Here is a 71,650-nt window from a genome sequence, read left to right as displayed (position 1 = left end):
TGCACAACATATCAATGGTGGAAATCATGTTACACCCTTGCCTAATTCCTTTACACCTTTGTCTAGAAATTGTAGTTCAAATTCAGTACCATGATGATGATGGTTGAAAGCATTCACACTTAAAGATTATATTGAAAAGGCTATTAGGCAAGGTCGAAGAGCTCTTCCGGACAACCATTAGGACTGAAAGATTGAAGCAGTAGTGCCTATTCTGGTCCCTGACGTTTAGAGACCAGCTTAGTCTAACAATCAGAGGATTTTGGTCTATGGTGAAACAACATATATTTGTCTTATCTCACTATATGCAGAAACCAAGTATTGGTGTTAGATATGCTACCAGAATCTGTCTATTGGAACCCATGTTTACCATTTGTGCAATTTTCAAGGACATGGCCTGTATAAATGTCTTGCAGTCATGGCATTTGATAAGTGTGAGAATGAACACCAATGTGCTATACCATGACTGTGTTAATTTTAGGAACTTTGTTTTTTTGGATTAAATATCATTTCCATGTCGGTGTTTAATTTTATAATACTATTATATTATTGTGCGATCTATATATTTTAATATAAATTTTTTTTTGTCCCGTAGCAACGCACGGGCACACTACCTAGTAATAATTATAAAAAAAACAAGCGAAAGTGATTAAATAAACGAAAGTACTAAACAGCCCCTCAGCGGGAGGACAACCGGAGGGGAACGCAGAAGAGGCAGGCGTCCAGGAAAAACGGCCACAGGGACGACCCCACGCTGCCCCACCGCAAAAGCGCCTGGCATGCAGCTGTACTGGACTGGAGTGGACTGACCGGGCAGAGAGGACCGGCCCCGCGCGCCTCCCCGTACGCCCACCACCAGCCTTATCCTGACTCCACCGAGTTCGCATCCACATTCTCACACTGACAGCTGGGATCCATGTCCACCTCACGGGTCCGGACCCACGTGTCCGCGACAGGGCCGGGACCGCTGGCGACGAGGAAATAGGCCCAGGCCCCCGCGCGCGCAGGGGAACAGCTCACCGGACCAGGATCCAGGCTGGTCACCACTCCTTCCCCATCGAAAACACACCCCAGCCGTGCCAACCTTTCCTCTTCCTCTTCCCCCCCCTTCCGGTCTTCGTCTCCGATTCCGCCCGCCATTGCCGCCACCCACCCGCATTGCCTCGCCTCGCATCACCGACTCGTCGTCGTCGCAGGCATTGCGACCTGCCTGCCGGCCACGCAGCACCGCCTCGTCCGGCTCCGGGGTGCACCCGACCACGGCGCCATGCTACTGCCGCATCCGCCTCAACAAGCTCCCCTACCAGACGGCGTCGGCGCCGCTCCTGCCACCCACCGAGGAAGGCCACATATAACACAGGTCTTGTTTAGTTCTACCTAACTACTAAAATATTTTGAAGATTTTACGTTACATCAAATTTTGTGGCAAATACATGGAAAATTAAATTAAATATAAATAAAAATAATAACTAATTGTATAATTTACGTTATAAATCTTTTGAAACCAGTTGATCTATAATTAGATAATAATTATAAAATAAAAACAAAAATACTAAGATACTAATTTTTTTTTTTTTGTCCCACCAACTAAACGAGGCCACAATCCACGACGGCAGCGGCAGCGGCACCAACCACCCACAGAGAAGGCATGAGCAAAACCGGCAGCGCGCGCCGCGACGCTGGTGGGCAGCACAGCGCAGCATAGTCCGGAGAGTGGAGGTGGACTCGAGGGTGACTCTCGCTGTCCGACTACGCTGTCTGCAACTGCTGCGGACAAGCGAAACCAACAGCAAGGGCCTCGCCACCAAACCGCCGGCGCCGCGGCCTGCAGCCTGCTATGCTACCCTGTACCTCTCGCTCTTATCCCCACCCCCTCTCGCTTTCTCCCCTCTACAAGAAAGCGACCACCGCTGTGAGTGAGTCAAGAGAGCTGCACTGAGAGAGAGAGAGAGAGAGGCGGAGGCTTCCGCTATCCGTGGCCAAAAGATCGATCGAGTAGCCAGCAAGAAGAAGAAGAAGAAGAAGAAGAAGAAGAGAGATGAACGCCGACTTCGGCGCACCCAAGGAGCTCGCGGGGGGGCTGCAGCATCGACGGGCCCTCTACCAGCCTCCCCTCCCGCCATGCCTGCAGGTGATCACCAATTTTCATTTGATTCCCTGCGATTCCTGTCCGCCTGCTCATCTCTGCTTGCTCTGTAACATCACCACTCTTGTCGTTTCTGTGTTGTGGCGTGATTCTGAGTTCCTCATAAAATTTTTTTTTGGGGGGGGGGGGGGGTTTATTGGGGGTTTTGTTACCCTTCTTGATTCCTCTATCAATCCACGGCCAAACAAATCGGTTTTAATTAACCCAATTCCTTCTCCCCGGTCCAGGGGCCGACGGTGAGGGCCGAGTACGGCGACGCGACCACCACCATCGACCCCACCTGTGCCCAAGCCGTCGCGCAGGCCTTCCCGCACACCTTCGGCCAGCCGCTCGTCAGCTTTGTCGCGCCGTCCGCCGACGCCGCAGCTGCTGAGGAGCGCCACCCGATCAGGTCTGCCTCAGGACGCCCAGTCTAGTCTTGTGCGTGTGCGTCGCGAGATCGGGCGAGGAGGCTTGCCTGATTTTACTTCCTCTGTAGGGTGGGCGTGGTGTTCTCTGGGAGGCAGTCGCCGGGAGGGCACAACGTCGTCTGGGGCCTCCATGACGCACTCAAAGCCTACAATCCTCAGAGCGTGCTCTACGGATTTGTCGGTAACCAAAATCTCCCAATTTCTTGAAAATTACCTATTCGATCACACTTTTTTTTTTTGCTATAAAAGTGCCTTTTCCTTTTTTAATCATTTGTGTGCTTCGTATTATAGGTGGCACGGAGGGACTGTTTGCAAACAAGACGTTGGTGCTCACAGACGATGTTCTTGCTTCCTATAAGAACCAAGGTTGGGGCCACTTGTTGTCCCCCAACTAATTGTGGCCATTTTTCTGTGATTCTCAAATACTGACATATCTTGTTTGCTCTTTTCAAGGTGGCTTCGATTTGCTCGGTAGGAGTATCGATCAGATCCGCACTACTAAGCAAGTGAATGCTGCAATGACAACATGCCGCAGTCTGAACTTGGATGGGTTGGTCATCATTGGAGGTAGACACCCAATGCTCACCAAAGGCTACCAAAACCCGGTCATCTTTTGTTTTGACTTAATATGCATGCACATGCCACAAGTGATGATTCTTATTTTATAAACAAATTGACCAAGCAGTTGGTGGTCATCACAGAAGTTTAAATCTTGTTGTGTTCTAACATGTGAAAACGCAGTACATGTTTATAGTAAGAATTACCATGAATTTTCTCTTGGTTCAAGCTAACATTTAAAAAAAACATTGTTCTCACTCTGTTTACAGGAGTGACCTCCAATTCAGATGCTGCACAGCTTGCAGAGACCCTTATACAGAATAACTGTAAGACCAAGGTATAACTATTATTAGTCTAAACTGTTTTTAAATGATCATATTCTTCAAGCACACCAAAAATCTCTAAGAATGCAAAACCCATTAAACAGGTCGTTGGTGTGCCAGTTTCATTGAATGGTGACCTCAAGAACCAGTTCGTTGAAACAACAGTTGGATTTGATACAGTGTGCAAGGTAAAACACATAGTCTAGTAGACATTTTGCATAATGTGTCGATCATGATTCGTGAAGGGCTTGGAATCAAATATGACATACCACTGTCGATCTGTCACTAATGTCATTTTGTGTGGTAACTACTTTACAGGTTAATTCACAGCTTGTAAGCAATGTTTGCCTCGATGCAATCTCAGCTGGAAAGGTAATTATCCTGTCACCCATTTGGATTAGTAACTGAGTAGACTGTAATCATTATTGCTACTAAGAACTATTGGCTGATGTGTTTTCTTCCTTTCAGTACTATTATTTTGTTCGTCTGATGGGACGGAAAGCATCTCATGTTGCCTTTGAATGTGCACTTCAGTCACACCCAAACATGGTATGATTGTATCAAATTTGTGGTCATAACTCTCTACTATACAATGTGAAGAAAGAGCATCAGCATCCTTTTTTTTCAATTGTTCTTTGCAGCTCATCTTAGGAGAGGAAGTAGCATTGTCAAAACTCACTCTGATGGAAATTATAAACAAGATATGCGATGGTGTACAAGCAAGGGCAGAATTAGGTTTGTACAGTTCTTTGATTGTTATGCTGCATCAATTAGTAGAAAAAAACTTGTATCTTTGGTTGAGGTAAATTTTCTAGTCGATCAAGGTATCAGGGTACTGTGATAAATCTTAGACTAAAAGACTGGTTATCCATCTTCAGGGATGTGATAAATCATAAACTAAAAGACTGATTATCCATCTTCAGGGAAATATCATGGTGTGCTTGTAATTCCCGAAGGACTTATAGAAAGCATTCCAGAAATGTATGCTCTTATTCAGGTATGTGTGATCTATCTTCTGGGAAACAATGGGATGATAAATAGCATTATTTCAGTTCCATCTTATTATTTTCTGTTCAAATACCCCAGGAAATCAATATCCTTCACAACAATAATGTTCCGGTGGCTGAGATGTCATCACAACTGTCTCCATGGGCAGCTGCTCTGTTCCAGTTCTTGCCACCCTTCATCAGAAGAGAGGTATTGCATTGCTAACAAAGTTGGATTTTCTTAATATTTATAACATTGAGATAAACTATGGATTAACTATTTGTAATATTTCACTCAGCTGCTGCTCCACCAAGAATCAGATAACTCTGCACAGTTGTCCCAGGTTTTGCGATTCTGAATGCCCAACAACTACTCGGTCAGAACTTATTTAATAATTATTGGTATTATAGTGTCCTTTTATTTTCAGATTGACACGGAGCAACTGTTAGCCCATCTAGTAGAAACAGAAATGATAAAGAGAACAGTAAGTTCCATTGTTGTCACTATTTCTTGGTGTTTTCGTCTCTGAATCTGTCCATAGTGATTGGGAATGTTTGATATTCAGAAAGAAGGAAGATACAAGGGAAGGAAGTTCAGTTCAGTTTGTCATTTCTTTGGATATCAGGCTCGAGGATCTATACCGTCAAATTTTGACTGTGACTATGCTTATGTGAGTATTATATCATATCACTGAGATTTTATAAAACTGAATGTTCTGATGATCTAATCCTTATGTTATTCATGATAACACTAAACATTTTAGGCTCTTGGACGTATCTCCCTGCATATGATCACAGTTGGATTGACTGGGTACATGGCAACTGTGGCTAACCTGAAAGACCCTGTTGACAAATGGAGATGTGCTGCTGCTCCTTTAACTGTAAGATGCCACTGACCATGCCTTCAACATCAGATTCTGAAAGATTACTATCTATCTATGTGCTCATTACTGACCTAGTTGCACTCTACCAGGCGATGATGAGTGTCAAGAGGCATTTACGTGGCCCTGGAGCAATCCCTATAGGAAGACCTTCCATTCATCCTTCCCCCATTGACCTAAAAGGGAAGGCTTATGAGTAAGTCCACACAGACAGGACTCAATATCTGTTCCTGCTTTTCTGATTACTCAAGGAAACGATGCAACGTTGAGGGAAGGTGTACTGAATCAATTTTGTTCCTGCATCATTCAGGTTGCTGCGAGAGAAGGCTTCAAGCTTCCTCCTCGATGACTTCTACAGGACTCCAGGAGGCATTCAGTTCGAAGGGCCTGGTTCAGACGCAAAGCCCATCACACTGACCATTGAGAACCAGGACTACATGGGCGACATTGAGATACTGAAAGAGTATCTTGGCAAGGTTGGGACCGAAAATCCTTTCATCTGCTTCAGAGTAGTTTCAGATAGAAAAAAAAAAGGTTTCCATTTAAGAAGCAGGTCCTAACATTGACATGCCCAACGATGATGCGCTGCCAGGTTAGGACCATGGTGAAGCCAGGGTGCTCCCGGGAGATCCTGAAGGCAGCAATCAGCTCCATGGTGTCGGTGACGGATGTGCTTACCGTGATGTCCCACCCCCTCAACACCGAGCTGCCCCTCTACCATTTCAAGTGAGCGAGGGCATCAGTCTGCTTTCGTCTGGGTTATTTGTAGAGTGCTTTTTGTAACAGCAGAAGATTCTGCTTCATTGGCTGCCGGTATTTTGTTTGGGTGAGAAGCACTGGGTTGATGCCAATAAACACCGAAACTGTCCTTGATCCTGATCCTGAACTGTAGTTATTGCTGGATTGGAAAATGCATGTTTTCGACCTTGGTCGGCTGCAGTTTAAAGTGCAAAACCCATCTGATTGAGATCGAGTCAAGCTAGTTGTAGTATTGGTGGCAGTATTCCAGTTTTCAAGAGGTCTCTAGAAATATCCATAGATGCCATGTGAGAGTCAAGCTAATCCATCCTAAATTATAAGATGTTTGACATTTTTTACATCAAATTTGATCATTTGTCTTATTCAAAAATTTATGCAAAATACTATATATTTTGTCATGACTTGGTTTATTAATAAAAGTTCTTCAAGAATGATTTCAATTTTACTATTGCATAAATTTTTTGAATAAAACGAGTGGTTAAACTTGGGGTCAAAAAAGTCAAACATGTTATAATTTGGGATGGAAGGAGAACCCTTTTTATATCGTCATTCAAATTCTAGCTACATGTCTTTTTTTGTTTTTAGCCTTCTTTGAAAGTTTTTCTTAAATATGCCTCGAGAGGTCATTCAAATTCTAGCTACATGTCTTTTTTGTTTTTAGCCTTTTTTGAAAGTTTTTCTTAAATATGCCCTGATAGGTTTGATTTCTGACTTGGTGCCAATACTTTCGACCCTAAGGTTACATGGCTCGGCGGCTGTGAGAATCATTTGCGCCTACGATTTTATTAGGGACCGGCAGTATATATTATTATAAACAATTTTTATTGAACCGGTCGGAAAAGTTATGGAAAATGTTTTATGTAATAATGTACTTGCATTACTTTTTTATAATGCTTGGGGTACTTCAGATAAAGATTAAAGAGGCTACTAGGAAAAATGAAGAGTAAGGTAAGGAGACAGCATGGCACGAATGCTTAACCGGATCACATCAACTTGTTGAGATGGGAGGAACAAGATTCTTTCGAAATAGACATCCACTCCCATCCACGTGCAATCAGTGTTGTGCTTGTTAGCTGCTCACTTGTACGGAGTACACCGCAACCAAACTAGCTGGCTGCGTATGGCCTCTCCTGGATCCACGTGAGAGAGATTTGTTATTTTATTTTTAAAGGTCGAGAGCAATAAGCGATTGAGATGAAATAATCACTGAACAATAATGACAACCGTGTTATGCGCAGGGCTAGAACAAAGAATTAGGAAACCAAGACATACATGGTCGTCCGTCCTTATTTGGAAGCGAGCAGGCACGACTATGACTACTTCCTCCACCGGGCCGCGATCTGCCGAGATCGAAGGCACTCACGAGAGTTGCTTAGCTTTGGAGCAGGCGTGCGTAGCTACCCAAATCTCCTTGTCCCAACTCCCAAGTCACATCCCAAGTAGTATTCAACTGGAAACATGTGGCCGAGTTTGACAGGTTTGCTTGTCAGTCGATCTCTGTTGCAACCAACCAACCACAAAGCTTGACAGTGTAGTAGTTTAATTAGTTCATCTGACCATGATACACCCTTGTGCATCTGAGAAAATGCATCACCGCCTGCAAGTCTTTCTTGGTACTAGCAGGGGCCTCAAATTAATTTGCACCTTGTTTGGTTTCGCAGCTCGCACGCAGCCAAGGGAGTGGATACAGCCTATAGTGCTCACAACAGCTGGTTTGTTAATTACACAGTACCTGTCGCGTGCAGGATGGCGTGGTCAAATTAAAGCCCTATTATTCACACGGTCTGGCTGGCCTGGGTGACTCCACGCAGCGCAGGATCTGTTGTTGTTGCATCTTGTGACTGACTGTCTGACTGATGAAGACGAGGGGATTAAAAATTCTGGATCGTCTGTCTGATCGTCACATCCTTTTGTAACCATGCTAGCTAGCTTTGCTGCCCTGCCATATAGAGTAATTATGTGATAATGACATGGGGAGTAGAATAGAAAAAAACGGCCGGCCGCCAGCTGATGAGCACTGACGATAGATATATTACTGGCATTGGCGTGGTCATCAGTAGATAAAAAAAAACAAACCGAAACTTTACGAGATGGATTGCGAGCAGGTGCAGTTAATTAATCCGATCTGAGGGGCTAAAGTACCTGGTGTGGGTGTTTTTTTCTTCTGCTCTGCAGAACTCGTTCTATACAGCAGCACAGCACAGGTAAACATCTGCTGAATGAATGCATCATCTGATAAAGGCTGAACCTGGAGTGTAGCACACACGAGATGGAATGGAACAAAAAGCAAAATTTCGGGGGCGGAGATTCAGCGTCGTTGGTGTGGTGTGGCAGGCCAGCGGTCATTAGCGCCATGATTAGTGCCAGCCTATCCATAACAGACAGACAGACAGACAGACAGGCCGGGAGCAAAGCAAAGCAAAGAAAAAAGGAGGCTCTTAATCTTTGCTTTAGCTTCACCTGTTCACCAGCTAGCCTAGTAGTGTAGCTTTATTTAGCGTGGCTTGAGGTTTGAGGGCCCATGCAGACGGACCCAACCAAAAACAGAAAGCAACGCTTGCTCAATCGGATTTATAAAGTTGCTGTTTGCACTACAGTACAGCTAGCCTAGTAGTGTGCTGTTTGCATATAAAATAAAAAGCTCACCTTATTTGTTTGGCTGTTTGCTGATTTATTGTGATAGAAAAATACTGTTAAATGATTGGCAGATTTGATTGATAAGCTCAAACCACTCTAATTCTGTTTGAAATCACATCAAATCGTCGTGAGAAGCACTAGCAAAGCGGGAGCCCAGCTTGCTTGCTTTGATGTGGCCAGCTGGCCGCCGGCTCTGCTCAGTATGTTTAGCTGAAATTTAGGGTGTGTTTAGTTCTTCTTTTATCTTATATTTTTTTAGGTTTTAGTTTATTATTTTGTATAATAAATTAAACATCCTGTAAAATTTTAACAAAAACGTAACTATTCTCTATTTTAGCTTCAAGAGGTCAAAAATAAGTCCAAAAGAGCCTTAAAAAGCTCTAATGAGTATAATAAATTCTGTATTTTAAATGAAACTAAATATAACCGTAAAATTTTTAATATTTTATATTTTATCATTCTAAAGTAGTTTGTATTTTGCATTATATGAGAAACTAAACATAGCCTTAGCTTATGGCAAAATTTGTATTAAAATATTGTAAGAGTAAAATAGTATTATTTCAATAAAAAGTATTATTGAAGTAGTGTAAGCGAACAGAGGGTACGAGGGCTCATTTTTTTTTTTGAATGAACTCGTACATAAACCTGTGTACAGAATGTATTGTTTTTTCTTAACGACCAGCACTGCACATTCATATTCATCAGGGCACTCCCAATGCAAGACTCTATTATAGAGTCCAAGACAATTAATTACATATTATTTATGGTATTTTGCTGATGTGGCACCGTATTTATTGAAGAAAGAGGTAGAAAAAATAAGACTCCAAGTCTTATTTAGACTCCAAGTCTACATTGTTTAAAATAATAAATAACTTTAGACTCCATGATAGAGTCTGTATTGTGAGTGTCGTCAGAAAGCGCTTGGAATTTTACGAGGGATGTAATAGTATATACGAGGTCAGTTCTCAATAGCCAACTGTATGCATGCATTGGCTGATTGGCATATGCACTTTCCTCTCACGTGACCAGTTTACCAGAACTGCAGCAAATACGTAGTAGTACTATAGTACTAGCATATACTACATGGTCTAGGGACTAGGGGTATTTTGTTGGAGTGATGATACTGTAGTATTTTTATTTTATTTGATAATTAGTGTTTAGTTATGGACTAATTAGTTTTAAAAGATTCATCTCGCAAATTATCCTCTAGTTGTTGTCTTAGTGTTGCAAATAATATATATTCAGAAATGATACAAGAGGGAGGGCTAAATAGTAAGAGAAGGCTAAAAATCCCACGACACATTAGTACCGAGTAGGGCTGAATATCTAGACTAAACTATTTTGGATTGGAGATGAGGAGGTATTCTTAGCAATTTTATACTACACCTCAGGCTGTAGACCCCTTAGCCTGGGGTGCAGATTCGTCTCTACATATATTCAAACATTTAATGTGATTGGTGATAAAAAAAATCACCTGAAACCAAGCATAGTGCCCTGCCAGTAATCATCCTAGGTGACCACGGCGGTCAATACATCCAAAATATAAAATCCATTCCAAGTTAACGCTACAGGCAAAGAGTTCTATATCTATTTTTAATCTTTTCTAACAATAAGACTCAAAAGAAAACCCTACTTGCAAATGGATCTAGAGGAGAAACGATACTCCTATTTGGGTTATACCTCTTTTCATATCAAAAATAGATCTTCCATATAGGTACTCTATTAGATATTATAGATATTATGTCGAGACTCATTTTGAATCTAGGTCTTCTAAGAGCAAGTTTAATAATACAATCCACTTGCTGGCTGTGTAAGGTTACTTGTAGCTTTCTTTCAGCCTACCCATACAATAGTTAGCTATTCATTATTAATACATAACTCACTTATCTCTCTCACAGAATTTTATGATTACAAGCTGACTGTAAACTTACAGCATGCTTCTTTTCTCTCCTCTCTTCTTTTATCCACCTCAGTATTTAGCCGATTTATAAGCTCACTGTAATACTTTACTCTAATGGGTTGCCTCCGGGAGACAGCTGCTCATGCGGCGTTCGTTGGTATGCTACTGCTCCACCATTGTCCATTGGCAGCTCGTACACGGTGACACAAAATTTGCTCATGTCTGCGCATGTCCTTTTTATCCATTCATTTTTCTAGTTTGGAGAATGTGGACCTTTTCTTTTTTTTTAAAAAAAAGTACGCATGTCAACTACTGGATGAGCATATGAATAATAAAATAAGGTTTGAATTCGAAACGGAGTGCCTCAATTCAACAGGACAGGCAAGCAGGCCGGCAGGCCGTCCGTCCATCCGGAACAGCCTGTGCCCAGCTGTAGTCCAACCAAACCAACCACACTTTTAAAATTTTCCATTTTGCTATTTTCAAAAAAGAACAATACGAGTACTAGAACAGCTTAACCACTCGTCATGCGCCCTGCTTGTGTCGACCATGAATGGCACGGGCTACGTGACTTTCAACCGGGTCCCGCATGCCTTGGACCCACCGAGCAGTCAGACGAACACATCACCTGCGATTGGAGAGCGAGAGGGGAATCCCTATGATTGCGTCCGTGCGACCTCTTTTGTCTTGTCTTCTCCTCCTCTCTTTTCATGTTTGTCTTCTCCGCTTCTCATGTTATGTTTTTCTTTTCAATATATACAGTAAGAGTAAGGGTTGTTTAGTTTCAAATACAAAATACAAAATACCAACTACTTTAAAGGCCCAAAAAACGATGGAATACAAAATACCAATTTTTTTAAGGTTATGTTTAGTTTCGTTCAAAATACAGAATTTATTGTTCTCAAGAGGTCCTCTTGAGACTCTTTTATGCTTTTTCTTTTGTCTATTAAAACCAAAATCTAAAATGAAGAATAACTATCTTTTTACCAAAAATTTTACACAATGTTTAGTTTTATTTTACGGAATCATAGACTAATATTCTTTTTATATGCTGTTGCAGGTCAAATTCCTCTACTCTACCTAATGACACCCGCTGTCCACGTTTAAGGCTCCCGCCGGAATTATCATTTATACATTCTACACATTCCAAGGAGTCTGTTGTTAAAGTTTGTACTGTAACATTTTTATTTTATTTGGAAATTAGTGTCAATCATAGAGTAAAAATTTTATCTCGCAAATTATTCTTTAGTTGTGTTTTTGGTTTTGTAAATTATCTATATTTAATATTTTATACATGTGTCCAAACATTCGATGTCACAGATGGTAAAGTCTAACAGGCCTAACCAAAATAGGGCCTAATTCTCCATGTTAATTTAGGGCCTGTTTGGTTGGCCTTATTTTTTTTAACAACCATCGTATCGAATATATTAGATACATGCATGAAGTATTAAATACAGATTATTTATAAAACTAAAAACATAACTAGAGAGTAATTTGCGAGACGAATCATTTAAGCCTAATTAGTCTATGATTGGACAGTAATTGTCAAATAAAACGAAATGCAACAGTACCTATTAAACTTTAACACCAACTAAACACTCTCTTACTCCCTTGGTCCCAAAATAACTATCAACGGGTTATTTTGGGACGGGCATATGTTTCTAGATAAAAGGTACTACTCCCTTCTTCGTTTTCGTTTGTCGAGAAACATCTTTGACAAAATATGTATTAAAATTTTTTAATATTTATATTACATATAATCGACATCATCGGAAGGATTTTTGAATCTAATTTTCTTTAATAAATTTATTTAGTGGTAGAAATATTGTATATATTTTATACACATTAATTAATTTTTTGATACGAAAATCCAAAGCGAGAGATATAATCACTTTTTCAATTTTCTAAACACTCTCAACGGCTCCACGGAGCATATGGTCAAGGTGTCCGTTCGGCGCACCCAAACGTGCACGGTTCGAGCCCCTGTAGGTGCGGTCGTTCGGTTGCTGGAGGTAAAAAAAGATCCCTTCATATATATGCACCAAAAACTTATGTGGATGTGGAAAACAAGGTATATCATGTGGACGTAATATTTTTGAAACTTCACTTCACTTGCGTTGCTCATTCAAATATTTTTGGTTCGAGCCCCTGTAGGTATATCATATGGAGTATGATTTGTTTGATTGCAGTTTTTTTGTTTGCTACAATCACACTCCCCCCGCTGTGAAGCAAAGCAACGCAAAGCGGTCACGATTCCTTTTTTCCCCGTCCGGCAAGGGGCAAAACCGCAAAACCTGGGGCCGTTACCCTTAATCTTTAACTGCACTGCAGCCAGTCGCACCGGCACCGCAAAGGCGACACCTCATCTGATGATCCAATTCCCCCGCGCCCACTGACATCCGGGCCTTGTTTAGGCCTTGTTTAGTTCCAAAATATTTTGCAAAATCGACACTGTAGCTTTTTCGTTTGTATTTGACAAATATTATCCAATCATAGACTAACTAGGTTCAAAAGATTCTTCTCGTAAATTTCGACCAAACTGTGCAATTAGTTTTTATTTTTGTCTATATTTAATACTTCAGGCATGTGTCTAAAGATTCGATGTGATGGGGAGTCTGAAAAATTTTGCAAAATTTTTTGGGAACTAAACAAGGCCTTACTTCCACCTAAAATCCAAAAACTTTTCAAAATTCCCCGTCACATCGAATCTTTAGACGCATGCATGGAGTATTAAATATAAACGAAATTAAAAACTAATTGCACAGTTTGGTCGAAATTTACGAGACGAATCTTTTGAGCCTAGTTAGTCCATAACTAGACAATAATTACCACAAACAAACGAAAGTGCTACGGTGTCGAAAAAATTTCGGCAAGGAACTAAGGCCCTGTTTAGTTCCCCACCAAAAAATTTTTCATCCATCTCATCGAATCTTTGGACACATGCATAGAACATTAAATGTAGATAAAAAAATAAACTAATTACACAGTTTAGTTGAGAATCACGAGACAAATCTTTTAAGCCTAGTTACTCTATGATTAGCCTTAAGTGCTACAGTAACCCACATATGCTAATGACAGATTAATTATGTTTAATAAATTTGTCTTGCAGTTTCCTGACGAGCTATGTAATTTGTTTTTTGTTAGTTTCTAAAAACCTCTCCCGACATCCTTCCGACACATCTGATGTGACACACAAAAAATTTTCATCCCCAATCTAAACCGGTCTTAAACAAGGCCCCGGACCGCGACGCCGCAGCTGAGGGCCCCGCGCCGGCAGTGATGGCCCGGCAGGCTCGCCGGCACTGTGGGCCCACGAACTGCGGCTTCCCCCGCTGCCCTGTCCCTTTCGTCCTTTCTCACGCAGCCGCCGAGGATGCTGTGGCTGTACTGTAGGATCCGCCTTTCCGCCGCTGGCTCGGTAAAAAAGGCGCGGTGAAATCGCTTGCCGTCGCCGTTAAGTGACCGGCTGTTTAGTTTCTGGAAAATTTTAAATTTTTTTAAAAGTTTTCTATTACATCAAATCTTACAAATACATAGAGTATTAAATAACTAATTATATAATTTATTTCTAATTTATGAAATATTTTTTGAATCTAATTAACAATTAATTAGATAATAATTATAAAAAAACAAGCGAAAGTGATTAAATAAACGAAAGTACTAAACAGCCCCTCCGCGGGAGGAGAACCGGAGGGGAACGCAGAACGGCAGAAGAGGCAGGCGTCCAGGAAAAACGGCCACAGGGACGACCCCACGCTGCCCCACCGCAAAAGCGCCTGGCATGCAGCTGTACTGGACTGGAGTGGACTGACCGGGCAGAGAGGACCGGCCTCGCACGCCTCCCCGTACGCCCACCACCAGCCTTATCCTGACTCCACCGAGTTCGCATCCACATTCTCACACTGACAGCTGGGATCCACATCCACCTCAAGGGTCCGGACCCACGTGTCCGCGACAGGGACGGGACCGCTGGCGACGAGGAAATAGGCCCCCGCCCCCCCGCGCGCAGGTGAACAGCTCACCGGAGCGGGATCCAGGCTGGCCGAGGCCAGTCTTATACCCTAGGCCTATGATCCCTCGTCACCACTCAACTCCTTCCCCATCGCGAAGAAGAAAATCGAAAACACACCCAGCCGCCGTGCCAGCCTTTCCTCTTCCCCTTCCCCCCCCTTCCGGTCTTCGTCTCCGATTCCGCCCGCCATTGCCGCCTCCCATCCGCATTGCCACGCCTCGCATCACCGATTCGTCGTCGTCGTCGCAGGCATTGCGACCTGCCTGCCTGCCGCCGTGAGCGATGGACCCGTGCCCGTTCGTGCGGGTGCTGGTCGGCAACCTGGCGCTAAAGATGCCGGCGTCAACAACCGCGCCACGCAGCACCGCCGCGTCCGGCTCCGGGGTGCACCCGACCACGGCGCCATGCTACTGCCGTATCCGGCTCAACAAGCTCCCCTACCAGACGGCCTCGGCGCCGCTGCTGCCACCCACCGAGGAAGGCCCGGCGTCGTGCACGGGCGCCTTCGCCGCCGCGTTCCACGTCTCCAAGGCCGACCTGGACCGCGCCGCCGCCAAGCCCGCGCTCCTCCTCGGCGCCCGCCTCCGCCGCCGCACCGCGCGCCTCAAGGTCGCCGTCTACGCCGGCCGCGGCGGCGGCGCGTCCTGCGGCGGAGGCGGAGGCGGGGTCAACTCCGGCAGGCTGATCGGGAAGCTCGTCGTCCCGCTTGACCTCGGTGCTGCTATGGCGAAGCCCGTCGTCTTCCACAGCGGATGGGTCGCCATCGGCAAGCGCCGCTCCGGCGGGCGTGGCAAGACCGCGGCGAGGGCGCAGCTTAACCTCACCGTCCGTGCTGAGCCGGACCCGAGGTTCGTCTTCGAGTTCGACGGCGAGCCTGAGTGTAGCCCGCAGGTGCTTCAGGTGAAGGGGAGCATGAAGCAGCCCATGTTCACGTGCAAGTTCTCCTGCCGCAGCAACAGCGACCTCCGCTCGCGGTCAGTTCTCCGTCGTTCTCCCCCCATTGCAAAGCAATTGCAAATCTTCATTGAAATCCCTCATCCATGGACGGACGACCGATGTAATTGTTCCCTCCCACTTCATGATCCATCCAGGTCCGTGCAGTCTGATCCGGGCACCGCGGGGCCGCGCAACTGGCTGGCCAAGTTCGGTTCCGACCGGGAGCGGGCGGGGAAGGAGCGGAAGGGGTGGTCAGTGACGGTGCACGACCTCTCAGGCTCACCGGTGGCACTCGCATCAATGGTGACGCCGTTCGTAGCGTCCCGAGGGACAGACCGCGTGAGCCGCTCCAACCCAGGCGGGTGGCTGATCCTCCGCCCGGTCGACGGGACCTGGACACCATGGGGCCGTCTGGAGTGCTGGCGCGAGCGCTCCGGCAGCGGCGGAGGGGGGGACACCCTGGGGTACCGCTTCGAGCTAGTCCCGGGCCACACGAACGCGGGCGTGTGCGTGGCGGAGTCAGGCCTCCCGGCGTCCCGCGGCGGGCGGTTCGCCATCGACCTGACGGCGGCGCAGCCGTTCGGGTCGCCCGGGTGCAGCCCGCGTGGGAGCGGCGACTTGGGCCACTACCACGGCGGCGGGGTGTGGCCGTTCGGCACGTTCAGGGGCTTCGTGATGTCGGCGGCTGTGCAGGGGGAAGGACGGTGCAGCAGGCCGACGGTGGAGGTCGGCGTGGGCCACGTCGGGTGCGCTGAGGATGCCGCCGCGTTCGTGGCTCTGGCGGCCGCTGTTGACCTCAGCATGGACGCGTGCCGGCTCTTCTCGTGTAAGCTTCGCCGGGAGCTGTCGGCGTCTCGCGCTGAGCTGGTCCGGTGACCCCTCGGGCATTGGAGGGAGTGGAAGCTAAGTGTGGAGGACTGGAGGGAGGGGCTTGCCGGTCTGCGGGAGGGAGAGAGAGAGAGAGTGTGTGTGATGTCGTCTGGTCGCAAAGTTTTGGGGAGGCGGTGATCGGACGAGCTTGTTTTTTGGGCTGTTTTGGTCGATTGTGGCTTGCCTGTAATTTTTCGGTGAGTAGTGATGAGTGTTGTTGGTCTTCTAGGTGCTTTTTAAAGTCTAGAAGAAGCAATGAAACTGGGGTGAGTGGTGGGTGTTTTTGGATTCCCAGTGTTCTTTTTTTTTTGTTTGTTTGGCCGAGGAGAATGAACTGTTGTGCTCCTCGTCGTGCTGGCTACCGAAGTGGTAGCTACTCCAGAGCAAGGAAAGTTTGAAGGTGAATTGGAATTGATGAATCGATGGAGGGAAGAAGAGATCTTCTTGTCATCCTGTCACGCTATCTCCAACGGCATACCCATTTGGGAACCAAACTCAAAAATGGGTATCCAACACAATACCTATAGCCTCCAACAGAGTACCCATACAGAAGACCCACTTTGGGTATCAGGAGAGCCATAATCTAAATTTGGGTATCCTCTCTTTTCGAGACCTATTTTGCAGAGAGTGTTGTCTTTTAGGTCTTGTTGTTGGAGAAGACTAAAAATAGGTATGCAACTTTTTACCTGTAGCGCTAACCAAAGGACAAATGGGTCTTGTATTTTGAGTGACGATTGTTGGAGATAGTCTTATGTTCTTGTGTTGGGCCTTGTTTACTTTCCTGAAAAATTTGCAAAATTTTTTACATTCACCGTCACATCGAATCTTTAGACACATGCATGAAATATTAAATATAAATAAAAATAAAAACTAATTGCACAGTTGGGTCGAAATTGACGAGACGAATCTTTTAAGCCTAGTTAGTCCATGAGTAGATAATATTTGTCAAATACAAACGAAAGTGCTACAGTGTTAATTTTCCAAAATTTTTCGGAACTAAAGAAGGCCTCGGTGTATTTTGCATGGGCATGGGTGCTGTGTTGTTCAAGATTGTGACGGGAGTGCGTGGATTGTTTACTTTCAAATTTTTTTTTACAAAATATGAATAGTGATACTTTCGTTTGTATTTGATAAATATTGTCTAATTATGGACTAGCTAGGGTCAAAAGATTCGTCTTGACAATTTCGACCAAACTGTGCGATTAATTTTTATTTTTATCTATATTTAATACTCTATATATACGTCTAAAGATTCGATGTGACGGAGAATTTGAAAAATTTTTGGAGGAAGTAAACAAGTCCAGTCCGTCGAGCTGGAAAAGGCCAAGGAGGCTGGGGCCCAAAGCCACATGGGGGTGTTGGTTGCATGGTGCCGGAAGCGGGTGAGGAGGAGGGAGGGACGGACGGAAGGCTGCCGCTCGCCTCGCTTTGCTTTGCTTGCGTGTGCAGTTTGTTGGGCGTCCGGAACGAAAGATTGGCACCCCACCATCCGTTCGCGATCCATCGCGTGAGCTGTAGCACACTGCGCACTCGTCTCCAGGCCAGGCCTGCCGCTGGCGTTGCGGCCTTGAGGGGCCAGGCCATGCCCGCCTGGGAACCTGCCCATTCTTTCTTTTGTTTTTGGCTTCCCAGGAAGACTAGTGACAGTGCAAGTAGAGGATCCAATGCCCATCGCCCATGCCCGTGTCGTGTGCCTGCCAACCCATGGACAGCACGGCGCTCCCACGGAAGGAAGATGGTTTGTAGCCTCAACTAGCGCTTGTTTAGTTGTAAAATCTTTTTTACAAAATCTACGCTATAATATTTTTATTTGTATTTGATAAATATTATGTAATTCTAAACTAACTAGAGATTAACTGGTTTAAAAAAGATTTGTCTTGTAAATTATGAATAAACAGAGTATTCTTTTTTTTTTAGGATTTAGAATTTTGAAAAAATTTTGAAAGACAGTGGCGAGCACGGTGAGGCGCGTGTTCCTTTCGCCAGCATCGGCCTTGTTTAGGCGCTGTTTAGATTGGTGATAAAAATTTTTTGGATGTCACATCAGATGTGTTGAAAGGATGTCGGGAAGGGTTTTTAGAAATTAATAAAAAAACAAATTACATAGCTCATTAGAAAACTGCAAGACAAATCTATTAAGCATAATTAATCTATCATTAGCACATATGGGTTACTGTAGCACTTAGGGCTAATCATAGAGTAACTAGGCTTAAAAGATTCGTCTCGCGATTTTCCACTAAACTGTGTAATTAGTTTATTTTTTTTATGTACATTTAATGTTCCATGCATGTGCCCAAAGATTCGATGGGATGGATGAAAAAATTTTGGGTGGGAAACTAAACAGGGCAGTTCACTCTAAAAAGCAAAATCTTTTCAAGATTTCCTGTCACATCGAATTTTACGCCACATGCATGCATGGAGTATTAAATATAGATGAAAATAAAAACTAATTGCATAATTTACCTGTAAATCACAAGATAAATCTTTTAAGACTAGTTACTCTATAATTGAATAATGTTTGTCAAATAAAAACGAAAATGCTATCGTTCCGAAAATTTTTCAGTTTTCGGAACTAAACATGGCCATATGGAAGCGGACAAAGAGCGTGGGCCCCAGCTAACCGCTGTGTCTGTCTGTGTGGGTGAGCAAATGGCAGTCGCGAGCCCATGGCGGCTGGCGGCCTGTCCCCGTGCTCGTGCTGTCTGCGGTCTGCCAGTGCGACGCCAACGCTCTCGTCCGTCCGTGGTCCGTCCCGCTCCCGCCGCTCAAGAGCAAGACAAATAATACAATTTATTTGCTGGTTATAAAATTTTTTATATTATTGTTTTTTATTTATATAGTAGTTAGCTATTTACTATTAATACATAGTTTGCTTATCTATTTCACACATTTTCTTGATTTCTATGCTTAAAGCATCTTCAATAGTTTAATATTTTTTGTTTGCCATTTGTTGTAGTTTGCCAACTCTCAAAACGATATGGTAAGTGGAAAAAAGGTCATCTCCAAGTGTTTGGTATAATTGACTTGGTAAAAACTAAAATTGTAGACTCAACCGTATTTGCCGTGACTTTTCTTCCGCACCGTACCTAGTTGCTGTAATACAAGGCCTTGTTTAGTTACTAAAAAGTTTTGTAAAATTTTTTAGATTTCTTATTATATTGAATCTTACGGTACATGCGTGAAGTATTAAATATAGATAAAAAATCATTAATTACATAGCTTGTCTGTAATTTGAGAGACGAACCTTTTGAATTTAGTTAATCCATGATTCGACAATATTTGTCAAATACGAACGAAAGTGATACAGTATCTATTTTGCCAAAAATTCTGAAACTAAACAAGGCCAGCTTTGTCCTAAAAGGAATGTCCCTTTCCTAACAAATCTGAACAAATATTTATAGCAAAAACAACATGTTTTTTTTACGGAAAAAACAACATGTTTTGTAAAAGAGGGATATTTGTAACACCGCATGCAGCAGTGGTCAGACGAGCGCTTTAATTTTAGTATGAAAGTAGACTTTGCTACATCACTATCGAGCTTAGTATCCATGACAGAGTGGCGATCGAGAAAAACTGCAGGTACTTATAATTCCGAAAAACCTTCATGTGGCCGAGTGTGCGTACGTACATGTTCACTGTATCTGTCTTGTTTAGTTCTCAAAACAATTTATAAAATTTTTCAGATTTTCAGTCATATTGAATCTTACAGCAAATGCATAAAACACTAAATATAAATAAAAAAAATAATTAATTACATAATTCGTCTATAATTTACGAGACGAATCTTTTAAACATAGTTAGTCTATAATTAAATAATATTTATTAAATACAAATAAAAATATTACAATATTTATTTTTTAAAAAAATTGGACTAAACAAGGGCCCTGCAGGAATTCGCAGTTCCGCACCAGCATCTGTTGGCCACGTTACGACGCGTGTGTGTTTGCTTTTTTAATTACTAGCGGATGCATATAACCTGCTGGTTTCATGCACTATAGCTAAAAGCAGCTAGCACTCTGGTTTTGTGCTAGCACCACCAACAATCTGTAGCATCAACATCGTCTTTCTGGCACAAACTTTATTTTTAAGATTTTCTGAGCTTTTTATATGCTTGTTTATAATAATAAACAACCATATACATTAGTTGATGTAGAGGTTGGAAATTAATTTATTTCTTTTTTAAAAAAACTAATAGTGATGAGAGTTGGGAACTTGGGATGGACATGAAAACAGCTAGGGATGGATGTTCGTGTTCTAAGTTCTCGACTTGATATAGATATTCATATTTTTCTAAATTTATTTTAGAATTTAACGGCGCTATGCTTTCGATGGTAGCTGACATGCCCGTCGACAGTGAGACGTCTGTGGTCACTTCGTCGATCTTGAGATTTGTCGGTCCAACTCGGTTCTTCGGAGGTGCTCATAGGGATAGGGTGTGCATACATGTGTTCATAGCAATGTTTTAAATAGCAGGCTAAAACGTTTAGCGGTTCATATGTCTAAAACAACTAATAGCGGAGCTAAATCGGACTATAGCGAAATATAGCGGTTAAATTATACATAAACACAGATAGCGGCACTCTGCCTCAAAAGGCTATAGCGGGCTATAGCGGGAGATTTAAAACTACGGTTCATAGGGGTGAGTGTGCGCTCGTGTATATGAATATATGCGTCTGTAACTTGGATCTCGTAAAAAACATATACCCCCTCCGTATCACGATTTCGTAATACTTGACGTCACGCGACCACATAGTCAATTACGGACGCAACTGCCCCTGCCCATTGCCTCCTGTTGCTGGGCCAAAACATGCATATGCACAGTAAAAATACCATAGCTAAGAGGTTCTTAGTCAATTACGGACGCAACTGCCCCTGCCCATTGCCTCCCGTTGCTGGGCCAAAACATGCATACCATAGCTAAGAGGTTCTTAGTCAATTACGGACGCAACTGCCCCTGCCCATTGCCTCCCGTTGCTGGGCCAAAACATGCATATGCACAGTAAAAATACCATAGCTAAGAGGAGTCGAACCGGCAACCAGTAGCCTTGGAACACAAAGGTCTCACCAATTGAGCTATATCAGATTGTTATATAAAAAACACCCATAACACTATTTAATAGGGGCGAAGCAGGAAAACTAACCACTAATTAATTACTCTTTGGTTATCATAATCTTGTCCTAAACATCAACTAATTCGAGTATGGAGGGAGTACAAGTTAAAATTAAATATAAGACATGCAACAAAAGTATAATGCAGTACCAATGTGATCTTTCCAATGATACTAATTATGTACTATAAATACTTATATTTTTTACTATATATTTAGTTAAAGTTATTTCTCGAGAAGCAAAAACGACACTTATTTTGGGACGGAGGGAGTAGGCATGCTATGTTTCGATGCTACGGTCTTGTTTAGTTCCAAAAAATTTGGCAAAACACACACTGTAGCACTTTCGTTTGTATGTGATAAATATTATCTAATTATAGACTAATTAGGCTCAAAAGATTCGTCTCGCAAATTACAGTTAAACTGTGTAATTAGTTATTTTCTTTTATCTATATTTAATGATCCATGCATGTGCCGTAAGATTCGATGTGATGAAAAATCTGAAAAATTTTGCAAAAATTTCTAGGAACTAAACAAGGCCGTGCAGTAAATATTATAAAACTATAAATCTAAAAAACAAGGACAAATGCCTTGTTTAGTCCCAAATTTTTTTTTTGCGAAATAGATACTATAGCACTTTCATTTGTATTTGATAAATATTGTCCAATTCTGAATTAACTAGGCTCAAAAGATTTGTCTCGCAAATTACAGGTAAACTGTGTAATTAGTTATTTTTTTATCTATATTTAATGCTTCATGCATATGCCGTAAGATTCGATGTGACGGAAAATCTAAAAAATTTTACAATTTTTTTGAACTAAACAAGACCAAAATGGTTATTTAAAACCTTTTTGAATTTTGCAACTGTAGCACTTTCATTTGTATTATGATAATTAATGTATAATCATAGACTAACTAGCTTAAAAGATCCTTCTTGCGATTTACAAACAAACTATGTAATTAGTTATTTTTTATGTTATAATCTTGAAAAGTTTGATAAACATGTGCCGAGACCGCACAAAAGAAGCCATTACTGTATCACGCACATTGAAGAGACGCCCACTGGCCACACACTGCTCCGCTGCTGCAGCCTGCAGGTAGCAGGTTCCAATCGGTTGCCAGATGTACGCGTACTAGTGTACCACGTACGTACCACGGACTGCTAGTGTCCTAGCTCTACTGTAGGACGCTCTGTCTGTAGTCCGTGTCTCTATCTGTATGCATGTATGGCACCAGCAGTATAATTTGTCATATTATACCGCCTGCGTCGTCTCAAATGGGCCACGGCAGAACCTGCACCGGTGGTCCATCTGTTTTGCCGTGCCGCAGGTGCGCCCACAACGACAGTGCGTGCAAAATGACCAAACCCCAGCCAACCAGCAAAGCTAGCTAGCGACCTTAGCGCAAATATGATTACCATCCAATTGATCCCCTGAATCAGTGTACACTAACAAACATGCCCGTGCATTGCAATAGAAGACTGAAAGTTGACACAATTGACTCCAAACCAGATGATAGGAACCACTTGTACATCTATTATCGCCGAGTCCAACTTCCCGACCTTGTATAAGCCATAGATCAATGTGTCATAAGTGATCACATCATACTTAATTCACTTAACTGACATTTCCTCAAACATCTCGAGTGTGTCATACACCTTCCCATGAACACAGAATCCTTTGATGAGAATGTTATAGCTAACAGTAGTCTCCTTGCGGGCCTTCTCAAGATCACCAACTCTGCAATAGTGACAACTGACAAGGCAGTAGGCATACTCATTGGGCTGGATGCCCCTGTCCACCATCTCATCCCACATCTGTTGTGCAGCTCCAATGAGCCTAATTTCGCATAATCCATGGATCACCGTGCTATATATAATTCCATCAATTTGATAGCCCCACTGCTTGATCTCTCTGAACACATGCAGAGCTTCTCCACCCATCCTACGCCTGAGGAGCCTGTGTATGACCCGCTGGTAGATCACCTTGTCCTGCAGGGTGCACCCAGCGGAAATCATGAGGTGCAGCGTGTCAAAGGCCTTGCCGTCGGCAGCGAAGGCACCGATGAGGTCAGCAGCGGCGTCAGCCAGAAGAGGGAACCTATGGCGCGCGGCGTCATGGAGGAGGCCGAGGCCATCGAGGGGGCGGCGTAGGCCCGGGCGAGGCACCCGACGGTCCTGGCATTGCCAGAGAAGGCTGGCGAGGAGGAGAATGCGAAGAAGTGGCGGAAGACAAGGTTGCAGATCCACAACCCGGGCAAGGAAGCTGCTCCCCAGACGAGTTGCCCATGGGCTGCTGGTTCGGCGCCTTCCCCTCGGCCGCCACCCTTCCGTCTACATCCCCGACGACGACCCGATCGGGCATGCACCTGCTCGTCTAGGGGAGGCCGCCGACCACCGCTTTTGTGCCCGAGTGCCTCTGCTAACATCGCGGGAGGCAGACGGACAAGGAAGCCGGGAGGAGAGAAGCATCGGACACGCAAGGACGGGGACGCGGGGAAGCGGATGGGAGACGAGCGGGGAAAAAAAAAAAGTGGACTGAAATTTTGCCTCTTTACTAGTAGGTATAGATAACATGAGAATCTACTCCCCTAGTTTAAAGTATATAATTTGTGGAGAAAATGAGGACCAAACTAACTCGTATAACGTGTGCTTTAGTTTATTTAAGACTGGTATGTAACTCTGTTTCAACCAATCAATGAAGAATTTTACAACCTACAACGTGCGCTTTAGTTTTTTTAGAGTGCTTTGTTTTAACTAACCAATGAAGAATTTTACAATGTTTTAACCAACCAGCAAAGAATTTTACAACCTAGAGCTAATCCTACCAATTAGTGCATCTATGATAAGGGCATTTCCAATGCTATAACTAGGATAATTTCCATATCATTTAATATGCTGCAACATAGGATATTTTGTTAATGTGCAACATCATCATTAGAAAAAAAAAAGGAAAACTGAGATAAGAACCACAAGAAACTAGAGTCACGCGAGAAACTAGATCTTGCACCAAAAAGAAGAAGAAGAAAGAAGATAACAACATGAAATCCATCGGAACGGGCTTCATAGATAACAAGACAGAATAAGAGATGGGAGTGGAAGATGATTGGTGGAGGACAAATCAGTTTCTTAGGTTTGGTGTCTATATGACATGACATGTCATAGAAAGTATCAAGTAGTTTCTTCATATGGAACTTCCCTAGCTAATATATATATGGAGGACACACAAACAAGCAAATATGCAGAATCTTAATTGCAAAATTTAAAGACCACAAGGTAAGTTCCCGGTCACCAAGCCGTCCGACCATGGTGTTGAGCTCAGCTGTCGTAAGTCACTAAGCTCATCGGTCACCACCGATGTTTGTAGTGGTGGCGTGGTGGAAGAATAAGGCCTTGTTTAGTTCGCAAAATTTTTCGTTTTGGGTACTGTAGCATTTCGTTTTTATTTGACAAATATTGTCCAATCACGGAAAAGATTCATCTCACAAATTACAGCTAAACTGTGAAGTTAGTTTTTATTTTCGTCTATATTTAATGCTCCATGCATACGATCAAAGACTCGATGTGACGGGAAATCTTGAAAATTTTTACGAACTAAACAAGGCCTAAATCAGGTACTACAAAATAGATCACATATATACTTTCTTAGTGTCGCAATGGGATCCGTGACAATCAAACTTTTATACCTTTTCTTATATATATTTGGTCAAAGTTGATAATATTTTTTACGAGACCCATTTACAGATGCAGACGCTTACAAACACGAGCACACACTCACCTCTCTATGAACGCACGCACGCACACACACCTTACCTCTACGAGCACATCTAAAGAACCGAGTTTGGACTAGCAAATCTCGAGATTGACGAAGTCACCACAGGCGTCTTGCTATCGATGGCATGTTGCGTATCGCTGAAAACATATTGCCGTTAGAATCATAGAATAAATCCAACAAAATACGAGCATCCATGTCAAGTTGGGGACTTAAATCCGGGTGGTCAGATTCCACTACAAGAAACCAACCAGCCGATCTATGATCAATTTGCGAAGTTGATAATATTTGGGTGTTCAGGAAGAGGAGTAGATAGCTAGCATCGTACTTCTTTATTTATTTGATTATTATGTTCATTGGGCTTCCTTAAGTAATAGCCAACCAAAATACATAATTAGTCTTCTGTTCATTCATTGTGTAGTGCGTGTGGCCATATCGGTCCGCTCATAGCCACGGCCCAGGTAAGGAGGTCGCCACCAGAGGAGGGAAGCATGGCCTTGAGGAGCCGGTTTCAGTGATGGGCCAGATCGCCGCCGCTCAGATGGGCCTGCCCCTGTCCTCAGATCCCAAGCAAATCCATCTGGACCCGCTTGTCTGTGTCACAGAATTTGGATGGAACTATGCCTTTCATCAAGTGTGTGTGCACATGCATGGACCTGCAATATATGCGGCGTGGACCTGACATGGCCCCATACAGATAAAAGCAAATGAAATCATTGACGGACTATGCCTTGATTAGTTCCAAAATTTTTTGAGAAATTGACACTGTAGCACTTTCGTTTGTATTTGATAAATATTATCCAATCATGGATTAACTAGGCTCAAAAGATTCGTCTCGTCAATTCCGACCAAACTGTGCAATTAGTTTTTATTTTCGTCTATATTTAATACTCTATGCATACGTCTAAACATTCGATGTGACGGGAAATCTGAAAAATTTTACAAAATTTTTGAAGAACTAAACAAGGCCTAACATAGTGAAATCATATATAGTCGTAAATAAAGTTGACATTTCCCAGGCCTTGCACAGGATGCCTCTAGTCTAAGGCCTTGTTCAGTTTCTTTTTTTTTGTTTTTTTACAAAATAGATACTGTAGCATTTTTTTTTTGAATTTAATAAATATTGTCTAATTATGAATTAACTAGGCTTAAAAGATTCGTCTTGCAAATTACAGACAAATTATGCAATTAGTTATTTTTAATCTATATTTAATATTTTATGCATTTGCCGCAAGATTGAGAAATATAAAAAATTTTATAATTTTTTTTGGAACTAAACAAGACCTAGGTTTTGGAACTTGTTCCGATCCGAGCCTTTATTTGGAGGATCGCACTAATCATGTCTTCTTCTTCTAAGATATATATAAAGCAGAAACGTAAAGCCTAGGTAGTACTTAGCATTTCTTACTAGCTATTAGAGGCAAAGTTACAAGCAAACGAACCGTGAGTACATTATTTAAGTAACTTATAAAATTTTATTGAAACATACGGTGAAAAAAATGGTTATTTAATGGTATATCTTTTACCCTGATGCCAGTGCATCCTGAAAAGCCGTAAATAAAAATACTGTTCGCTAATTAATTATAAGAGTGTTGTCGGATAGAAAAAGTACGGTTTATGCCATACTCATCAGTTTTGGTTAGGATAGGACTCACCTCTTTTGAGTGGGACTCGAGAGAGCAGCTGCTACTCCAGGTACTTCTCCGTCCAAACAATAATAAATTACAGCTATAGTAAGGCCTTGTTTAGTTCACCCTAAAAACAAATTTTTTTAAGATTTTTCATCATACTGAATCTTGCGGCACATGTATGAAGCACTAAATATAGACGAAAATAAAAACTAATTGCATAGTTTACTTGTAAATGGCGAGATAAATCTTTTAAGCCTAATTACTCTATAATTAGATAATGTTTGTTAAATAAAAACAAAAGTGCTACAGTTTCGAAAACTAAAAAAATTTCGAAACTAAACAAGGCCTAACAATGGATGTTGGGGTTAGGTGACCAAGTGATGATTAGTGTTGGGGTACTAAAAAGCAAGTCGTGTCAATGTTTGTTGTTTGCTATAGGGAAAGGAAGCAGCATGCATGCAAACCATAGGGGGTGCATGCACTGCACTCGGTGTGAAAAGAATTTGTCTTTGCTGCACATTGCGGTGGTGGGAGGACAACAGTCATTTTACATAAATGGAAAAGAACTGTCATATAGCACAGCAGTTAATCAAAAATAAAAAATGTATATGGTCCGAAGCAAATACGGGAAGATTCTTGCATCGTGTACGACTTTGGATCCACACTTTACACCTCTAAACTTTAAAGTTAAAGTCTCCAAACAGATGTATGCTTGAAACTTGTAACAAGTTCAAATTCTTAGTGCATATGTGCGTATAGTAAGTGTGGATTGATGCTTTTTGTTTCAAAAGGGATGAAGTTGTCATGAAGCCCCCTTCCAATTAATTAAGTTATATTGAGTCTCAGCAATATCGATTAAATTAAACGATTTTTCTTGTAGAAATTAAATAATGAAAAATATTAGCCAGGTGGTTGGCTTATGACGATGCCCCTCTGTGTAAGACTCATTTCTACAGATGGTTCTTTAAGAAGACACTGACCACTTGCATTATTGGAGGCCTCTTGCCTATGGAAATAGACAATTTCTACAATCATTGGTTATTGTCAGGTTACCAAATCATGTGGAACAGGACCTGCCTGTAAAATGTTTTCCGTATTAGTGGATATCTTGTCTTTGCAAAAAGAGAATAGTAGTGTGTGATGCCCATGAAATCATAGGAAGCAATCATGCGGATTTAATCTGGGTACATTACGTACACCACGTGAGTCATTTTATTTATATATGTTGTTATATATACATGGAGTGATCAAAGTGAAAGGAAATAAAGCAAAGCCACCAAGAGCGATTAATCAAACCAAAAGTAAAAACAAAGGCTAAAGCTAACAATTGAAATATGTAGCATGTTTAGAGGGTATTATTGGAGGTTGTGGGCCGCATTGGGGGTTAGAATTAGACGGACAGAAGAGTTAAGGGTCAAAAAAATAGAACTATTGTTTCTTGTATTTTAGGTTCTTCACATGGCAAGAGGGTGTTAGTACTACATACATATTCCAAGTCGGCACCAAACCCATGTCATAAGCTTTCAGTGATGAAAAAACTATCCTAGTCTCTACATCGAGATCGTGATATATTTTCCTTAAGGGGGCGCGCTCTCTCCACCTGTATATAAACTTCTATTTCCTCTCTTAATTGAAAGGCAGAGCTCTTGCCATTATGTTAAAAAAAAAGATATATTTTTTTCTTAAAAAAGGAATAGTTCCGGCCTCTGCAATCGCAGACAGCCAAGTTCTTACAAGTTTTCATCAGCTCATATGTGGATTACATTCAAAGGGATAAGAGAGAACATCAAATTGTAGGGGTGGAAAATTAAAAATAGAGACCGTGAGATATCCTCTGGATAGCTATCCGGCATGTCGTGTGTACTCCGGCATCAAAGGCAAAGTATAGCTAGAATGCATATATGCCCCACTACTGCTCTGTTTACGGTGGGAACACACGAGGAAAATGGAATAAAGCACAAAACATCAGGACCCAGACACTGAGCAGCTCATGTTACCAAAGCTGCTCAATATATAAGCACCCTGTGACCACAAGGGAACATCGATAAATTCTCAGCGGTCTCGCGGATTTCACATTTGTAAGTAGATATCTAGCTTACTAATCATCTCAAGTTCTTTTAATTACACGCCCTTCTTTTCATGTGTACATGTCCTGTAACTTATTTTTCTTTTTAGCACAATTAAAATCCCGTACCATGAATGTTCCTTGCATAATAACTAGTTCTATTGTTGGTTTCTACCCAATAACTTGTTCTGATGTTGAAATTTGGTATTCAGCTAAACTATATGGCCCGGAACAATGCCACCACATCAATCTGCTACAACGATGCTGCACTACGGAAGTGTTCCTCAAACATCAGTTGCTCTCATGAATTCTTGGGAGCCTTCATTGAGATCATGGGAGGGAAGATGTGGCGGGTGAACATGCTGATAGTCATGGACGCGGTCTTGGCGGGAGTCATAGTTGTTATCGGAGCTTATGCTCGGCGGTATCGCTATCACTCCTTAACGCGCTTCATCTTCCTTGGAGCTACAACTTTGTACCTCCCCATCATCTCCTATGTTGTCTCCACCATCGGTTCCAACACCAATGATTACATCCATGAAGATGAAGCGTTGGGAACCTTGACAGCAGCAACCTGCCATGGAGGTTTTCATCAGTTTACAGTTGTATCATGGGCATTTCTTGTTCAGATCGTGGTGATCAATACCAGCGTAATAGTCGCCTTTGATGACAAAGAAGGTCGGAACAAAGGTCCCCCAGTCCAGCTGCTTGTTCAAGGTATCTGGACCCTTTATCTTGGTGTCAGTGTCATGGGCCCGATTAAGTCCAATAAGTGGCAATTTCACCTTGAATTGATGCTTTTTGCTGTGATTTTTGCTAAAATTGTGTTAAAGTACTATGCATTTGAGAAGGCCCGGCATTCCTTGGCATTTGGGCGTAATCCTCGTCTTATTTCTGGGTACATGAAGCATCTACAACTACAAGAAGCAAGTGAACTTGATGAGCCATGGGCAGGTCAGGATGCACATCCGCCTCCTCCGCTCTTGGTTATGGGAGAAGATGATATTCAAGTGGAGAAGAAGCCTCACGGGTATGTATGCAAAGATCTCTCAAGAGGAACATTAATAAACAGAATGGGCATAGTAACCTTTGACAAGGTTTGGCAGTTGGACGACGACAGGCTTGCTATGTCAAGACCACAACTAAAAGACATATGCTTGTCATTCTCACTGTTCAAATTGTTGCGATGTCGGTTCGCGAGGTACGAGTTTGCTAATGCTGGGTCTATGAGGGCCCTAAACAATTTCTTCAGCTTGTTGTTAAAAGAAGGCAACCATGCAAGGGTATTTGGGGTGATTGTAGATGAACTTTCTTTCATTCAAGATTACTACTACTCATCACTTCCGGTTTCTTATTCCAAATATTGGTTGCCCATCTTGAGTGTCAGTATCTCATTCTTGAGCATAGTTTACTGCCTTGTGGCTGGATCATTCATCATCAAGGGTCTCGTATTGAAATGGGAGCCCAAATATGAGCATCAGATGCGCTGTCATTTATGGTGCAGCGAAAGGTACTTGATAAGCGACATGCAGAAAAAATATTTTGGACACTTTCTCTTTGATGATGTTCCTTTATTTTTTCTTCTGGCGTTAGTTGTGATGGCAGAGGCGAATTACATAGCGTCCTACATTTGCTCTAACTGGACCAAAGTAGCTCTCATCTGCCACTATATCAGACATGCCTCTTTGCAGCACTCTCTCCGGGTGCAGAAATGGTTTGTCCTTCTGTTGCAGTGCAAATGGGAGCTGATGAAGCATTGGGACGAAAAAATGGGCCAGAGCTCAATATTGGTGGTTCACCCCAGAACAACCCCACTTGTTCTTCTCAGACGTCTCCTGGGTCTCCCAGACCTAGATAGGAGTGTTAAGAAGATACCTGAAGCAGTGAAGGTATGCATTATGCATACTATGACACATTACATCAGCATTGGGCAAAGCAATGGAAAAAATTCTCTACTCCTGAGCCAAGCTGGTGGCGAAAGGTTCCTGTGGGCCTGCAGTAGTAGCAGCGGTACATCTGATATCATACTTACATGGCACATCGCCACATGCATCCTTGAGGTGAGGCATCCATACCAATGTGGCCAAGAACATGTTCTTGGCCCTATCTGAATTACAAGATTGCTGCTACTCACTTGTCACGCTACTGCACATACCTGATGGCCTGGTCTCCGGATCTGCTTCCTGATCATGAAGAATGGAGCACCAGACTGTATGAGATGGTGAAGAATGATGCCAAGCGTGCCCTCTCAGAGTGTAGTTGTACTGCAGTGGGACCAGAGGCCGAGTATGAGCAGGTGATTCAGTTGCTGAGTGTCAATTCCAGGCATGAAGTGATCAAGAAAGGCGTCGTGCTCGGAAAGCAACTGGTGGAGCTGATGGAAGGTCAGGAAACTGCATGGATGGTGCTGGCAGAATTCTGGTCAGAGATGATCCTGTACATCGCTCCCTCGGACAATGTCAGAGGTCATTTGGAGGCCATTGCACGGGGTGGTGAGCTGATAACACTGCTCTGGGCATTGCTCTCCCATGTTGGGATCGTGAGTCGGCCCGGCGATGATGCCGGCACAGCTACTAATGATGCTTCTTCTGCTCCACATCGATAGATTGCTCTCGTTCCATGTTTGGTTTGCAGATGCTAGCTTCTACTCTCTTATGTCCTCCAAATCTTGTCAATTGTTAAACCCTGATCATTGTTCTGTTAGTTGTTGCAAGTTTCACTCTCAGTCGAGTCCATCTCATGGAGGTTGCTTGTACTTTTCTGGATTAGCCTGGACTGGTCAAACTATAGTGTGATGTCTACCAATTGTAAAATTGCGCTTGAACTTGTATAGTACAACAGGCAAGCTATGCTAACTACAAGCTTATATAATCCCTGGCCCATATGTACATTAATTCTTTATCATTTCGCTCACCTCTGTCAAATCACTACAGAAAACTGCCGAGAGCTAAATGCTTTGCCGGGAGCTTTTTATCGGACACCCGACAAAGGATTTCTTTGCCGAAGGCCAGAGCCAGATCCTCCCGGCAAAGTATTGCTCCCGGCAAATCAGCCTTTGCCGGGGGCCAAGCTCCCGGCAAAGTCTAGCCGTCGGCAAACAACCTTCTTTGCCGAAGGCCGACCCCCGACAAAACTAGGCCGTCGGCAAAGGTGGTCGACGGGGTGATGGCCAACGGTCGTCAGCCTTTGCCGGGAGCCACGCCGTTAGGCACCCGACAAAGAATTTTTTATTATAAAAAATATTTGCCGGGTGTCTCTGACCTGGCTTCCAGCAAAGGCTTCTTTGCCGGGAGCCAAATTAAGCTCCCGGCAAATTATTTTTTTTATTTTTTTTGCTCTATTTTTTTTGTGGGCACTTGATACAGTAAATAATTTTATATTTCAAAATTTGGTACAATTTTGAGTTTATAAACTATATTTACTTAATTTTTTTCATTTCGTTCAATTTTTCCGAATAATGTAAAATTGAACTACAGGTACATGAAATAATATAATTCGGTTATTCGAAAAATAAGATTCATAATATTTAGGGTATGTCGAGGCCGTATCTAGTAAGTCGCATGTATTTTGGCGCATCATATTATCATAACATGAGATTATACTCGCGAGGAAAGTGTATTTAAATTATATAAAATTAAAACAAAGTCCGAAAATCACGAAACTTGTTAATGTGTCTTGTTATTGCATGTGAAGGCCGAGGTAAAAAAATAAAAAAGTTTGGAGCAAGTTGTGACGTCAGATGTCTAAAATCCAGACATCTCCACATATGATATCTTGATGATGTGATATATATATATATATATATATATAGGGAAATTCCTTTGTACACGTACGTGTAGTTACTCTCATCTTCAATAAACTACATTGTGTATGTATTCATACTTGTTTATCAGTTTGAGTATGTTTATATACTCATATTAAGATACTCTAGATCTTACCACGCGAAAATTTTTCAAAAAAAAATTATATTTTAAATGTATTACTAAAATACCACTACTATATTATATACAATAAGTATAACCATATACTCTATGTATGTATGCATACTTAACATACATATCACTCTAGATGGTCTAGTATGATCATATACTTTGTCTATATACATTTCGTTCGGTCATATACACCTTAAATCTAGAGATATATAGATGAGAGTAACTACACGCGCGTGTAAAAGAAACGCGTATATATATATATATATATATATATATATATATATATATATATATATATATATATATATATATATATAATTGAGTTTGTGATGAGATGGATGTGCTACATTCTGTTGTTGTTATAAATATGTGTTATATTATGTTTGTAAATACAGAATCAAAAAAAATAAAAAAGAGGCTTTGCCGGGTGCCCTAGCCATGGCACCCGGCAAAGCTGGGAATAGGCCAGGTTCATGTTCTCAGCTTTGCCGGGTGCCAGGGCTAGGGCACCCGGCAAAATAATTGTTAAAAAATAAAATAAAAATCTTTGCCGGGTGCCAGGAACAAGACTCCCGGCAAAGAAATTAGTGAAAAAAAAATAAAAAAAACCTTTGCCGGGAGCCTACCCAGAAAGCTCTCGACAAAGAATATCTGGGAAAAAAAATTAAAAAGTCTTTGCCGGGTGTCTCTGACACAGCTCCCGGCAAAAAAAGGACCGACGGAGCCGGCGCCGTGACGGTCACTTTTCTTTGCCGGGGGCTGTGTTTACTCTCGGCAAAGTCTTTGCCGGGTGCCCGATAAAAAGCTCCCGACAAAGAAATCTTTGCCGGCCAATTTTTTACCGGAGGGTCTTTGCCGGGTGCTACTTCCGGTAAAGGCTTTGCCGAGTGTAAAGTAGCCTTTGCCGGGAGTATTCGGCTCCCGGCAAAACGTCTGAATCCTGTAGTGAATTTTGGGGCACCTCGCCGTTGGCCGGTTATCCGAGGCATGTTCGAGTTCACTATTACTCAATCCCAGATACAATTAGTTCAGAATGGAAAAAGTATACATAATCCTTCAAACTATCAAGGGTGGACACTTCACCTCTCGAACTATAAAACTGGATATTCTGTCCCTGAACTTTCAAAACCGGTTAAATAATCCCCTCAAGTGGTTTCACATGGTGGTTTTGTCTTTGTCTTTTTTTATTTCCACTGAATCTTTAAAAAATTATAATAAATCATAGAAAAATCATAAAATAAAAAATTTAATTTTGTTGGACTCCTCATGAGTTGATCTACAAATGAATATATAATATGGTATACTTCAGTACAAAGTTTTTGTTGTAGCTTTAAATCTATGTTTTTTGTAATTAATTTGAATAATTCATATATGCAGTTCCTATGTTCCAATTATGGTAAAATTTTTACGGTGGACTCATTATTATATACTTGAACTATGATAAAAGTTTCATACTGAGAGGATCACGTATAACTTAGTTATCGATTTATTTAGCTTTATTCTTGTTAAATTTATGCTTTATCTATAACCAAGTTATCCGTGATCCAATGAGTATGAAATTTTTACCATAGTTCAAGCATACAATAATGAGTCCACCACAAAAATTTTACCTCAATTAGACCAAAGGAACTGCATATATGAATTATTCGAATTAATTATTGGAAAACATAGATTTAAAGCTACAACAAAAACTTTGTACTAAAGTATACCATATTATATATTCACTGTGTAGATCTACTCATGAGGAGTCTAATAAAATTGAATTTTCAGTTTTATGATTTTTCTGTGATTTATTATGATTTTTCAAATATTCAGCGGAAATAAATAAAAAAGAAAAAGACAAAACCACCCTCCAAAACCACTCGAGGGGGTTATTTGACCGGTTTTGAAAGTTCAGAGGGTAGAATATCTGATTTTATAGTTCGTGGGGTGAAGTAGTCCACCCTAGATAGTTTGGGGGGTCATGTAGATTTTTTCCATTTAGAATCGATTGTAATCCCATGATAACCTTCATAATCGTTATCAGATGTTGTGATCAAGCACCGGAGACCATTGACCATATCATTGCGGGCTGCCCATTCTCAAGGGAAGTTTGGTACTTCGTCTTGCACGCCATTGGACTTCAGCTACCACCGCATGCAGCCAACACCTTCAGCTGGTGGTGCAAACTTTAGAAGTTGACCGACGACATAAAGCGTAAGGGAATAGACTCGCTTTTCGCATTGGTCTCTTGGCAGGTTTGGAAGGAACGGGATGCTCGTTGCTTCCCAGAGGCCACATCTCCGATTGCGGAGCTACTTCTTGTCATCAAGCTAGAAGCTGATCGCTGGATCGAAGCCGATGCCGGTGGGCTTAGAGCGCTAGCTGAACACCGTTAGCAGCTCCGGAGCCTCCATTTTCGTTGTTTGTTTCTTCAGGATGTAGTCCCTTGGTCGCTCCTTGTTTTCCTATTTTCCCGTTTCCTTGCGCGGCACGGCCGAACCTCTTGTATAATTATTCTCTTCTATTAATGCAATGATACACAACCCTCTTGCGTAAAGAAAAAAAAAGAGGCTCTTTTGCCCTCCAAAGCTAGCCATGTACTCTATATAAATAGCCATAGGGGCATAAGCAAAACATCAACTCATGTTAAACCAAGTAGTCTATCAACCGTGCTTCGCTAGAATCTTAGGACACTAGTATAAGAAGCATTTTTAGAGGCATGAAGGCGAGCCGACTATCAAATGGTCTATGTTAATAGGCTTTTTATTCACGCAGACATGTTAAGATGCTCGTCTATGTTAATAATTTTAGTAAAAAAGAGTGTCTTTCAGGATTCAAACCATGATCTCTAGCTCGGCTCGTCTGATACATCTTTTTCACTGTACTACACACTCATTTATATGACTAAATATAGGATGTTATTCTTTTATATTAATATTTTGTATTGAATATTTTGACAACCAAATAGCCTCTATAAATTGATTTCTAGAGGTGGCACCCTTAGAATTCTTGCCTCTGTTAAGTATAGCCACTTTAGAGACAGACATATTGAGAAGTTCATCTTTGTTAATCGATTGATAGAAGCGAGCGTCTTAAGATATGCGTCTCCGTAAATGATTAACAAAGACAACTTAAAAAATGTCAATCTCTACTAATCAGGGACCTGTCCCTTGAAATCCTTATTGTAGTAGTGGAAGACATAACCATTAGTTGTTTATGTTCAATAATACTTATGACTAATAAAATTACTCATATTAACTTGTACTTTTTTTCACTTTTTCACCTGTATCCAAACGTGATAAACTTATCATTTACTCATCTATATGTTTTATCATCGATATGCACAGCTGTTTCTTCTTTGCATGGCCTCTCTATGTATTTAGTTGAAACCCATAGGTGCCTCTCTATATATTTTTAATATGCACTTATCATTTACCAGTGAGGGCCCATAGGTGAAACCATCGCTGATAGTCTGGTTGCCACCCATGCCGATCTGCATGGAACATGACGAAACCTCCAGCAAGGGAATGGCGCCTGTAGGCGTCACTGTCATCTGGCGCCGATGGCCTGCCACGGTATACTCAGCGGAGGAGATGCAATGGACAGATGGAGAAAATGATGCCTCCGGTGAGGGAGTGGCACCAGGTGTCACCGTTGTCCACCGCCAATGGCGTGCAGCCCACCGTGACCTTTTAAGTGCCAAAATCTGGCCACTCCCCTCACTGATTGGGCTGTAACCTCACAGATCCGAGAGCCGTCACCTCACAGATCCAGTCGTGGGGCATGCTGTTCTAGCCATCCCCTTGCTAATCTACCCACCTGCCACACAATGCCACCACCAGCCAACTGTCAGCCATGTGGACTAGCTGCCTGATTGCAGATCTGGCTACTGGCCACGCCAATCCGACCATTCCTCGTAGACCGTCTCTGAGCGTCACCACCGCTGGACATACTCCACCCCTATGTACCCTCTAGATTCATCGGGCTAGCCGATGCTGAGGAAGGGAAGGGGCAAGCCACTAGGGACCACAACCCTATAGCTAGGAGGACCACCATTGGAGGGAAGACCACATGAGAAGACCACCCACCACCAAATCTGACGAATGCCGCCCTAGCGCCCGCCAACCAGCAACTACCCCAACCACCAAAGCAGCACACGATGAAGCAGAGGTCAGCATCAGTCCTGACCCTTTGGGACGCCACTTGAGACCTCACCAAGCCTAACAAGGGTGGAACCATCAATAGGGACATCACCATCGATGTCAGAGAGGGCCCGAACTCCTCCAAGCAAGTCCCTCACCAGCATAGTGCGTGTAGATGACAAATACGACTGGGAAAGGCCTGATCCACATGCGCGGGCGCCAAATGCATCGCACGCATGGCCAATGCCCCCATGAAGATCACATGCTTGCACAGAAGACTCACGAGAGAGAGAGTGGGGAGGAAGAAAACACCCAACCACTACCATCCTTGCCCTCCGTCGAGCTTTGGTGGCAACCAAGCAGAGGAGGCGTGAGAGAGGCCCACTGGTGGTGGTGGAGCAGAGCCACCCGAGTCACTCCTAGATAGGGGAGGGAGTGACGAGGGGGCTAGGTGGTCACGATTTCTTTATCGTCTATTCATATAATAATTTATACAACCCAAAGTCATAACAATAAGCTAGTAACATCAATTTTGTATTAGAAAATTATGTATAAATAAAAAATTGCTGGTCAATGTCTTGTCTTAATGAAACGAAACACGCCTACTAATTTCAAAGTTCAAACGAAGGGAATAATGTGCAGGATGTGTGCCTGGCTATGAAATTTCAAGGGGTTTGGGGTGTCTGTTATCCACATACATAAGAACATGTGCAAGTCACCAATGTGTGTCTATGAAATTCCAAAAGCATATATTTTTGTGAGACAGATCGAGCTGTGTTTTAGGTTTAATAATAATTATCTAACAATTGTTGTACTCCTACAAATTTATTGCGAACTGACAATAGTTTAGTTGGTTAGGTTTCTTGTAGTAAAACCTGTCTACTTGTGTTTAAGTCATTATCTTGATGTGGGTGCCCGTATTTTATAATTTATTCGAGGATTTAATGATTTTATTTTTCCAATGGTAGGTGATGTGCATCAATCTTAAGATCAGTTAGTTCAAACTTTTGAAGGTGTTCATAGGAATAAGGTGCGTGTGTGAGAGTGTGCACTAGAGTGTTTCACGGTAGTTTCCACAATCCTAATAAAAATCAATTACTATGGGTGAAGCGAAGACCCCGTTACGCTTCAGTATATATGATTGGACATGGAGAGTCCACGCTCTTATCTTCAACACGCGCTTTTATGCAGTGAGATCGATGGTGTCTCTAACTCGAGCAACGTAGTGTATTCCAGAAAGTCAAATCGTGTAGCAATAATGCTCCATATGTATTCCAAGCTGGCGAACCCAATAACCAATAATGGATAAAGTCAACGTCGTCTTTTTGATTCTTGAACCCTGGCATATATCTACCTAGAAAGAACCGTCAGAAGCATGCAATATATATATCCTTCATGATAAGCCATCATAGAAGTTTGCTGGTTCATGATAAGTCTCTACTTATTCACGGCTCCTCTGCATCCATCAGTCCATCCACGCAAATTATAGCCGTTCAATACATAACCATTCACATCACGAGACATCAATTCCCAGCAGCATAGCACACAGCTGTAAGTGGAGATCTCTCTTTCTACCTATCAAAATAGAACCAAGAAGCATCTGATCACTTCAATCAGTGTTACCATTTCATTTCTAGGTTTTTTTAAAGATTTTGCACTGTACATTTCCATTGGAGCATAAAATAAAAGCTAGCGGGGTAAACTTATTTCTATGCCAACTTTGTTCTCCTTTTCTAAAAAAATGCCAACTTTGTTCTATTGTTAGGGTTTGGCAGTCAGCTAAGCTTATGGCTGGGGTGAACTCCACCGCAATATGCTTCGACGATGCTTCACTGCAGCAATGTTCCTCGAGCATTAGATGCTCCCATGAATCAGTGTCAGCCTTCCAAAAGACTATGGGAGGGACCTTGTTGCGGGTTAACATGCTGGTACTCACTGATGCTGTTCTAGCTGGAGTAATTGTTGCAATTGGCGCCTTTGCACAGCGGTACCGCCACCACCCCTTCACAAGGTTCATCTTTCTCGGAGCCACTACCTTGTTATTGCCTATTACTTCGTATGTTGTGAGTACAATCAGCACCAATACCAATGATTACGTCAACAACAAAAAACTTGCAACTTTGGCAGCATCATGCCGTGGAGGTTTTCATTATTTTACAGCTGTATCATGGGCGTTCCTCATTCAGATCACCATGATCAACACTAGCGTAATAGTCGCTGTTGACGATAGGGAAGGTCGCAACAGAGGTCCACCAATCCAATTACTGTTTCAAGGTCTCTGGACCATCTACCTTGGTGTCTATGCCATGGGCCCTATTATGACCGATATCTGGCAACTTTACCTTGAATTGATGCTTTTTGCTATCATTTGTGCTAAAATTGTGTTAAAATATTATGCATTTGTGAAGGCCCGGCGATCCTTCGCATTTGCACGTAATCCTCGCCTTATTTCTGGGTACATGGCGCAAAGACAACAGCAAGAAGCAATTGAACCCAATGGACTATTGGTAGGTGAGGATCAAGCTCCTCCACTCTTGGTTATGGGAGAAGATAATAGTGCAGAGAAGGGTCCTCATGGGTATTTTGTCAATAATACAATTGGCTTAGTGACCATTAACACGGTTTGGCAGTTCAATGATGAGGTTGTTCAGCCAATGCAAGACCTATGCTTGTCATTTTCATTGTTCAAATTGTTGAGATGTCGATTTGCGAGGTACGAGCATGCCAATGATAGATCTATGGAGACTCTTAACTTTTTCTGGAACTTCCTGCTGAGAGGTGGCAACCATCATGAAAGGGTATTCCGGGTGATTGCAGATGAGCTTTGTTTCATTCAAGATTACTACTTCTCATCACTTCCTATCTCCTACTCGAAGTATTGGTTGCCTATTTTGAGTGTCAGTATCTCACTCTTGAGCATAACTTACTGCATCTTGGCTACAAGATTCATCATGATGGGCCTCCTGTCGAATTGGAAGGCTAAGTACAACCGCCAGCTGCGTTGTCATTTCTGGTGCAACGAGAGGCACTTGATAAGCACCAGACATGACAAAAATTTTGGATCCTTTTTGTTTGATGACATTTCTTTATTTTTTTCTTATTGCATTAGTTGTGATAGCGGAGGTGAGGTACATAGCGTCCTACATTTTCTCTAATTGGACCAAAGTAGCCCTCATCTGCCACTATATAAACCATGTGGCTTTGCAGCATTCCGATTGCATCAGGAAATGTTTTGGCTTTCTATTCCAATGCAAGTGGAAGCACATGAAGCACTGGGATGAAAAAATGGGCCAGAGTTCAGTGTTGGTAGTTCACCCCAGAACAACCCCACTTGTTCTTCTCAGGCGCCTCCTGTGTCTCCCGGACCTAGATAGGAGTGTGAAGATACCGAATGCTGTGAAGGCCAGCATCATTCATACTTTGCGGTGCTACAGGCATGAGTGGCACCGATTGGGCAAGGGCACAGAATCTCTACGCCACCACAGCCAAGTAGGAAACAGATTTCTCTCGTTCTGCGATAGCGACAGCACATTTGAGACCAATGATTTCAGGTCGACTGGTCGAAGCTGGTCGCTCTAGGCGATTAATCGAGATTAATCGTCGACCAGGGCGATTAATCGCCCTGGTCGACCCTGGTCGTCCACCCGGTCGTCCAGCTATTTCAGGGCATATATGCCTATATATATATACCTCTATATATACTATATAATATACACAATCAAGCTAGCATCAAGACTACATTAGTGTTTAGATAGTGAATTACTTGTGGGAGTTGGTTTCTTCTCTTTTCTGCACTGTCCAGAGGTCCATATTGCTGTTCCAAACTCCCCCTGCAGCCCCTCTATTCTATCTAAACCCTAACAGGCCAAAAACTTAAAGCCCATTAGCCCAGTCCCAGTTAGAAAAGGCCCAAAAAAACAGAAGCCTGGTCGTCCGATTAATCGCGATTAATCGACGATTAATCGGACGACCAGCTTTCTGGTCGAACTAATCGAGTCGGACCTCCTAATCGAATCCTAGGAGCGACCTGGACGATTAATCGCGATTAATCGGACGACCTGAAATCATTGTCATTGTCTGAGACTATACTTACATGGCACATCGCCACATGCATCCTTGAGTTAGATCATCCAGCATACCAAGATGGTCAAGAACAAGGTTTTCAAGCCAATTTCAATCACAAGGTTACTGCTACTCACCTTTCACGGTACTGCACATACCTAATGGCCTGGTCCCCAGATCTGCTTCCAGATGATGATGAATGGAGCAAGAGCCTCTATGAGACAGTCAAGAAGGTTGCTAAGTCTGCCCTGGTGGGGTTCAGTGCATTGGCACCGGAGTCTGAATATGAGCAGGTGCTCCAATTGCTAAGTTCTAGAGACAATGAAATTCTCAGGAATGGTGTGAGGCTCGCAGAGCAATTGGTGGAGTTGACAGAATGGGAGGCATGGATGATGCTAGCCGAATTCTGGTCAGAGATGATCCTGTATATCGCTCCCTCGGAAAATGTTAGAGGTCACTTGGGTGCCATTGCGCGGGGCGGCGAGCTGATAACACTTCTCTGGGCCTTACTCACACATGCTGGGATTATGAGTTGGCCTGCTGACGCTGGTGAAGCTGCTGTTGCTTAGAGCTGATTTTTTTCCTGACATCTATAGGTTGGTTTCCATGTATACATGGTCAGTAGATCAGTACATGGTTTCTCTGTATTGTGTTATCCACCTTTTGTACTCCTTGATCGTGGCCTGTCAATTGCCACTTTTCTTGATTGATGGGAAGTTGTGGATTAAGCTAGATTGCTATTGTATGGGTTGTTCTAATAACTTGTTAAATATAGTAGTAGTATAAGCACGAAGTATGTGAGCAATGTCTGGTGACAAACTGACAACCAAGGCTAACTGCAGCTGCTTAACATTAGATTTTTTTTTTGAAAGGACAGCTTAACATTAGATGACTACTACCATATACATGGAATTCATGGATATGCATCCCAAGCCAGTGTTCATTTTCACCCTTCTCTGCAAGTCTACAAGACTACATCTCTGATAAGTTGAGCGGCCTGCTCTTGCCACAGTTACAGGACAGATGGACCTGTAAGCATTAGTCTCTGCCACGAGGATGGAACATATTCAAATCCTCCATAACAGCATCAGGATTCAATAGGAGAAAATCATAGATCAAAGTTTTCAAGCAAACTCATGGCAATTAACATAAAGCAATATATACCCATTTCCACTGACGAAACCCACACGACAGTCGTGAGAGAAGACAGCAAGCACAAGGGCGTAACAGCTCTACAGTGGAATCAGACAATCAGGCAGCCCATGGCTAGAGGGAATTTCAACAAATGCTGGCACGGCCCTGCAATGATTCAATGCTCCTCTTAGATAAGCTAGAGGGTAATGTAGAAGCAATAGAAGCTCTCAGAATTTAGGAGCTTGCATTGTGGGCTTGCATATTTTAGCCACTTTGTTTTTGCCAGAGCCAGACTCTGTATTTAGTTGTTTCTCTATCCCCAGATCTGCTTCCAGATGATGATGAATGGAGCAAGAGCCTATATGAAGAAGTCAAGGAGGACGCTAAGCGTGCCCGGGTAGGGTTCAGTGCATTAGCACCGGAGTCTGAATACGAGCAGGTGCTCTGATTGCAAAGTGACCATTCTTTAGAGAATGAAGTTCTTAGGAATGGTGGAGTTGACAGAAGGAGAGGCATGGATGATGCAGGTTGAATTCTGGTCAGAGATGATCCTGTACATCGCTCTCTTGGAAAATGTCAGAGCTCACTTAGGGGGCATCGCGCGGGGCGGCGAGCTGATAACAATTCTCCGGGCCTTGCTCACACATGCTAGGATCATGAGTTGGCCTGCTGATGCTGGTGGCGCTGCTATTGCGTAGAGTTGGTTTTTCAGTATCTATAGGTTGGTTTTCTCATGTATACATGGTCCGTAGATAGTATATGTTTTCTCTGTATTGTGTCCTCCACTTTTTGTACTCTTAAATCGCATGTCAACTGCCACTTTTCTTCATTATTAATGGGGAAGTTGTAGATTCAGCTAGATTCCTATTACTGGGCTGTTATAACTTGTTATATATAGTATAGTAGTATAAGTAGTTAAGCATTGAGTCTGTGAGCAATGTATTGCTTGTTATTACTGGTGACAAACTGAAAACCAAGGCTAGATTACTTTTTAATAAATTACAGTAGGGCCTCCTGTTTCATAAAAAAAACTGACAACCAAGGGCTTGGGTGCGCTGCCATGTTGGCTTGTACCTGTCTCCATCAGGCGCACCTTATGGAGGCTTCTTGGTGGTGAAGCCGTCTAGCTTGAGGGGCTGATAAGCGGGCTCGAGAGCCACCGAGCCCCTGAAAGTGCCAGAGGGGTTTTGTCCCCTTGTGTTACGCCCTATGCGTGACCCTATTGGAGGAGTGGTTGATAGTGTTGTGCCTAGTGTGTGGCGTTAGGGGAGCCCCCGAGCCTTGGATGCTCGGGACGCCGGGGCCAGGGATCAGGATCGGTCTCCCGTCAATTGAGAGCTAGAGGGCTCAAGTGAGAGGCAAAGGGTATATATGCTCAGGCTCGGCCCAGTCTTTGGCTGGAAGGTGTGTGCGAGCGCACCTGAGGGGTGTAGCCCCCAATCCCCTAAGCGATTCTGAATGGATCGGTCGAGGGTCCTTCGGTCGGAACCTCTTACCATGGGAGTTAACATACCTCTATGTTAAGATACCTGTATCACGTATATATACTAGACCTAGGGTTTCAGCCTAAGCTCTCTCTCTATGCTTTATCCCACCCTCCCTCAGCCGCACGCACCGCACTCCCTCTGTCCCTCCCTCAGCGCGCACCTCTATCGCCCTCCCTCAGCACACGCATCTCTTTCCTTTCCTCAGCAAGGGCTCACCTCTCTCTTTGGCGGTAGGCCCACGCTCTTAGGTGTGGGGCACAAAGTTTAAGTAATATATTAATAGTTCGTCTCATGAAAATTATATGTTTCTTCAAAAGTGTCAAATAAAGATTCTTTTAATATTAAAGTTGTAGCTATCGATTAGATCAACATCTTTTTAGTTTTGAAGTTTTTTATTCTAATATCATTAAGATGTTCAAGAAAATAATTCAATCAGCGGACATATTAATTGCGTACCAAAGGTTACCCTTTTAGAAAAAAAACCATATATTTCTTATTTGATGTCGTATAAAAATAATTTTTGAATGAAAGATGTAGATCTTATCGAGAGATACCACTTTGATGTAAAAGGTATTCTCAATTGACATCCACCAAGAAAAATATAATGTTGCTTTCAAAAAAAAGAAAAATATAATGTTTGTGAGACAACAAGACCTGCATAATAATATGCTGTTGAAGCTTTATATTATTTTTCTCAAGCATCTTAACGAACTTTAATGTAAAAAAACTCACAACTACAAAATTAGAGATCTCATTGAGAGCTACATCTTTGGTACAAAAAGTATTTTCATTTAACTCCATACAAAAAAGATATTATTTTTCTAATGAGGCAAACAATAGTACATTATTATTATTATGGTGCTGAAATTTTATATTATTTTTTGAGCATCTTAATTTTTTTAAACGAAAAAACTCAGAACTAGAAAGTTGTTGATCTCGTCAAGCTCTATATTTTTTATATAAAAATCATCTTCATCCGACACCGTACTAAAGAGTAATGATATTTTAAATGTTTAGTCTTGTCACACCATTTCCGGTGGTGCAACAAAACAATAGTATCACACCAACAGAAGTGGCATGGCATGTTTTTCCACGTCGAAAATGCTGTCCAACGTGGCAGATCTTGCCACACCACATGCGTTGGCACGACAACAGAAGGGACGCGACATGCTTTTCCATGTTGAAAATGTTGTGCAACGTGGCAGATCTTGCCACGCCACATGCGTTTGCACGACAAGGTTATTTGGTTGCATCAACCCCACTAGCGCAACCAAAAGGGTTATATTTACAATTTTTTTGAACAATTATTATTAAAATATTGAATAAAAAATAATTAAAAATAAAAAAATATCCTTCCGCTCGAGTATGTATATAGTCATGGAAAAAAGAAGTTCCTCGCCGTCCAAAAGTCCACGCTGTAGTTTGAGTCTAAACTAGGCCAAACTTTTGTAATTTTGATGGAGGTTATGTTACGGTCCTACTATCAGGATTGTATCTGTAGAGGATTGGGAGGGAAGCAAGAGAGCTATAGAATATAGGACGATAACAAAATGGGGACGAAGAAGGTTCTGTTCAGCTATAGTTTCGGTAGGTAATGAAAAAAACCAGCTCTTTTCTGGTCCTCCACTTGGCTCTCAATGGATCATCGGCAAAGATAATTGCACCGTTCTTATTCCGAAAGACAAGGAGAAAGATTACAGTACACAAAGTAATGGTCCTCCACTTGGCGAAGATGCGCCGGAGCCACAAGTTCTTCATTAACCTGTACCCTGACCAAGTCACCTCACGTCGCCGCTTTCGGCCAGCAAGACGGCCAATGACCTGTACCCTGCCTAAATCCTCGATGATCTCGTCGACAAACTGCAGAGGCTGTCTTATCTTCAGAAGACACGCGCTTCGTTTGTGCGGTGATATCGATGATGTCTTCAACCCAATGTCTCTTGAACCCTGGCATCTATCGGAGGAAACTATACACACCATCAGCCCATACTTGCAAACTAAAGCCGTTCAAAACATAACCATTCACATAACGAGACATCAATTCCCAGCAGCAGGATTTATCAAAAAAAAAAAAAAATCCCAGCAGCAGCAGGCAGAGGCATAGCACAGCTGTAAGTGGAGATCTCTCTTTCTATCTATCAAAATAGGAAAAACTTTTGGCCACTTTTTATGCTTTAATTTAATGAATTTCTGTAGGGGGTCCTGCCCCTTCAGATTCATCCAAAAAAAAAAGTTCCAACAAGCATCTGACTTCACTGCAGCAATCTTTAAGATTTTTGCATTGTACATTTTCGTTGGAGCATAAAAGCTAGCTGGGTATACTTATTTCTATGCCAACGTTGTTCTGTTGTTGGTGTTTGGCAGTCAGCTAAGCTTATGGCTGGGGTGAATTCCACCAATATATGCTTCGACGATGCTTCATTGCAGCAATGTTCCTCGAACATTAGATGCTCTCATGAATCAGTGGAAGCCTTCCATAAGACCATGGGAGCAACTTTGTGGCAGGTTAACATGCTGGTACTCACTGATGCTGTTCTAGCTGGTGTACTCGTTGCAATTGGAGCCTTCGCGCAGCGGTACCGCCACCACCCCTTCACAAGGTTCATCTTTCTCGGAGCCACTACCTTGCTATTGCCTATTACGTCGTACGTTGTGTCTACAATCAGCACCGACACCAACGATTACGTTTACAAAAAAAACCTTGCAACTTTGGCAGCATCATGCCGTGGAGGTTTTCATTATTTTACAGCTGTATCATGGGCGTTCCTCATTCAGATCACCATGATCAACACTTGCGTAATAGTCGCTGTTGATGATAGGGAAGAAGGTCGCAACAAAGGTCCCCCTATCCAGTTGCTTTTTCAGGGTCTTTGGACCGTCTACCTTGGTGTCCATGCCATGGGACCGATTACGACCGATATCTGGCAACTTTACCTTGAATTGATGCTTTTTGCTATCATTTGTGCTAAAATTGTGTTAAAATGTTATGCATTTGTGAAGGCCCGGAAATCCTTTGCATTTGGGCGTAATCCTCGTCTTATTTCTGGGTACATGGAGCAACTACAAGAAGCAATTCAACCCAATAGACCATTGGTAGGTGAAGATCATCCTCCTCCACTCTTGGTTATGGGAGAACAAGATAGTAATGTGGATATGCGTCCTCATGGGTATTTTGTCAATGCGATTGGCTTAGTGACCATTGACAAGGTTTGGCAGTTGAATGATGAGGTTTTTCAGTCAATGCGACATTTAAAAGACCTGTGCTTGTCATTTTCATTGTTCAAATTGTTGAGATGTCGATTTGTGAGGTACGAGCACGCTAATGATAGATCTGTGGGGACTCCTAACTTTTTCTGGAACTTCTTGCTGGGAGATGGCAACCATGAAAGGGTCTTCCAGGTGATTGCAGATGAGCTTTCTTTCATTCAAGATTACTATTTCTCATCACTTCCGGTCTCCTACTCGAAGTATTGGTTGCCTATGTTGAGTGTCAGTATCTCACTCTTGAGCATAACTTACTGCATCTTGGCTACAAGATTCATCATCATGGGCCTCCTGTCGAATTGGAAGACTAAGTATAGCCATCAGCTGCGTTGTCATTTCTGGTGCAAGGAGAGGCACTTGATAAGCAACAGTCAGGACACAAATTTTGGATCCTTTTTGTTTGATGACATTTCTTTATTTTTTCTTATCGCACTAGTTGTGATAGCAGAGGTGAGGTACATAGAGTCCTACATTTTCTCCAATTGGACCAAAGTAGCCCTTATCTGCCACTATATAAACCATGCTGCTTTGCAGCATTCTGTTTGCATGAGGAAATGTTTTGGTTTTCTGTTGCGATGCAAGTGGAAGCTCATGAAGCACGGGGGTGAAAAAATGGGCCAGAGTTCAGTGTTGGTAGTTCACCCCAGAAGAACCGCACTTGTTCTTCTCAGGCGTCTCCTGTGTCTCCCAGACCTTGATAGAAGTGTGAAGATACCTGACGCAGTGAAGGTCAGCATCTTTGATACTTTGCGGCACTACAGGCAGCACAATTGGCACCAATTGGGCAATGGCACAGAATCTCTAAGCCGCAGCTCAGTAAGAAAAAGATTTCTCCTGTTCTGCAGTAGAAACAGCGCATCTGATACTATACTTACATGGCACATCGCCACATGCATCCTTGAGTTATACCAACACGGTCAAGGACAAGGTTTTCAAGCCGATTCCAATCACAAGGTTACTGCTACTCACCTTTCACGGTACTGCACATACCTAATGGCCTGGTCCCCAGATCTGCTTCCAGATGATGATGAATGGAGCAAGAGCCTATATGAGGCAGTCAAGGAGGACGCTAAGCGTGCCCTGGTGGGGTTCAGTGCATTGGCACCGGAGTCTGAATACGAGCAGGTGGTCCGATTGCTAAGTGACAATTCTTTAAAGAATGAAGTTCTCAGGAATGGTGTGAGGCTTGCAGAGAAATTGGTGGAGTTGACAGAAGGAGAGGCATGGATGATGTTGGCTGAGTTCTGGTCAGAGATGATCCTGTACATTGCTCCCTCGGAAAATGTCAGAGGTCACTTGGGGGCCATCGCGCGGGGCGGTGAGCTGATAACACTTCTCTGGGCCTTGCTAACACATGCTGGGATCAGGAGTTGGCCTGCTGACGCTGCTGGCACTGCTATTGCTTAGAGCTTATTTTTTTTTTTGTCATTGATAGGTTGGTTTAATTTCCATGTATACATGGTCTGTAGAACAGTACATGGTTTCTCTGTATGGTGTCCACCTTTTGTACTCTTAAATCTCGATTGAGGCGTGTCAATTGCCACTTCTCTTCATTGATGGGGAAGTTGTGGATTCAGCTAGATTCCTATTACTGGGTTATTATAACTTGTTGTATATACTAGTATAAGCAGTTAAGAATTGAGTCTGTGAGCAATGTATTGCTTGTTAATACTGATGACAAACTGACAACCAAGGCTAGGTAACCTTTTAATAAATTTCAGTAGGGGCTCACACCCCTCCTGTTTCACAAAAAAAAAATGACAACCAAGGCTACCTATGTAGTAGTTATCTAAGGTTAAGCTGCCGCTAGCTAGTCTATGGCGGATCCCGAAACAGAGTAAAGAGTGGGCTAAATCATCAAAGACAATAAATCGTACTAGCAGCACACCAAAAAATATAAAAGATGTAACAAAAACTAATGATGTAAATGTAAAACAACAGATTTGAACAGAACAAGAATACCTTGTTCATGAAAATCAACTCAGCTTCCAATGCATCAACACGCCGGCTACACTGAACAATTCATTTCCCGTTCAATTTCTGCCAAACATTCATACGGTTCATCATATATAAGGCAAAAAAAAAAAAAAGTGGGAAAAGGCGAATAGAGTTGTAGACCCATCTGTGACCTGTCAGCCTCCCAACGAAGCAAACCGCCTCTGCGTCAAAACGTCGAAAAGCCAGCGCGCGCAATGTCCGCCACCACTAGCGTTCCCCTCGCCGTCGCCGATGCCATCTGGGCGGAGATCAATTCTACCAGCCAGGCATCCGACGAACTGGCCTGGGAAACTGGCGGCCTGGCCGGCTGGCCTAGGCCGCTGGGGCCTGAGCGATCAAGGCCGGCCAGCCGCGGGGCGGGAGCCGGGTGACTGGCGACCTGGCCCAGGCGAGCAGGGGGCAGAGAGCAAGCGACGGCGAGCCTCGGAGACGGTGTCGGACCTCGGAGGGACGACGGCGGGAGCTGAAGGCGGAGGCGTGGGCGTCCGACGCCGACGCCGACGAGGCGAGCTGGAGGCTGACTGGCTGGTGCGGTGATGGGCTGGTGCCCGGTGGTTGCGAGTTGGGCCTGGAGCTGGAGGAGGCCGTTGGCCTGTTTTGGCCCACGAAGGATGGAACATATTAAAATCCTTCATACCATTCATTAGGAGAAAATCATACATCAAAGATTTGAAGCCAACGCTTGGCAATCAGCATGTAGACTCATTTGCAGCCTCCAAACCCAAATGACAGTCATGCTAATATAGAAGCAAAATATCTAGAGAGTGAGAGAAAACAGAGACAGCAAGCACAACTAATCTGCAGTGAAGTTTTACAATCAGGCAGCCCACGGCTATAGGGAATTTCAACCAAATATCTGCAGTGAAATCAATGCTCCTCTCAGATAAGCTATGGGGTAATGTAGAGGCAGCAGAAGCTCTAAGAATTTAGGAGCTTGCATATTTTAGAGCAGTTTTGTGTGTTGGCGAAAATTTTTTTAGTCTATCTGTTTTTGCTAGATTCTGTGTTTAGTTGTTGTGGGCTTTCATATTTCAGCCTCTCTGTTTTTGCCTCTCTGTGTTTAGTTGTTCTTATGTGTTATGGTGGTTTCGGCTTGATATCTGTGTTTAGTTCTTGTGGGCGTCCATATTTTAGCGCATCTGTTTTTGTCAGACTCTGTGTTTAGTTGTTTCTCTGCGTTATGGTGGTTTCAGCTCTATATCTTTGATTTCAGTTGAACATTTAATCTGTGGGGACTGGGGCAGGGACTTGATGACCTATATTGTCCTCATTACGGAGAAACCTGTTTTATCTCTATTCTAAAAATGTTGAAGTTGTTTTACCACAGCACTTACTGGTTTAAGGTGTTTGCAGTGTTATATAACCTTAAGCTTCAGGATGCTACGCCTTGGCATCAGGACCAGATGCCCGCTAGTTTGTGCTGAAAAGACAGACCTGTGAAACAGCTCGTTTTAAAAGATTTTTTTTATTCCAAAAGCCCAAAACCTCATGTCTCCATAGCATACACAAGTACAAGTACAATAATTAGTAGTGCCAATCTACTTGTATCTTATTACCACCGCTTCATCTCCCACCCGAGATGTCGGTTAGTGTGCCATGACTAACCATTGTCGTTGCTTGTGACATGATGTATGAATCAAACCCTTCACTTTGCATCATGAATTGCATACCGAGGGTCAAGCTTTCTGGCATTTGCTCTGGCAACATCATGTCTCCATCAAGGTATTGCATGACTTGACGCATGGTAGGCCTAGAATCAGGAACCGGATGGGAACATAGCAACCCTAACTTTAGCACCAAGATAGTCTGGTTAATGTCAAACTCATCTTGTATCCTTGGGTCTACAACTTTTGTTAGCAGTCCTTTGTGCCATTTCTCTAGTACCCAATCGACCAACATCGATACTGTGTTGTTCTCTCTATTGTGTTCAACAGGTCTTCGCCCACAAGTGACCTCAAGAAGAAACACTCCAAATGCAAACACATCGGTGATAGGGGATGCCTTTCCTGTACGTGCCAACTCAGGTGCTATGTAGCCCATGGTGCCAACAACATGTGTGGTTTGTGCATCGATACCATGATCATACAACTTTGCTAGACCAAAGTCACCAAGTCGTGCATTCATCTCATTATCAAGGAGGACATTGCTTGCTTTAATATCTCGATGGATCACAACTTGGTCCCACTCCTCATGAAGGTAAAGCAATCCTGAAGCAATGCCTTTGATGATATGAAACCTTTGCACCCAATTTAAAGATGGCTTGTCATCTTCAACATACAAATACTTGTCAAGGCTTCCATTTGGCATAAATTCATAAACCAAAAGGAGTTCACCTCTTCTTCGACAATAGCCAAGTAGCGGCACTAGATTGCGATGCCTCATACGGCCAATACTCACAACCTCGGCTATAAACTCCTTGATACCTTGTCTTGACTCATGGGACACCTTCTTAACTGCGACCTCTAGTTTGGACATTGGAAGAACCCCTCTGTACACACTCCCAAATCCCCCTACACCAAGCAGGTGCTTGCTCTTGAAACCTTGTGTTGCACTGAACAAGTCCTTGTATGAGAGACGATGCGGCCCAAACTCGACTTCCCAGTCCTCTCGAAGCTCAGCATACTTTAACCGTCTCCACATAAATTGGAAGATGACAACAGCTACCACAAGAATGAATATTGCAGTTGCTATTGGCATGACGATTTCCATGACCTTAGAAGAATTCTTTGAACCTTCATGGGGCAGCTTAGGTAGCTTGTCAACATCAATACCAGGAGCAGATTGATTCATAGCAAAGCTCCATCCGAGCACATAGTGCTGTGAATCAATACTCCCCGTTGTCGATGAGAAGCCAACATATGCTTGGTCTGTGAGCACTGTTGATAGGTTGTAGGTTGTTAAGATAAGTGGTCTCATGGGTTTGGACATCTTGAGAGGAGCAATAGTCACACTAATCTTAGTAGTCACTTCATCATAGTCTACCCACACTTGCATTGGCTCATGGCTATTGAGTGTCAGGTTTTGATATCTGCCTTGGCTGTCATCATAGTACCCGGTGTAGTTGGATCGCACCGAGCGGATGTCATTAACATCGACACCAATGTGATTATCACTGATGTCCTGGAACTCAGTATTCTGGATTGTGTCGAGCTCAACAGCAAAGATATGATTGCTTGCATTGCCACTATTCTGTCTATTGAAGAGCCCTAGGAATCCCCTTGTACCCGAGGAAGAGAGGTTTGTGCTTGGGGAAATGAGGAAGGCCATGCCATGGGAGCTTAAGTTCGGAGCGATGGAGAGAATGGCAAACACAAAAGAAACAGAGAAAGACTGCACCTTGCCACGGGGAGCCTTGTGGAACCTCAGCAGCTCAGGGTGGAACGCATGACCTTTGTGTTCCCCATTGCCACTACTCAGTTGGAGGAGGCCACTGGATGTGATGGTCGCCATGCCATCAAGGGTGAGGTTAGCACCATTGAACCCACTGTAGATGAATCCGGCATTGTCAATGCTCGAAGTGGCCTGATTGATGCCAAGAAAGAGCGAGGGTATAAGCAACAAGGACAGTGTGTGCTGCATCATGGTGTATAGGCTGGAGTGTGCAACGAGCTTAACTGTAATGAGAAAGGATAAACTCAACTACACATATATGGGAGCCCACATATATAAAAATATCTTGTTGGTGCACTGGCCGAGAGTGCACTTCAATTATATAAAAAAAATGAAAACTACAAAAATGGAGTCTTGCTGGTGGTCAATCGACCAGTAGCTCTTAGATGTTGCTGTACCTTGTTAGCCAGGTACGATTGATGTCGACAGAAAGGACAAGGGGGATTTGAACACAAGGTCGGCTATTTAGGCCTTGTTTAGATATACCCAAAAATCCAAAACTTTACAAGATTCTCCATCACATCGAATTTTATGGCACATACATGGAGCATTAAATATAAATAAAAATAATAACTAATTGCACAGTTTACCTGTAAATCGCAAAACGAATCTTTTAAGCCTAGTTACTCTATGATTGGACAATGTTTGTCAAATAAAAACGAAAGTGCTACAGTGTCAAAATCCAAAAACTTTTTGCATCTAAACAAGACCTTAAGCGTGATGTAGAGTAGTTTATTTCAAAAGGCGGGGCCCAGAAAGGCTGACAACCTGAAATGACTCGTGTGGAGAACCTTAATTCCTTAGAATCGAGGGAAGGTGGATGACAGGATTCTTGCTTGTCACAATCATGTGTAGGATCAATTCAAAGTAAGATAGACAATGAGAGGGGTTGAATGATTGTGGAAGTTGAAAAGTAGGTGTAACTTTTCCCTCAAAAAAAAGTAGGTGTAACTTCAATATTTTCCTTTACATAAAAAACTTATTTGCACCTACACTACTACATAAACCTTAATGGTGGGCCTTTTTGATTAACGCAGGCAGCCGTCTAAAGGTCAAGGTTAATTAAACGTTAACAAAAGCGGCTGCTTTGCGTATCTCGGTTAACAATTAACAGAGAGAGGTACCATAGAATGTCCGCCTTAATTAATCGATTAAAAAAAATTAAATCCACGAGCCCATCGGCAAGCTCGTTCTTGAGCCCTTTCCCAACCCATGAGCCAATCCACTGGGAGGAGCCACCGCTGCATTGCTTGCTGTGGAGCCCACCGCTGCCGCTTTGCTCGCCATGGAGCCCACTTTACTGGATCCCAAGGCCAGTGAGGGTGACAGACACGACACCACTGGATTCAGACGAAGGGCCGCGCCGTCGATGCCACCACCAGAACCCACCGTCCTAGGGCCACACCTACCGCGCTGTCACTCGATCCAGCTACTAGAGGTCTATGCTCGTCGTGCCATCGCCAAATCCAGCCATTGGAGGTCAATGGCCACCACGCATCCCCAGATCCATTTGCCAGTGGTCTGTGCCTGCCATTCCACCAGATCCGTGAGCCCTTGTAGCCTGTGCCGTGCGCCCCCGTGCCGCCGAGCGCTGCCATGGCCACACGTCTTACGGTGTTCGTGTTGCCCGCTGGCCATCGCACACCCTGCTGTCGACAAGGGAGAGGTAGGATACGAGGGAGAGCCGCATCACGTGTGTGGAAGGAAGGGAGAGGAGACCGAGTGACGGAGTGGAGAGGAGACTGAGCTCTCCATCTGATGGTGGTTGCATGGTGACAGAGAAAGATGAGTGTTCTAGGATTTGTGTTTGCTTTTATATACTGGAGGTGGTAGTGGGCTGGTGTGTGCTGGTGTGGCCTAGGTCTGATTCATGAAGGCAGGCCTTACATTGTACTTGTGTCCGAAAATTGATTTAAGGAGACAGTTGTCTTAATACGACCACCTCCGAAAATAGACTATTTTTGAAGACCGTTGTCTTAAGACGATCGCCTCAATTAATCTATTTTTCGAGGCGGTCATTTTTTTGGTGCCTTGGTAAATAAAACGAACGCCTCCATTAATCGCCAGGAATTAACCAATGTGGTTGGATTTTGTAAAATACCTCGGTTAATAGAAGAGCACCCCTTCACAAAATCATTTTGTGTAGTAGTGCCAGTTTAAAGTTTTAGATAGAATATATTATATAACTTAGGTTGACCTCAAACTTTGTCATAATATATTATATAAAATTCGTAACTAACACAACTTTAATGACATCAATAGAAGGTCTAGAACTCGAGATATAAAACAAACAAGCTTGATATGTCATATGGCGACGAGAATTAATCAAGCCCTAATTTTGCGATTAAAGAAAATCTATGAAAAATTAATCATCAAACTTCCCATATCAATAACTACATGCCCTAGCCTAGTTTTAGATGGACCAAATCATGTGTAAAGTTGCAAAAAGGAAATAGATCTACAACCAACAAACATTGTAGCGGAGGAGTGAGATTACCAACATGTCAATCAACAAATATTTGATCTCTATTGTATAGACGTGTTCATAAGATACATCTCACAAGTATTCTTATTAGGATTTTTCTCTAATCTCAAAAGTCTAGATGCCTCACCAAAAATCCTTGACTGTCCACTACCATATTGGTGGAGTTCTCTTAGTGTTTTTAATTAGTAACAAAACACTAACACTAGTCATAGCACTAGAGAATCCTCACTAGGAGACATTTACTAGCGAAAGTTTATACTAAATTTTTGAATGCTAAAACACTAGAAGAAGCCCATATTACTAGGAGAAGTTGAAATTTTTGGTTGTGGTCTCGACCTCTTTTTATTTGCTAGCATCAACACCGGGACAACAGACATGACCTTCTCAACCAAACCAGACATAGTCCACTTTTTATGACTAAAACGCTCAGGTAGTGTGACATGGATGTCGAGAAAAATCAATTCCATCGAACGCTCCACCCTGGTCCCACCTTTTTCTTATTCTTCTCATCCATTCATTGGCTGCCTTACCCTCTCACCGATATGTCTCCTTTCTCTCGTTCCATCTAATGTCCCTCTCACTCTATCTTCCCTCCATCTGATCCATGGAATCACATATTCACAGAGCAAACTAGCTCATCGGCCTTATCATATCCTTTTTTGGTGGATATTAGCATCAATTCAGATCAGCGCTTCCTCCCCACATCCTACAGGTGTGCGCCTCCCAAGGCTCAAGCGCCTCACCGTGGTGGTTGCGCACCATGCCATTAGTGCTATGAGGACATCACTTGTTTGGATGCACCCACCGCTATACATGGACCAATGACTAAAGCTTGAAGGAGGCAATTAAACCTAAAGTTAAGCTTGTTTTTAAGTAATACTTTTCATAATTATGAGAATAGATTGCTATCTAATGATGTTTTTGTTCATAGGAAAATTGAAGAGGGTCATGAAGAGCTTGGAGAAAGGCATGAAGGTGAAGAAGGCTAATAACATCCAAGTCAGGAGGGAAGTCTAGCTCAACCTAAGTTCAGATTGGAGAAAGGTATTAAGGTGAAGAAGTCTGCTAGGGCGTCATGCATAGTCAAGAGGAAGGTCTAGCTCAACATGAGTTCTAGTCCAGCTCAGCCTCGAGGAATAGCCAAAACTAAAACAGATGCCCAGGATGCATACGAACTTGGTTTTTGACATTCTACCTATGGATGGAATGATAATTTCATAAGATAAGCAATGGCATTGGTCTTAAATCAAAATTCTCCAAAGTCAATGGATTAAACTTTGAAACAAGTCAGTATTTAGAATCTGTCAGGGTGCTGCGACACCGTCTTTTGGACTGTTGGGCCCTGTATTGTCTTAGAGCTTAATTATTAGGGAGCACATCCCGTGGGTATGCACATCCCCAAAGACTTTATACTGAGCCGTCGCCACTGAAATTTGGTTTTTGAGGTTTTTCTTAGATCGACTTATCAATGAACTATCGTCGTTCAGCAGGTTCCGAAACCCCCAACATCGAGTGTTTGATAATATAATACATCCACGATGATGAGGAAATCACTCCATCACGCACAAGCCAAGGAGAGAAGGAGGATGGGTGTGGGTGTCCAACTTGTCTTCATCATGGTGGAGGCCTAGTCCAACTGATGTTAGGATCCATCTCAGATTCCAGGAGCAGTCTCTAGTAAAAATCAATGCCTAGGGCACACTCCACTTGACGATTCTGACAAGATTACTCCGAGAAGATTTTGTTGCATTGAAGACATCAGAAGAATCAGTACTGAGATGGCTAATAATCCAAAAAGGACCAAGGGGTTGTGTACCAAAGCACATTGGCTAGTATGTCTCATTATAATTTAGTACTTAGATATTATTGTGTTGCATTATGTTCCTTAGTGGATTACATGGTATATTTTAATGTAATATGTAAAATAAGCCACATGGATGCAGTGCGACAAGGAACGTTTTGGGACTGTACAATGTAAATATTACTTCTGTGAGTACAAAAAGGTACTTGAGACACACTGAAATGTAAGTAACCAATCGGTTATCATCTCGCCATATAATAAGTTGGCAGCAAGTACATTATTGTTCAAAACCATCATTTTAAAGTATGCTTTTGTTATAGTGGCGTAATGACCTGGATCTTAACGCTAAGGAACTACACGACGATGATCTCCTATATATTGTTGGGGCGCTATGCCAATTTCCAGTGGATGAAGTTATACACAAGAACACTGAGTACCACGACCCATCATCCGCGTCAGGATGATAGGCTAATTGTGCGAGGCTTCACGATCGGCACAATTCAAACTTAGGTTATTTAGAACAATGCGCATTTGATGTAACATATTATTAGTATATATTGTGCATGTGGAAACACAACTGCATATAGAAAATCGTTTGTAGTGGTGGTTGGGAACAACAGCTGCCTCTGAGAAACTGATTTGTAAAGTGGCTAGAACAATAATCGCCTATGAAATTCCAACTTTAGAGGTGGCTCTTGTCCCAGCCACTTCTAGAAATATATTTCTAGTTGCGGCTGGATTAGCCGATTTCTAGAGATGAGGAGATAGAGGCAGCTGGGACAGCCGCCTATGTACACAACTATACCAAATAGAATTGTTTAGCAGAGCTAAATTGTTAGCGGGCCGAGACAATTGATAATATCATAACCATTTGAAAAGCTGTAGCAACGCTGTGTTAGCAGGCTGGACCGTGGGTTCCAGCCACCGAATTGCAATATACTCCTATTTGTACCAAGGCCCACCCCGGTAATGATGGTAATCATGCATGGTGTAATGCCGGCCTCAAGCAAGGAACGAACATGTTCCAATTTCCATGTCACCAGAGATCTACAAGACGCTAACAAATCATCAGTCAAATAAAAGATCTAATAAAGCATCTCCAAGAGATTAGCTAAATTATTTTCTAAAGGTATATTTTGCTATTATTGAAGAAAAAACGTCTCCAACAGACTCTGTAAATGACTCTTCATATTTAGAAACTCTCCATACCACCTTATTCGCTCTCTACTTTTGGATACCTACCTCACTAGCTATCTTTTATAGAGTCTGTTGGAGTACTCTAATATCTTTTTGTCAAATCTATTTTAGATAGTAGCTAAATCGGTAAATTTGACTAGTTTTTTTAGCTAATCTCTTGGAGATGGGTATAATAAAAAATAAAGCCAAACGAAGTAGCGAAAGAAAGCATATAGCCTCCACATGACGCTCAGTTTAACTAGTCATTCCGAGTACATTGCTTGCCATATTCATGGAAAAGGAACAGATCTGTCGTCCCATATGCATGTTTCCTTTTTCTTTTATTGTTATTTACTATATTCTGTTATTAAACAAAAGTATACTATTGTTCTTCTTGCTTTGTGAACAATCCAGAAGCCTAAGTTTCTTTTTCTCATGCAAATAAGCAAATTAGTGCCGGTAGCCCAAACTAGCTTTCCTGAAATAACCCAAGTCCTAGCTTATTAAATCAGTGCCAGTAGTCAGCACAAACTTATACGTAGTAAAATAGACAGAGACGCGTGCATAATGCTAAGTTACTACTTTTACTTACTATGAGGTAATACTAAGTTAACTAAATATGAGCTATTGTTTTTTGAGGTAATTATTTAAGTAATCTAGGAAAAAAATAAAAAATATTCTCAAAATCTCCTCGTCAAGCGAGAAACTGACAAGCGGCTGAGCAAACCGTATTATATATCTCCTAGAAAATAATAGATAATATATTAAACCATCCAATCTAAATAAATGAATACTCAGAGCCATTTGAGAGTATCACAGCAAAGTCCCACGTCTCACACAGCTCCTAGTAAGTAACAAAATAACCATCACATAGCTGAAACAGCTTGTAATGTGTACCAGCCAGAGCCAGGGTTAAAACTACCGAGTGGACACAAATACCGGAGGGCGGTAAGATCTAAAATCATGAAACCGTCGAAGTTTTGGCCGCAATTTGTGTTACGTTGTCAAAATTTAACATATGAATGAATGTTATCTAAACGAAAAAACAAATTACTGGTGGATATATTTACCCAGTAGGACCAAACATCACTGAAATGACCGAACATCGCTAAAATCAGCAAAGTTCAGCAAAAATTCTAAACACCTGGTACTAGCTCGATAGTTTTTTTTTGAAACATGCTCGATAGTTTATTTGAGAAGCTATGTCTAGAGACAAGCTAAAAATAAGGGACAATGTCGAAGCTATCAAACCGACATGGAAGCAATCATATCCTACACTGGAAAGATAAAATGAGAGCATGTACTTTACGTCTTTACGTACAGTGGGAAGCACACTGCATCATGAGCCAGAGGATTTTACAATTTTGAAAGCTATACATATATAACTGGGCAGGTAATTAATAATGAATTGAAAAAAAGGAGAGGTGTGTACCCAGATCGAGCTTAATTTTGGATGGCGCCGACGGCCGACCATTGCAATGCGCTTAAGGCTGACGATTGCTCCTATGCTTACATATATATATGGCCCCTGATCTGCACACAAGGCTTGCACGCAGATGCATCACAAGTTCACAACGCAGGAAGGCATAGGCAGCATCGATCAGCACTGAGCCTCCACCCTTAAGGTAACTCGGCTACTTTGAGTGTTACTAACAACCCATCTGTATCTGTCTTAACAGAATTATAATAAGCAGCTAATACAGGTATATATCTTTGCTGTAATTCACTACTACAGTATTGATAGCTTCTTATTAGGACCCGTTTGCATCTTACACTAGTCGTCGTTTCTTCAGTTTTCTTTGTTTGACAATAATTTAAGGCCTTTCACGAACCCTAACAAACACCAATGGGCCCAATATACCAATAGGGATATTTTGGTTTCCAATAGTGTCTAGATGAAATATTTCAAATGCTTGTCCATTCATCAATGAATGAAATCAAGAGTATGGTCAATTATTCTATTTCCATGTCATATATAGTCCTAGTTAAAATGCTTCAAGATAGAGTAGTAAGATTGGTTGCAACATGTTATTTATTAATTAATATAGGTGTGTGGATGATATTTTTCATATACTAGTTTTCCATGCATGATCTAATATTTCTTCGATTAGTGAGCATGATGGTTCAGAGGATTAATACATGTTAAAAAAAAGAGTAGCATGCTCCTCTGTTACTTATAGTACATTAGAATTTAGAATAAGTTGAGGGCATGATTACTTCCTTCTTCTAATGTCACTGAAATTTGGTGATCAGCTGGCCTATGGATTATGGAGGGAACTGTACCGCAACTGCTACATTGCATGAACAGGTCCAATGCTCAAGTGACGCCATTAAAACCTTCAGCAACACCAGGACAAGGCAGATATGGCTGGGGAATGCACTGCTGTTTGCCAGTCCTGGCGTCATAGGAGTCTTAGTTGGGATAGGCGGCTACGGCCAGCGCTATCGCCACCACCCCTCGATCCGTTTCATATTCCTTGGAGCCAACACACTATTCTTGCCCATTGTGTCCTCTGTCGTCTCCAGCCTTAGTGACAGCTCCAATGATTATGTCAACTCACCAAATAACAAATGCACGGGATCAACCTTGGCTGCTTTGTGCTATTCCAATATCCATCCATGCACTGTCATAACATGGGCATTCCTTGTTCAAATTGCCTCCATCAACACTACCTCTGTTGTCGCTACTGACACTAGAGAAAGTCCAAGGATAGGACCTTCTCTCGAGCTACTTGTTAAGGGCATCTGGATCTTGTACCTAGGTGCTAGCATCACCGGAAACCGGTTTTTCTATGGGATCTTTGGAGTATCACATGGTAAAAACCACATGTCATCGGTCTCCACTTCCATCTGTTCCAAAATAATGTTCGCACCTTTTGTTCTCATTTGTGCCAAACTTTGGCTCAAGTGCTATGCATTTAAAAAGGCAAGGAGCTCATTTGCACTAGGACGTAATCCTGGCCTTGTCTTTGGGTACATGCAGCAGCTACAACAACAAGAAAGAATTCCACATGGTGAACCTCTGATAGGTGAGGATGCCGGCCCTCCTCCTCTCCTGGTTATGGGAGAAGATAGGAGACAAGTGGTGAATCATCCTTGTGGGTATGTCTTCACCAATGGCTCAGGAGACAACAATAATGGCTTGGTTACCCTTGATAAAATTTGGCAGTCAGACAAGGCTCTTCTGATGGTACCGAAACTAAAAGATTTGTGCTTGTCCTATGCACTATTCAAGTTGCTGAGGTGCCGGTTTGCAAGGTACAAGATTTCTGATGTTGACTCTGTGAGGATGCTAGCATTTTTTCGTAGCTTGCTGCTAATGGAGGGTGGACATGACAGGGTGTTCAGGGTGATTGCCGATGAGCTTTGTTTTGTTCATGATTACTATTATTCATCCTCCTCAATATCCTATGCAAAGTGTTGGGTACCCATTTTGAATACCTTTATCTCCCTCTTGAGCATAGTTTATTGCATTGTGGCTGCAAGCTTCATTTTGGCACTTGCAGTGTCAGCTCAGCACCAGAAAGGCCATCTCACACAGATCCAATGTCACTTCTGGTGCACTCAACTACTGGCGGCAAGCAGAAGAAGGTCTCAAAACTTTGGAAGCTTGTACGTTGATTTGGTGGCAGTATTTTTGCTTCTTGCTTTGGTCCTTTCTACTGAGGTGAGGGATATTGCTTCATACATTTGCTCCAACTGGACAAAAGTAGCCCTCACATACCATCATGTAAATTGTACCTCTTCTCAACATCCACTTGGAATTCAAAATTGGGTTGTTAGCCGTTTGCTAAAGTGCCGAAGCATGACAGTGAACCAATGGGAAGAAACAATAGGCCAGTGCTCAGTACTGGCTCTTGATCACCCAATACCAAGCCCTACTGTCCGTCTCATCAATTTTTTCAGGTTGCCGGACGAAATGATCAAGGTCAAGGTGCCGGAAGCAGTGAAGGTTTGCATCTTAGATGTGCTCAGAAGCATCTGCAATAACAGCCATGGGCTGCATCGTCTAAGCAATGGAGCATCATCTCTGCGGCGGATCCAAGATGGTGACAGATTCATCTGGGCCTGCAACGGCAATGGTACTGCAGACATCATACTTACATGGCACATCGCCACATGCATCCTTGAGGCGAGGCATCCTTACCGTCATGATTTGGTGAAAGGTTCTCCATTCGTCTCTGATCAACACAAGGTTGCTGCAACTCATCTATCACGGTACTGTGCGTACCTTATGACCTGGTTCCCGGAGATTCTCCCTGACGAGATTGAATGGAGCAAGAGCTTGTATGAAGTTGTCAAGGAGAATGCCACACGTGTCATCGCTGTCCGGGCTGCGACCTGGCTGCAGTTGGCACCTGAGGCTAAGTACCTGGAGCTAGTGCAGTTGCTAAGTGAAGGCTCCAATCATGAGGTGTTGCAGAACGGAGTGAGGCTCGGAAAGCAGTTGGTTGAGGAATTCACCGAGGCTGAGGAAATAGCATGGGCAATGGTGGCTGACTTCTGGGCGGAGATGATCCTATATGTCGCGTCTTTGAAGAATCTGAGAGGTCACTCCAATACCATCGCCCGTGGTGGAGAACTGATCACCCTTCTCTGGGCATTGCTCTTCCATGCTGGGATAGTTAGTAGGCCGGGAGAAACCGGCACAGCAGCTAGTGTTTGATGGGGTTGCTACTTGCAGTGTCTGTCCTCGTGTTTTTATACTACTTATTATTAATCATGGTGTTTCCATGCATCTATAAGTAGGAGTATATGGGATCGACCATGTGCATGGAAGCCATCAGAGATGTGCGCACTGTTATAAACGACGCATAGGAATATGAAGTAAACGAAATCAATCACAGCGAAGACACACGATTTACGTGGAAAACCCCTTCAATGCGAAGGGGAAAAACCACGGGCACCAGCCGGCAACAATCTCATTATCTCAAGAGTTTTGGGTTACACGCCTATAGCGGCTTACAAGAGAATCAAGTCTCTGGCCCAAGCCTCTGGCGACGGGTCTCCGCTTCGCTCCGTCAGAAGCCCGACCAATATCCTGAAGTGAATTTGGAACAACTCCAACACGCACACTATTTGAATTCCATTATATTTTCTTATCTCTATACTACTTCTTATATCTTGGATTCCACTGTCCAGCTTCAACAGCTGGTCTTGTCTCTAGCTACTTGATTGAGCTGCTCCTGCACATGTCTGACTACGCACCAGCGGCATTGAAGGAAATTAAAAAAAAAAACTGAAAATTGATAGCCAGATCAAACAATCATATATTTGATAGAGTTTAATTGACCAATAATAGCCATTATTATATTTGCTGTTTTGTAAAATTCTCCACATCCAACATATAAATAGTGTAAATTGATAATATAAATCTTTGACCTAAATTACTACCACCACTGCAATTATGTAAAAATAAGGGGTCTTTACCTAGTGCCCCAAGCAATCGGCAAAAAATTTGTCGGCAAAGACCTCTTTGCCGAGTGCTATTTGTCGGGCACTTGGCAAAGACTTTGTCGAGTGCTGCCACGGCACTCGGCAAAGAAAAGGCACCATCACAGCGGTTCCACCGTTAACGGTGGCTTTGCCGAGTGCCTTCCAGTAGGGCACTCAATAAAGAGTTTTTTTTGAAAATTTTTTGCCGAGTGCCTCCCGCTCGACACTCGGCAAAGAAAATATTTTTTAAAAAATCTTTGCCGAGTGCCTCCTGCAGGCACTCTGCAAAGAAAATTATTTTTTTGAAAAATCTTTGCCGAGTGCCTCCTGCGTAGCACTCGGCAAATAAAAAATTTTGAAAAATCTTTGCCGAGTGCCTCCTGCAGGACACTCGACAAAGATTTTTTTTTTTTGAAAAATCTGTGCTGAGTGCCTCACCATATATGTCACAAATATCATATCCATCACTATATATATCACAATAATTCGATCAATTACTCAGAACAAGTCCATCACAATTGTTCAAATAACACATGTGCATGACAACAAGTTCATCTCAAATTCAAGTGCAACACTATATATGTGAACAACATACGGAAATACAAGTGCAACTCAATGAGGAGGCCATTGCCCTCATGCATCTGACTGGGGAGTGCCATGAAGTGGATTATTCGAACCTGAGGCTGCACAAAGAGAAGAGCAGTTGCGTGCGGAGGTAATCCCATTGCCCTCATGTAAGACAAGGTTACTTAAATAGGTAATCTAGTAATTACTTGCATGTGTGAGATTTACTCATAGGAGTAGCAGTTACGTGAGGGGGAGGTGGAGGTGCAGCCATTAGCCCCGGTGGCACAACTACACCCGTATGATCCCCAAGAGCCTGCATGAACTGAAGCATGCATGTCCGCAAAACTCTTCTCCTAGGACTCCCGCTCGGCCTCCATCTCGGCAATCATCCTTTGCTACTCGGCCTCCAGCTCTTCGCTCCTCCTTTTTGCCGCTTCCAACTGGGCCTACAATAATGCAAAGCTAATTTACAATAATGCAAAAGTAAATAAAGTTGTGTAAAGATTAATGTACGACAAGTAAAATATGAATAACCAGGAGTGCATCGACATGGTGCACCGCAGTGTCCTGCCGTAGGCGTATGGGTGGGCCTAAGCACGTGCTCGTGCTCTATGCTCGGATCTGAGAGAGTGTGGGAGGTAGAGGCCGTATCAATGATGCCGTCACCAAGCCAATAGTGCCCATGCTTCTTGCCTCCTCCAATCCTCATGACGGTCTCTCCATCAATGTCGTTGATCCTCGGATCGTAGTCTGGCCCATGGATCGACCTTGCCACCGACGTGTAGTTACTGATGCGGTCGTAGATGCTCTTATTGGTGTATGCCTCGGGCGGGTCGTCCGTGTTGAAGGAGATGTCAGACGTCGCCTTGCCCTTGTGGGCCATGGCATATACCACGAACTAAGAGCACTCTTGGCCACCATGTAACATCGACTGCGAGAAAGGCAACAAGATGATTACAAATAAGGCATAATTGAATATTAGAATAAAAAACATTAGCACATACCCATGCTTGGGCGTATCCGGCGAGGTTGCGGTTACTTTGATGGTGTAGTACACCTGTCATCAACAAACACCACTGTCGGGAAGCTTCATGTGCCTCGGCCCACTTAGGGGCCAACCACGATGTCCATCATCGCCTCCCAAGCCACGGGGTACGCGACGCACCACCAAGGCCTCATCTACACGTTATCATGTATTTCACATATAAGAATATCAAATTAAGCCTAATCTCAAAAGAAATCAATATTAATGTTTTTTGACCATTTCATCAAAAAAAATGTTTTTTGACCACGTCAAGAAAGTGAGGTTTGGTCAATGTCATCTATCTTGTCTCTGCCTTGATGACCTTTAGTCCAAGCTTCGTCCCATAGTAATTTATGATGGCCTAGACATGCATCTCGTAATGGATGTCCACCACGCGTTTTCTGCAAGCTCTGGCGGCCACCACATCCACCGTGCCCTCGAATCCCTCCTCAAGTTTGTAGTACTCCTGCATACATACAGACACAGTGTATCTACTAATTATTTCAAAATAAGTCCAATCAATACATAGTTGCAGGTACTGTAGTAGGGCTAAAAAATTTGGGCACGAAAAAATAAAAAATTAAAATCTTTGCCGAATGCCAGAGGGAACACTCGGCAAAGAAATTATTTTAAAAAAGAAAAAAACTGTTGAGTGCCACACAAGGGCACTCGGCAAAGAAATTATTTTTAAAAAAATAAAAAACTTTGCCGAGTGCCGGCTAAAGGCACTCGGTAAAGAAATTATTTTTTAAAAGAAAAGAAAAAAATCTTTGCCGAGTGCCGGCTAGGAGCACTCGGCAAAGAAATTATTTAAAAAAAAAGAAAAATCTTTGCCGAGTGCCAAGCACTCGACAATGAAATTATTTAAAAAAAAGTCTTTGTCGAGGGCCGGCCGGTGGCATTCGGCAAAGAAATTATTTAAAAAAAGAAAAAAAAACCTTTGAAGAGTGCCAACTGGTTGCACTCGGTAAATAAATTATTTTTAAAAAAAAACTTTGCCGAGTGCTCGGCAGTCGGCACTCGACAAAGACTGACGGTCGTCACCTACAACCGCCTTTGTCGAGGGTCGGGCTTTGCCAAGTGCTAGGCACTCGGTACAGATAGCCTTTGCAGAGTGCCCAGCTTTGCCGAGTGCCTTGCCGAGCGTTTTTCTTTGCCGAGTGCCCGACATGTAGCACTCGGTAAAGACTCAGTCTCCAGTAGTGACTGCCGGATCAAAATCCAATAGTGAAAGCTTAATTTTGAGATGTTAATTATGGCTAGTGATAGAATAATTGTAACTAAAGGCCTAATTTCACAACAAAACAAGGGATGGGGAAGTATATATACATGCGTATTGTTTTAGATAATTAATATATGATGAGAAGTTCCAGCTAAATATACTTCTACACACATGGAGTTAGGATGCAAAGTGGATGGCCACTGTTTGGAATTAAAAGTGGAGGGTAACTAAACTTTACCATAAAGGATAAAGATATAAAAAAAAAGTATCCACATGAGAATTTTGTTAGAGTACCAGCAAATAAATCAGTGAAATGAAAGATAAGCGATTAGTGGTGGGTCCTAGATTCATACATAAATTTCTAACACTTATCTCTCTTAAAGTTATTAATGGTCCACGAGAAGCTTTAAATAGGTCCATGACAGTTTTAGTCCAATCTAAGGAATATTTTATAAAACAACATGATGATAGTGTCACATTAGTCTTCCTACAGAATAAGACCATCCCTATCCCTTATAAAATAAGGGGTACATGGCCGATTGAGTTCCCAACTATCCGATCGATACAAAATCAATCTACCAACCCTTTTACCCTGTTTTCCATCCCCCTCCTGGGCGAGAGCTTCGACACAGTTTCTTTTCTAGTTTGCCTGAAAACTAGTCTATTCTTCATCACACAAGCACGTTGATTATCATTTGGTGGTTTGCTTATAAATCTCTGCATTCTTCACTGCAAAAAGAGTATCATCCTCACTGCGTTCTTCAGTCAATACAGTCTATGCGTGCTCTCTTACTGATGTGTGATCCAGGATCGATCCGGAGTAACACATACATAAGTCTATGAGCTAAATGTGTATTATCAAAATAGTTTCATTCAAATTCTCTATAAAATATTAAATATGTGGTCAAAGCTTGGTCAAAGTTAGAGAAATTTCACTTATGATAAATTTAAAGTGACTTATAATTTTGAATTTAGAGTACTATCTACTTAGGAATGATTACAATGAAAGCATCAAATTATTAACTGGCGTGGCGGTCGATAGAAATAGAGCGAGGGAATCCAAGCATACTAGAACGTACAGTCAAACTGTAAAACTAAAGGCTCAAAGCACACTGCATGTGGGCAAAAAGCTATAGGTTCATTCAAAAGATAAACATGCAACGTAGTACCACCGGGCAGGCAAGGAATAAAGAAGCTGTATGTTGGTGGCGTGCGCCTGAGACGCTGTGGATTTGGGACGGCCATTATACTGGAATGCTCTGCACCAGGTTGATGCATGGCCTCTGAGATCTCCATATCTTGATCCTATACATGGGTGGAGGCCGCTGCATGCACAGCTAGATCTCCAATTATTCAACGGTAACTACTTAACTATATATTCCCAATTTACTATGTTTATCTATATATCTCAGTAGAATTCATATGTGACAGAATTCAATTCTAGTACTCCATTCTGTTTTTACCAGGCCTATTAGGATTTGGACCACCGATTTCTCTTACAATATATCACTAATCGCTTCACAATCAATATGTCGCATCAAATATTTTGGAATCCAAATAATTTTTATGTAGCTTCTATATACACACTAAGCATGTTTATAATTTGACTAAATGTGGTTCAAAATTTATGAAATTTGGTTCTTTAAGATTTTATTACGCCTACTAGATGAGAAGGGAGAGAGTATTTCATTTACTTGTTACACCAGCCAGCACCAAATTACATCTGTTTTTGCTTAATCGCAAGTTCTGGGTTAGCACGTATGCCTCATTATTGATTCCTGCTTGTTCTATCAGTTTGTAATTTGGCAATCAGATATGGATCCACCGAGTCCAACCTGGATATACTCCAATAATGTGGCACTGCAGGAAGAAATGCGCTGCCCCAAGGTTGCTGTGGTGGCCTTCTACGACACCATGGGACGGCAGATATGGTTGGGGAACGCCATGCTTCTCGCAAGCGCTGCACTGACAGGAGTCTTGGTGGGGATAGGCAGCGGCTACGGCCGTCGCTACCGCCACCACCGCTTCACCCGCTTCATCTTCCTTGGAGCCAACATACTCTTCTTGCCCATCATCTCTTTTGTCGTCTCTACCCTTCGTGACAGCTCCAATGACTATGTCAACAAAGAGGATGGAACAACCTTGGCGGCATTGTGCAATTCAGTGTTCCACCCATGCATGGTCATAACATGGGCATTCCTTGTTCAGATGGCAGCTACCAATGCTACCTCAGTTGTTGCCACTGAAAGCAGAGAAGGTCCAAAAGTAGGCCCCCCTTGGGAGCTGCTTGTCAAGGGCATCTGGACCTTCTACCTTGGTGCCAGCATCACAAATAAACGTTTTTTTCATGGGCTGTTCAGGATTTCTTCTAGTGAAAACCACAGATCATTCACCATCATCTGTTCCAAGATTATGTTTGCGCCTTTTGCTCTCATCTGTGCCAAGATTTGGTTCAAATGCTACTCGTTTAGAAAAGCACGGAAATCCTTTGCGCTAGGGCGTAACCCTTGTCTTGTTTTTGGGTACATGAAGGAGCTACAACAAGTAAGAAGCCAGCATGATGGAACATCAACTGTAGGTGAGGATGCATTATTTTCTCCTCTCTTAGTTATGGGAGAAGATAGCAGGCAAGTGAAGAAGCAACCTTGGGGGTATGTGTTCAGCGACATATGGACAATGGCTATTGACAGAATTGGCTTGGTGACCCTTGATAGAGTATGGAAGTTGGACAGTGTGGCTCCCACATCAAAAGACTTATGCCTGTCCTTTGCATTGTTCAAGTTGCTGAGATGTCGATTTGCAAGGTATGATATCGCTAATGCGGTTGGCTCCACGGGGCACAAGTTTTTCTGGAGCTTGCTATTGAAGGATGGTGAACATAACAGGGTGTTTAGGGTGATTGCTGATGAGCTTTCATTCGTTCATGATTACTACAATTCATCACTACCAACATCCTATGCTAAGTGTTGGCTACCTTTCTTGAGCATCCTTATCTCACTCTTGAGCGTAGGCTACTGCGTCGTGGCTGCATACTTCATTGTTGTGTTTGCAGGTCAGGTGCACAAGTATGGCCGCAGTCAGATCCACTGTGACTTCTGGTGCAGTAAACTACAGGCGGTGAGCCAGTTGCACAATAAAAATTTTGGGAACTTGTACTTTGATGTGTTGCCAGAATTTCTGCTTCTAATTTTGGTCCTGGTCGCTGAGGTGAGGGATATTACTTCCTACATTTCCTCCAATTGGACCAAAGTAGCCCTCATATGCCACCATGTAAAATGTGCATCTTTGCAACATCAGCAAACAAGATATCAATGGTTTGGTCCTCTCTTGCGGTGCAGATGCAAGTTAGTGAATAATTGGGATGAGAAAATAGGGCAGTGCTCAGTATTAGTGCTTCACCCAACTACAAGAACAAACTTTATTGGTCTTCTTAGTCGTGTACTCCATCATTTGCCAGATGAGAAGATGAAGGTCAATATGCCAGAAGCAGTGAAGGCTTGCATCATGGATTCGCTAAGAAGCACCGCTAGCAACAGTACTCTAGGTCAAGTAGGGAATGTCCGAACATTTCTGCAGCGAAGTGGTCAAGCTGGAACAGGTTTCCTCTGGGCATGCAATGGCAAGATGAGTACATCTGATATGATACTTACATGGCACATCGCCACAAGCATCTTTGAGGTGAGGCACCCTTACTGGGATGATATAGAGCAAGGTTCTTCCCCGGTTTCAATCCAGCATAAGAGCGCTGCCACTCATCTGTCACGGTATTGCGCATATCTTATGACCTGGTCCCCGGAGCTTCTTCCTGACGAGGTTGCATGGACCAAGAGCTTGTATGAGGCTGTCAAGGAGGATACTGAGCATGTCCTCAATGTCCGTGCTGTGACCGGGCCACCGTTGATGCCTGAGGCTGAGTACAATGATTTGGTGCAATTGCTAAGAGAAAAGTCCAATCATTTAGTGGTGAAGAATGGTGTGAGGCTCGGAAAACAATTGGTGGAGTTGGGTGAGGGTGAGGAAACAGCATGGGCAATCCTAGCAGGTTTCTGGGCGGAGATGATCCTGTACGTCGCGCCGTCGAACAATCTAAAAGGGCACAAGAAGGCCATTGCCCGCGGTGGAGAACTGATCACTCTCCTCTGGGCACTGCTCTTCCATGCCGGAATAGTTAGTAGGCCAGGTGAAGCTGCCAGCGCTGCTGGTAGTGCCGTTGGTGTTTAGTGTGCAGTTGCGAGAGTTGCAATGTGTTTACCAATTAATCATGCTTAGTTGGTCTTGTCAATATATAGTGGTGTTTGTGTCTTCTTGTTACGGTAACTATATAGAGTCCATCTATTATCTAAGCATTTACTAGACATGAAAATAAATCTCCATATTAGTTCGGTTGGGTGGTGCAGACGGTGACCGAGCAAATCCAGGATGCGTGATTTCCTCGGAGTAGTTCGATCGGAAAAGAGGCAGAAGGAAGCAGGGCGACGTGCAATGGTCGCTGGGTAGAGTCTCCGCGACGGACGGGCGGCTGAAATTTTGGCAATTTATTATTAGACTAGCAAATATACCCGTACGTTGTAACGGGATATAAGATTATTTGCACGATCATTAAATAACTTTTACTTTCGGGATTAAATTATTCACTGATTCCATCGTGCATTTCAGTTCGTCTTAGAATGAAACTCATTATAGCTCATGGATGCACGTTGTTGAAATTTGTCTTTGGGACTTCACATTATGTATAGACGTGCTACTTTAAGTCATGAGACATGAAAGAGAATGACAATGAAAGAGAATGACAGATTGACAAAAACACTCTATTTAATATTATATATGTCACCGGTGGATTTTCATAGAGCTGGAGCGGTCAAAGCGTAGCGCGCAGCACGGCACCAAATGTGAAAGGCATATAAGACCCACGGCCAGATTGGAGGCCCAATTGTTTGTATACATATATATACAACTTGTAACCCTAGCTTTGTTTTATTCCCAGTCCCAGCCGTCACTCCTAAATTTCCAGCGGCTAGCACCAACACTCAAGCAGCCATAGCTCCTTGCCTCAGCCACTGCTCACCGGAGATGGGAGAGGACCAGATGTCAGAAGAGTGGGTATAGCTGGCTAGCTTCTTCACGCAGTCCCATGCGGATCGCGAGGCGCCCGGGATACCTCTGGCGGCGGCGGATCTCATGCGGTCCACGCTCGAGTAACGGCGGCGGAGCTCACGCGGCGGGCCATGGCTCTGGCGGCAGTTGGTGAGGATGCGTTCCGGACGGCTCGCGAGGGGCCTGGTGTGGGCTGCCCTCACATGGTCTCGTTGGGCAGTGGGGTCCACTTTGAGAAGGCGATCTGGGTCAGCAGCCTGGGAACGTAGCAATTTGGCAACTGGCAACGTCACAGGACTTGTGCTGCGGCAAACAGCGGGTGAGGCCCTGGTCATTTCTTTGGCTATATAGTTGGTGGCCTCGTTTTGCTATGTATTTGTTCTCGATCTATAGTATATATAGTGGCTACATGGTTGATGGCTCCGATTTGCTATTTGATTTCGGTTTAGGATGGTCAAGATAAAA

At 42.9% G+C, this 71,650-nt stretch overlaps 6 protein-coding genes and 1 long non-coding RNA gene across 7 annotated transcripts; 6 read left to right on the top strand and 1 right to left on the bottom strand.

Annotated features, from left to right (window-relative positions):
- Positions 1,567-6,339, top strand: LOC110432881 (pyrophosphate--fructose 6-phosphate 1-phosphotransferase subunit alpha-like). The gene is made up of 19 exons (XM_021453980.1): positions 1,567-2,128; positions 2,371-2,534; positions 2,622-2,734; positions 2,845-2,919; positions 3,007-3,120; positions 3,381-3,448; positions 3,539-3,622; positions 3,753-3,806; positions 3,903-3,983; positions 4,076-4,169; positions 4,358-4,431; positions 4,521-4,631; positions 4,720-4,764; positions 4,849-4,905; positions 4,987-5,091; positions 5,185-5,301; positions 5,394-5,497; positions 5,612-5,777; positions 5,894-6,339. Exons 1-19 carry the CDS (start codon positions 2,036-2,038, stop codon positions 6,029-6,031), a joined length of 1,857 nt encoding a protein of 618 aa, XP_021309655.1. The 5' UTR covers positions 1,567-2,035; the 3' UTR covers positions 6,032-6,339.
- Positions 14,236-16,834, top strand: LOC8086379. The gene is made up of 2 exons (XM_002461378.2): positions 14,236-15,583; positions 15,701-16,834. Exons 1-2 carry the CDS (start codon positions 14,892-14,894, stop codon positions 16,419-16,421), a joined length of 1,413 nt encoding a protein of 470 aa, XP_002461423.1. The 5' UTR covers positions 14,236-14,891; the 3' UTR covers positions 16,422-16,834.
- On the top strand, positions 28,630-31,114 carry LOC8059927. The gene is made up of 2 exons (XM_021452906.1): positions 28,630-29,002; positions 29,202-31,114. Exon 2 carries the CDS (start codon positions 29,211-29,213, stop codon positions 31,098-31,100), a length of 1,890 nt encoding a protein of 629 aa, XP_021308581.1. The 5' UTR covers positions 28,630-29,002; positions 29,202-29,210; the 3' UTR covers positions 31,101-31,114.
- Positions 50,440-52,636, bottom strand: LOC8059924 (L-type lectin-domain containing receptor kinase IV.1). The gene has a single exon (XM_002459271.2). It carries the CDS (start codon positions 52,570-52,572, stop codon positions 50,554-50,556), a length of 2,019 nt encoding a protein of 672 aa, XP_002459316.1. The 5' UTR covers positions 52,573-52,636; the 3' UTR covers positions 50,440-50,553.
- LOC110433203 lies at positions 55,458-56,270 on the top strand. The gene is made up of 2 exons (XR_002450628.1): positions 55,458-55,721; positions 55,797-56,270. It is a non-coding gene; the product is annotated as an uncharacterized LOC110433203 (long non-coding RNA).
- On the top strand, positions 59,354-62,875 carry LOC8059923. The gene is made up of 2 exons (XM_002461373.2): positions 59,354-59,467; positions 60,096-62,875. Exon 2 carries the CDS (start codon positions 60,103-60,105, stop codon positions 62,506-62,508), a length of 2,406 nt encoding a protein of 801 aa, XP_002461418.1. The 5' UTR covers positions 59,354-59,467; positions 60,096-60,102; the 3' UTR covers positions 62,509-62,875.
- Positions 67,897-70,375, top strand: LOC8086377. Its single transcript, XM_002461372.2, has one exon. The coding sequence runs from the start codon at positions 67,907-67,909 to the stop codon at positions 70,310-70,312; it is 2,406 nt and encodes an 801-aa protein (XP_002461417.1). The 5' UTR covers positions 67,897-67,906; the 3' UTR covers positions 70,313-70,375.

This window comes from Sorghum bicolor, chromosome 2 (assembly GCF_000003195.3).
Source record: "Sorghum bicolor cultivar BTx623 chromosome 2, Sorghum_bicolor_NCBIv3, whole genome shotgun sequence".
NCBI classification, from domain to species: domain Eukaryota; kingdom Viridiplantae; phylum Streptophyta; class Magnoliopsida; order Poales; family Poaceae; genus Sorghum; species Sorghum bicolor.
Note: the sequence above shows the minus strand (reverse complement) of the source record. Positions and strands in the feature narration are given on the sequence as shown.

Excerpts from the sequence above, each read along its gene's own strand:
- LOC110432881 (XM_021453980.1), top strand. The coding sequence starts at position 2,036 with ATGAACGCCGACTTCGGCGCACCCAAGGAGCTCGCGGGGGGGCTGCAG. Across the intron at positions 5,498-5,611 it reads CTAAAAGGGAAGGCTTATGA|GTTGCTGCGAGAGAAGGCTT; the intron begins GTAAGTCCACAC and ends TGCATCATTCAG. Across the intron at positions 5,778-5,893 it reads TGAAAGAGTATCTTGGCAAG|GTTAGGACCATGGTGAAGCC; the intron begins GTTGGGACCGAA and ends ATGCGCTGCCAG.
- LOC8059924 (XM_002459271.2), bottom strand. The coding sequence starts at position 52,572 with ATGATGCAGCACACACTGTCCTTGTTGCTTATACCCTCGCTCTTTCTT.
- LOC8086377 (XM_002461372.2), top strand. The coding sequence starts at position 67,907 with ATGGATCCACCGAGTCCAACCTGGATATACTCCAATAATGTGGCACTG.
- LOC8059927 (XM_021452906.1), top strand. The coding sequence starts at position 29,211 with ATGGCCCGGAACAATGCCACCACATCAATCTGCTACAACGATGCTGCA.
- LOC8086379 (XM_002461378.2), top strand. The coding sequence starts at position 14,892 with ATGGACCCGTGCCCGTTCGTGCGGGTGCTGGTCGGCAACCTGGCGCTA. Across the intron at positions 15,584-15,700 it reads AACAGCGACCTCCGCTCGCG|GTCCGTGCAGTCTGATCCGG; the intron begins GTCAGTTCTCCG and ends TGATCCATCCAG.
- LOC8059923 (XM_002461373.2), top strand. The coding sequence starts at position 60,103 with ATGGATTATGGAGGGAACTGTACCGCAACTGCTACATTGCATGAACAG.